This window comes from Protopterus annectens, chromosome 6.part0, assembly GCF_019279795.1.
Source record: "Protopterus annectens isolate FY-2018-M chromosome 6.part0, PAN1.0, whole genome shotgun sequence".
In the NCBI taxonomy this organism is placed as follows: Eukaryota; Metazoa; Chordata; order Ceratodontiformes; family Protopteridae; genus Protopterus; species Protopterus annectens.
In genome coordinates, this window is record NC_056737.1 from 155,995,506 (window position 1) to 156,067,594 (window position 72,089).

The following is a 72,089-nucleotide window of genomic DNA, read 5'->3' on the forward strand; positions in this document are numbered from 1 at the left end:
GCAGGGAGTAGAGTTGGTAAAGGTGGATGAGTTTAAGTACTTGAGATCAACAGTTCAGAGTAATGGTGAGTGTGGAAGAGAGGTGGAGAAGAGAGTACAGGTAGGGTGGAATGGGTGGAGAAGAGTGTCAGGAGTGATTTGTGACAGACGGGTACCAGTAAGAGTGAAAGGGAAGGTCTACAAGATGGTAGTGAGTCCAGCTATGTTATATGGGTTGGAGTCGGTGGCATTGATGAAAAGGCAGCAGTCAGAGTTGGATGTGGCAGAGTTAAAGATGTTAAGATTTGCACTGGGTGTGACTAGGATGGACAGGATTAGGAATCAGTATATTAGAGGGTCATCTCAGGTTGGACAGTTTGGAGACAAAGCAAGAGAGGCGAGATTGCGTTGGTTTGGACATGTGCTGAGGAGGGATGCTGGGTATATTGGGAAAAGGATGCTAAGGATGGAGCTGCCAGGGAAGAGGAAAAGAGGAAGGCCTAAGATAAGGTTTATGGATGTGGTGAGAGAGGACATGCAGGCGGTTGGTGTGAAAGAGCATGACGCAATGGACAGGAAGAAATGGAAACAGATGATCCGCTGTGGCGACCCCTAACGGCAACAGCCGAAAGAAGATGATGACTTGAACAGGAGTACTGCATTACACATAGATCCACTCACTATTCAAAGGACATGAGATGACGCACAGGTATGTATACACAGACAACCTTTAATGGTGTATTTTACAATAATGTATGCCATTATCTACAGCACATAGATCTGGATGTATTTAATCAGTGAGGAATGCAAGGCCCACACAGGAAAGTAGATGCAGACAGTGCGGATATATAACATACTATGCTGCCCAGACCAAGCCCGTCAATTTGTACAACTGTAGACAAAGGATTTTCCATCAAGATAGGTAACAATAAACAATAACAGATGTAGTTCAGCAGCCGCCAGTTGCACCCTGAAGTCAAGGCTAAGGGGGACATTTATTACCTGTGATAATTTCTATGTATCTGTCACATGTATGGACCCTGACCAACAAATGTTGTGGGAGTCCATGATATGACTGGGATGATAGCAGGAATGCTAGTAGTAAATAATGATAGGCCAATACCGAACAACCCCTAACCGTATTACAGCAGGACAAAGCCAGCCATGTATGTGGAGGACAGAGGCAGGAACACAGGGCCATACTCATAATATTGCTGTTACACACCCTGCAAATTGCTGGTGTTACAGGATTCGTTGCAACATACCCTTATGCAGGAATAACACATCAGGAAAACAATTGGAAGTAGCCATGTACTTGTAGCATGCAACAGACAGATTGCTGGGGCTATATCTAGGACAAGACCTGTGTGGTGCACAGGCAAAAGCAAACAGACAATCCACTGGCCATCATGTGGATAGGCTCACTGTTGAGAGCTATGCAGACAGACTGCATTCCATCCTAAACTACTATGTACATGCAAACACTGCAAGACCAGCAATATGCAATGCACATAACAACACTACTCATTCTGTAGGTCTGGAACTTCTTTAGATTGTGTAGTTGCCCTGTGTCTGCAAGCCCCGCTGTAATAGGTACTGCAACCTGCCATCTGTAACACTGCTGCCCACATACAGGAAGGATGTCCTCCACACTGGAAAGTTGAAGGGACAACACCCACATGAGTAAGCAGTTTATAGTACTGGCTTGCCATGACAATGGTTAACTGAATCACTACACAGCAGGCTACATGCAGTCAGCAACTGTTGCACACTGATTGGTGCAGAGCCCATCACCTGATCATGTGCATCACCTACAAAGGCCATGCTGAAATGCATTCAAACCACCTCATTCGCTCTACTGGAGAGGGAGAGAGACAGAGAGAGAGACATTAAAAAAAAAACATTTATAAAACGAAACTCACACAGTGGGAAACAAATATCTACAAGCCACAACCGGGAAGGTGTCACACCTGTCCAAAGAATAAAAGGTATGTAAAACTTAACTGTATGTAATTTAATGTAGTATGTGGTATAGATTAATAGACTATATGATGTAGAATGTTTGATATGTGCCATCTGCAGTTGTCCCTGTAATGACGTCCCACTGGACAACTGCTTTGTACAATACTGTCTCTCCCTGTAAGCAGTGGGACATACTCACCAACTGTGCAGATCAGCAATGAATGACAAAGATGTCAGCCATAATATCTGTGTATGTTATGTTGGTGTGGACAATAGCTGGTGGTGGATGTACTGCCATCATGATAGACACATTGTCAGAGCACACCACTTGCAGGACAGTCATGTTAATGTGTAATTTAGCATTCACAAATGCCATAGGTGTGTAATAGGTGTACCAGCATTCTCACACCATATTCACCACCCTAATGTTAGTCTGTGTTCACATGTGGCACCTGTCTGTGTTGCAGCAAGGCAGAACAGAGCAGTTGTGAATGAAAGACAGTTACAGAATGTGGACCAGATGTCTGCATGCACTCCACATATCTGTGTGATACAGAATGTGACATGTATGTGTACAGATACAGAGACACTCATATAGACATAGATATATCAACAACATACAACATATATCTACACATATATGTACATAGATGTATATTTATGCACATATATATAGTGGCACTGACAATGGCATGCAGGTGAAATAGTCTGTAACAGGCCAGCAAAGATAAGTGCCCCCACAGGGAGCATGGCTACAAACACATAGCACAAAGTGTGGCACATACACATAGCACAAAGCTTAGTACAATACAACATATGTCCCAATGGTAGGTAAGCAGCTGACATAACAATTGCAGTCTGTGAATGGTTTGTTGTAGCTGATATGGTGGGGGAGACAAATATGTGTATTAAGAACTATGGTAACCATGCTGTACGTGTGGCTCAGACCAGTTTCCATCCTTATGTCTTCCAGGAAACATGTTGCATAGTCTTCTTCCTGTGTACAGCGCCGCTGAAACAGCAATCCTTATCAACCACCTGGTACAGCACTATGTACTGCTGTTTGGCTGGACAGCCCACAACCAGCAGGAGAGGACTGCCCTGTGGAATGAGCTAGTCCACAGGGTCAATGATGTTGGACTGCATAACTGCAGCTATGAGCAGGTCTGGCATCATTGCACCGACCTGGTTCACCATGTATGTTGGTGTGCAGCTGCTGTAAGGGGGGACCACCTCACAACAGGGAGGGGCAACCCACCCATCCACCCCTCACCCATGTGGAGGAGCTTCTCATCAGCCTTGTGGCACCTGTCCGCCTGCAGCATCAAAACCTGGCAGGGGACATCTTGTAGGTGGGTGCCAATGACACACCAGCTGAGGAGCGTGCAGGTAAGGCCCTAGGGCACATTGATACTCCACCCATGTGTATGCATCTACATCTGTACAGGTACATCATGCAAAACTGAGATGTGATATACATAGTCTGCTGTTGTGTAGTAGTAATAAGCAGTTTGTATATAAGCTGTAATATTGTGTAATTCTACTTTTGATGTAATGTAATGCTGCACTCAGCTTTTATGAATGCCACAGCTGTGGCCACTGGCATCAGCTTTCTCAGACTCCTATATAGGTCCCTCCAGGATACCACCATGGCAGCAGCCCGTAGCCGATGAGTATGGTTTGTGTTCATGCATGATGATAAACTGGGCATGAAATAGCTATGGGATATCCCATGCACATCTCTAACACATCTTCCCATACTACATGCTATACACATTCATGTTTTGTTGCTGTTAATTGCATTGCATCACAGTAGAGACCATGCTGGGCTATCGGAAGGGTACAACAGACACACGCAAGATAACTAACATCCTGTCAATGTGCAATGTGTCCACAGGGATGTGAAGTGTGACAGGACACAGGGCCTACAGTAGGGACATGCGTGACTCAACACCACCATGGCTGCAGCTGCACACAATCAGGTTAAGTAACTGTTGCAGACGTTACCCTGACCCCACAGCACTCACTGCAGAAGTGTGTGCACTCCAAGGGATCTGCACATGAGTAGACCTTGCAACCATGCAGAGTTCTGGGACATGTGTAGGGCACCCCTCACAGCCGTGGTTGTCAGTGTAATTGTCATGTACTGGTCATACATGCACTGCTGATGTTGTGATCTGTAACGCAGATATCAGGCATCCACAACTGATAGCTATTCATATATCATCCCAGGCATGAGTTGCTACAACACATAGGGGCTGAGAGCATTGGAGCTGACATAACTGACACAGTACTATAGATGCATCAGTGGTTTCTACACCTGCGAGGTATGGTGTACAGTACAAGGCAGGGTGCAGAACAGGTCCACAGTAACACTTTGTACATAGGTGCAGTGTTAACATGGGGAAGGGCCATCACCTACCAACAAAGCCCATGCCTCACACATGTGTACACTGCCGTTAGCATGATGTCAATATAGTTGCACTGCATGCTGTTGAGCTCCATATGTAATGCATGTTGACAGAAGGGTAATGGGAGGACTGTGTGTACAAATGTTCAAATCCACATGTAGGGGTGTGGTGTGTGTGTGTGTGTGTGTGTGTGTGTGTGTGTGTGTGTGTGTGTGTGTTTGACTCAGTTGTGTTCATAACTGCAATCTAGTGGAGTGTGGGCGATGCATTTCAGATAGATGTGTGTGTGTGTGTGTGTGTGTGTGTGTGTGTGTGTGTGTGTGTGTGTGTGTGTGTGTGTGTGTGTGTGTGTGTGTGTGTCCATGTATGCACAGGTGATAGTGGGATTGACCACATGGTGATACTTCCCCTTGGGATTGTGCTGTACATGGAGTGAGACATGGGACACCAGGACAACCTGTCAGGTATGTGAACACAGGACAGATGATAGCATAGTAAGGTCTGTAGCATGGAGCATGCATTGGGGGGTGCAATACATACCAGGTATACACATCATATTGCCAGCAGCAGATAGATATCTGGCTACCCACATATGCAGCACTACAAATGCAATGGGGAAGTACCACAGCACATCAGTGAGTGTATCCTTGTAGCACTGTTGTCCACATGATGGGTCGCTTGTGCAGCAGATGAGTCATAGACTGGGCAAGACTGTAGTATGAGGCTCTGGTGTGTGATGTATGTAGTGAATGTAGCAGCCCCAACCATATAGGGGCCTCATACAATATTACTCCCTATACACAGAGTAATAGAGGCCATGTACAACCTACTCCACCTAAGTCAGGGAGGCGATGGAGTAACAGGTCAGGTGTTATAACCACACATGTAGGCATGGAGAGGAATGATATGTTAATGGGCTGCAGTGATATGTATATTAGCAAATGCCATGCAGGATGGGGAATATATGTAACTGACTGTGGGACTGTCTGTAAACTCAGGGAAAGTGAGGTAGTAAGGTGGCTGTCAGTGTGAGTGTGAGTGTGTGTACTGTTATGCACTGTTGTACAGGTCTTAGCATGTGTATTTGTTTCCCCTACAGGTGGCGAGGTGGGTCAGGGTCCCTCCTGCATGCAAACTGAGGTAGGTGTCCCAACAGATACCGATGACGATGATGGTACAGGTGAGGCATAGGTAAGGTTGTCAGAGGTCAACACTGTGCCAACATGTGTCATCACCCTCCTAGCCACCCCAAGCCAACACACAGTTACAGTGCCTCTGCAAACCCCATCACATGTGGCCATAACAGAGGGACAGTTGGCGCTTCGTGGCAATGACCAGGAAGGTGTCCATGCCAACTGTGTCGGGTCACAGTCAACATAGCCAGATGTCCAGAAGGCCACCACATCAGCAGATGTACCGTGGTGCTCGTGGGAGGACCGCAGGTCATCTTGCCTCTGGCAGAGGTGCCACAACTGGTACTACCAGGAGCATGTTTCAGGCCATAATGGAGGCACAGGCATGTATGGAAATGCACACCAGACAGGGCCTGAGGCTGCAGAAGTTTGCTTTCACAGCTATAAATGGCAACCTCCATGAACTCGCTGGTGCCTTCCATGAATATATCGAGGTCATGGATAAATGGTGGGGTGAGATGGTTGGTCTCCTCAAACGTGGTATGTCTGTGCTAGAACATGTGGTGGGAGAGGTGTGATGGCCGCATGGACATAGGCAGAGACACCAGCAGCTGGAGATCAACATGGACATGCCAGGATGCACAGCCACTCCTGTAGTGGCAGTACCAGCCCCAGCACACCACAGGGGCTGCTGTCCACACCACACCACAGCAGGCCTCATGCACGTGGCCCTGGCCAGTCCCAGGCTGGACATGGTTCCAGTGGACATATGTCATCATCAGGGGAGAGTAGCACCTCAAGGTCTGTACCTGCATGTGTGCATGGAACCCCTGGCAGGCACAGTCAGCGTGTCCATGGCCGGAGGCAGTGAACTGCACACCCTGCCAGGAATGGTCTGCAGCTGTCCAACATTACCCGTATAGGGCAGCCACATGGCAGAACTGTGTGCATGCATACCCACACACTATGCAACCACACCTAGAGTGACCCCATACCGACACACACCACATCACCACTCCTCAATCAAGGAACCACACCCCTCACCCATACACATGGTGACAGATGTTTGGACCACCCTCGGCCTCTGGCACACCTGCAATGCACCCTGTGCATATTATGATACCTGTGCCACATCCCTGTAGTCCATAACATCAATGCAGGGACAGGCTAACATGGTTCTGATGCACACAGTGACTGTGATAGAGTGCCACAATGTACTGCAGTATAGAATGTAGCCAGGGGTAATGTGTACTGCATACATGTCAGGTAGTGTAGCCATGCAGCTAAAATAACATTCACACACCCTGTGCATATGATGACACCTGTGCCACATCCCTGTCATCCATAACATCAATGCAGGGACAGGCTAACTTGGTTCTGATGCACACAGTGACTGTGATAGAGTTCTGAAATGTACTGCAGTGCAGAATGTAGTCAGGGGTAATGTGTACTGCATACATGTCAGCTAGTGCAGCCATGCAGCTAAGATGATGTTCACACACCCTGTGCATATGATGATACATGTGCCACATCCCTGTCATCCATAACATCGATGCAGGGACAGGCTAACATGGTTCTGATACACACGGTGACTGTGATAGAGTGCCACAATGTACTGCATTGTAGAATGTAGTCAGGGGTAATGTGTACTGCATACATGTCAGGTAGTGTAGCCATGCAGCTATTATGCAGCTCAGCCCAACTGATATCCCCATACTGTCATCCATTTGTGCTGTAGGTATACATGTGTCAGCAGGAGGATGGTCCACAGTCATAATCCACAGGGGTATGTCAGTGTGGTGACACCATGGCCATGCCATATGTGGTGTACAGTTGCACACATGCCACAGGTATGTATAACAGCTATTGGCCGTGCAAACCTGACTGGTGGCCTGCTGGTACAGGTATAATCTGCACCCTTATGTCAACCCATCCACATACACACACATCCTTACTTGGCAACACTGTGTCTAGACCCCAACCTGGGTATGTAGTACTACTGAACTGTGTGGCTGTCATTGCACACATGACACCATCTGTAAGGTGAGGTGTGTACCAGGTCACGTGCTACATGCAGACCATCCACAGACACGTACAATGTGGTAATGGGGGATGTAATATTAGTATATGGAGAATACATAGTGTGTCATACCATCATATATACATTGACTGACACATAACAGGTAGACACATATCCTAGAGACCTGGTTGCATAGTTGCTAACTAACTAGTCCATGTGTCCAGTGTGTTACAGGTATGCTGCACACAGCACATGTGTAACTGGGCTGTATCCTGTTATCTGTTACCTGTATGGGTGATGGTGACATTGGCCATCTGAGAGTGGTACGTGGGCCATATACCAGGTGTACCATGGTGTAAAGACAGTGTATACAGCACCCACATCCCCCACTGGATATTTTACACAGTAGAACCCATCTTGATACTCTGACATACCAACTATCACACATTGGCCAAGATGCAATAACAACCCATTGCATATCACAACAGTGGTACCACAGGGATATACATGTGATGCACATGCCACAGGCATAGTAGGGTGCTGCATTGCATTGCCACACCTATGGGTGACAACAACAATATCCATACTACTATGTGGCAATGTGTATCATAATAGGAGTATGTGGACTTGGACTGGTGTACCCTACAGATATGCACACATGCACACATACACACATGGAAGACCTCAATGGGATTCCCATGCCTACTGACCCATTGGTACAACACTGTTGTGCTGGTACTGCAAGGCATGTGTAGCTGTTAGGGAGAGGAGTGTAACAGGGGACATGTTACTTAATGGGGTTGGGAGGCAGCACACACTATACGAGTTGTACAAATAGGCATCCCCCCAGCCAAACACGTCCGCCCTGCAATACACTACCAAGTGTTGGAGATACCATAACCAAGGCCAGTGACAACATGGGCACATGATGTTACCTGTACTACATAACACCTACATGATTTCAGGCTGTTATTGGAAACATATCATGCAGTACAGTCTGGCTCCCATGGAGAATGTATTATGTGGAAACCATCAACATTACCAGGCTTTAGATACACAGACACAGATATGCAGATACAGGTATACATATTTATAATGTGACTACACATACACACACATTTATATATACAGCACGATACATAAGTGGTAGGTGTATACAATATGGAACAGCCACTATGTCTACAATTGACCCCTGAACGACTGGACACTGTATGTGCCACCCATACAAATGACAATCATTGCCTGTAACATACACCCACAGAGAGGTCATAGGTAAAACAACACCCACAGGTTTGCAGACATGGAAACCTTTCATCGTGTGCTATTACAGTTCTACATGCCATGCCATATAGCTGTTCAGACACTGACAACTATATCAATGGAGTGATGCTACAGTGGACCAGTTACAGTCTTACAGTAGGCTGGAAAGGTTCACAGCTGTTGCTGTCCAGGCCAAGCCATTCACATTGTACAATCAGAAAGACACACTGGGCCACAGGATACCTAACAATCAACAGTATGTACTCCAGGTGTGTAGTTCAGCAGCCTCTATCTACACACTGTACAAACACAGTAGGTGGTATAAACATCTTATGACCACATGAGTTGTAACTGCTACATAACATGGCATAACTGACACCATCATGAGCACACCAACATACAGAACAGTTTGTACAGCAGGGGGCAGTAGTCCTGCAGTACCCAGATCTATGTCAGTAATGTGTATAAAGGTGAAGTATATGGTACTGTACATCCAGATACTTTAAGGCAGCTCAGTCCTGATACCCCACATTTTATAGCAGCCTAGGTCACTTCTGGTGCTTCTCCCTAGACTCAATAATACAGGGCCATATACCACTGTTACATACACTGGGCTCTGCAGTATATGAGGGCACACATGTATTGTGTAGGTGGCACCCACACATATATGGCCCCAGCCCCACCATATGTGGGGGTTACAATGGCAGTGGACTGATGGCACACATGGCAGTGTGTTATACTCCCAGCCCACTATGGATCAACCACTGACATCAGGACATATGTGCAAAACTTGGTATGTAAGTGATAGACAGAGGCTGGAATACAGGCACATATGTGGACAACTGTTGCCATACACTATGCAAGGTGAAGGTGTTACTGGATAGTCTGTAACATACCCTTAGTCAGGGAATTGCTGGTAGAGGTGGTCATGGATGTAGCCATGTACCGGTAACATGCAACGCACACACTGCTAGTGTATTATCTGACACAAGACCTGTGTGGTGGACAGACAAGACATGATAGGCACAGCTCCAGCTGGCATGAGGGTAGTCCCACAGTTGTGTGCTATGCAGATGGACTGCATTCCATGGCAATCTAGTATGTACACCCACACCCTGTAACACCAGAACTGTACAAAGCATAACACAACTCCACTAGCAGTCTGTCTGTCCTTCCTGATCCTCCTACAAATGTGTGGCTGCCCTGAGTGTGCTGGTTCTCCTGTATGGGGTATTGCTACATGTTGTCGGTAGCACTGCTGCCCACACAGGATGGATGCCCATCACACAGGATATGTAATAGGACCATGCACACATGATGTGGGAATCTATAGTGGGTGGTTGCCATGACAGTGTTAATTGGGTGTAGTACACATGTGTAAACATATATCTGGCTATCTGGATATGTATATGTACATATATTCCCACCATATGTCCTGGACATGAAGTGTAGGCCAATACCAGCACGTATGTTCCCAATGGTGTAATTGCAGGGGATGTCAGGTATCTATAGTAGTTATATTAGTAGACTATTGCTACTGTCATTGGGATTGTCTTCACAGACATGGTGTGTGTGGGAGGTCACATCTGCTCATAACATGTGTGCCATTGGTTACTGAACAACATCCAAAGGACATCAGTGTACAGTACCGCTGCTAGCACGTAATGCCACTGTGGACTGCAGCAGAGATACTGGCCAATATATGTGGAGGGTCTGACACAGTCTGTACAGTCCAGAGGTATACACATAAGCCCTTAGTGTTACACATGTGTACCATGCCTGATGATATGGATGTGGATGGCTATGTAGATGGGTATAGCACATAACGACTGGATATGATGTCCACCATAGGTCATGCATTCACACACCCCTGCCTGACCTGTAACGGTATGACCACTGGTACAGCGGTGCCATGACCATATACTACACAAAAGGTATTGACATACATCTGCACTGCATCCCACTGCCCTGTCTGACATACATGATTGTTAGGGGAAGTCTGGCAGTGGGACATCTGGCTAGCATCTGCACATGACATCCCACTGGGTAGGTACACTCAGCTGCCAGGCATGTCACAATGCACTGTGCAGGCTGCAGGCAGACTGGCTCAACAATGGCCTACACCTCCCAAGGGGGAATGCACATGTACCTGCATATAAAGCAGGCTCAACAGGCATGTCACAGCACAGGGTAAGATACACCTGTGTGACAGTGCATATCCACAACCAATGTGAACATGGCCACAGCCACATATGGTTAGCTAGCATGGTATTACAGTATATGGACTATGTGTTTGACACCATCCTCATATGTGCCACTCACAGACTGACCCTACATATACTGGCCTGCTACACAGTTTGGTCTAGTGGCTGTCTGTGGTATGGGACATGTGTGTTTATGGCCCTACAAACATGTACGCCACCACAGTACCATACAGTGGGTCAGCATGTAACATCTGATAGTAGGGGAACTAGAACAATGTCATCTACCACAGTCTGTACACAGGCTAAGGTACATATCAGCACTACACACACTGTCAACATTCACTATAGGTACACAGACCTCAGTACTGTACGAACATTCACAGAATGTGCAGGTAATGTCATGTAATGTAACCCCTACTGTACATAACATGTGTAGCAGTCAGATATATCAGTGGCTTGTTCTCAGATATGATGCCACAAGGTATGGTGTACAGCACATATGCATCACTTCATGCACAACATATGTACAAAGGTTGACAGAGGTGTGGCTGGGAGCACATACACAGGGCCAATATTGACATGTTGCTGTGATAACCACATACATTTACTGTTTTTACAGGGTTGTTGCAAAATATGTCCTTTGAGAGATATGATGTCTGTGACTACCTCAGCTTTCTCCATCTACTGACTGCAATCCTCACACTACCTTCAGCAGTCAACAGCTAGATGCTCCGTGGGTGACACATGCAACCATGGACACAACACTGCCCAGGCTGCAGATGACCCTGCAGATGGAGATTCCCCATCAACATGGAACTGACATGGCATGTATTGAGACATGTACAACAGCCATGTCCACACAAACACTGTGAAAGCAGCATTACTCCAAAAGCAGTATAGCGGCACTTACAGTCTGTTGTCAGGTCAGGCACATCCACCTCATGTTTGTTGCACTGTTTCCACAGTGTATGTTGTTAGAGGTACACTACAGTCCATCTGAGGTGCTGTTTGGCACATGACAGATCTAGTTCCTGCTCACAGTGGGTGAAAATGGCAAACTCCACCATGATGTTCCTTGGTATTGGAGTGTGTTTCCATACAATTGGCTATGGGAATGTTACCACAGCTGTTTCACATGCAATTAGCTAGAGGAAGGCTGCAATTCATACAGAGGCCATCAGCTGATCATGAGCTTTACTTACAGTACATATGCTGCTGCCTAAGCAAAGCAGGTGTAGGTCTCCACATCCACCTGAGAGGGGGTGGGGGATGCAGACAAAGGCAAATTCATGTCAGGGAGGAGTGGAAGGGTAAAACTGAAGCATGTTTGTGTCACACACCTAATGGCACAGGGTATCAAACCCCTGACAACTATGTAGTGCTCACACAGTTCGCTGCAATTATTGGATGCGTCACATGGGTTACCTGTTGTGGAGCACTCAGAACATATATGTGATCGTGAGTGACATCTGCAACAGGAATACAGTAGCTGTACAGTAGGTGACATACACATGCCTGTTGGCATGAACAGGTGCCAGTGTCAACACAGAAACACTCTCACAAGGACACACACACATTGACACACGTGGCAGGGCCAGGTGTACAACCCATCAGTTGTGGTATTGCCACATCACATCCCATGCACCACACAGGTCATACGGGGGTTGTACGGGCGAAGGGCATGGGAAGGTGTCTGACATCAGACAGCATGCTGCAGTATGCCCATGGGGGTTGTAGAGAGTGTGGATGTGAACATCTGCAGCATGCAACACACACACAAACACACAGGGTGTAACTACTTACATGCATGGGTGCATGTCTGCACAGGTGTGTGGTGTTCAACTGCGCCAGATGGTTGTCCAAGGTTAGGCGATGGGTGTACCTTGGCATCAGGCCACATGACGATGGTCTTCATTGTGGCTCAGGGATGTAGTGTCTGCATTTGCCCACACAGGCAGGTATCTATCCCCCATCAGGTCACCTGGGTGACTACTGTGTGTGGGCAATGCTGTGCATCGTTTGCCATGTCTGTGTTCCTTTGTCCATGACATGGATGGCATCTGGGATGTGCACACCTCCCACATGCATGTACAGTGACATATGGAACTGTACCTGGGGTGTTTGGCCCATGTTGTGAACACAGATTATCATCAGCTGTATCAGTCCTGGCCACCTGTGGTGGGAGCTGGTAATGGCCAGCAGCTTTACCCTGCACCTGCATGGAGTGCATGCTATCAGCATTCCTTGGTGTCAGTGGCATCTGTCCATAGGGCATGTTATCATGCATGGTATGTCCATTGTGGGTCACATGTGATGGCACCACAGGTGGTGCAGTTGTCCATTGGGGAACATGGGGGAGGTGCACTTTCTGCATGTATGTGCATATTGGATAGATGGACTGGGTGTCATGCCCTCTGTGGCCCACCACTGTCACTTCATAGTTACTATCAGTGGTCAATATGCAGTGTACTACCTACATATTGGCTGTTATCTAGGCATGTGTGTGTTGCGACACATGGGGTGAGAGTGTGCTCTGGGTAATACTGGGGTTGCTAACTGTGATTACCTGGCCTTAATGTCACATGTCTGGGTATGGCTCTGTACCCCGGCCTCTCAGCCATATCACATGTGTTATCCCTGTATAGTGGACATTGTGATATATAGTATGCCCACCATATAAGAAATATGCAAAACCTGCTCCACATTGGCCACACAGTCACAACCACTTCTACACAGGACACGGGTTACAAACACACACTCACACACACACACCTGTCATGTTTGGGAGTAGAACCCCTACCTAACTAGTGTATTACACTACAGCACTACTCAGTTATAGTACTCGCCATGGATATTACTGGAGTAGGCCTTGCCCAAAAGTATATTTCACACTGACTGACATCAGCAGGATTGCCAAAGTAGGGCATTTGAAATGACTGCGAGAGACTAGCCTAAAATGCATTGCTCCCTACACAGACAGTGACACACACAATGCATCCGGAACTGCCATGTGTGGGGATGGAACCCAACCACACTTTTAATTCACAATACAGCAGTATGCAGTTACAGAATGTGCTATGGTGATTACTGGTCTACAGCTTCCCCAGAGGTGTATTTCTAGGTGCATGACATCGGGAGCCTTGCCAAAGGTGGGTATGTGAAATGTGAGGGGTGTGAGTATCCTAAAAGCATTGCTCTCTATACAGTCAGACATGCAAGCATACACACACGGTTGGCAGGTCGGGAGTTAGAACTCCCAACTAACTCCTTAATCATACTATGGTCATACAATGTTATGGGATCTGCTATGGAGATTACTGGGCTATGATGGTCCCAGAAGTGTATTTCAAGTTGCGCGACATCGGCACCCTTGCCAAAGGTAGGTATTTGACTTGTAAGCGGTGTAAGTATCCTAAAAAAATTGCTCTCTACGTAGTCAGACATGCACACAAACACAGACACACACTCACGCATGCACAATTACCATGTCTGGGGTTTGACCTCCTACCTAACTACATTATCAAACTATAGCAGTACATGGTCACAGCATGCACTACAGAGATTACTAGGTTACAGCTTTCCCAGGGGAGCATGTCTAGGTGGGTGACATCAGCAGCCTTGCCAAAGTTGGGTATGTGAAATGTAAGGGGTGTGAGTACCCTAAAAGCATTGCTCTCTACACAGTCAGACATGCACACATACACACAGTTGGCAGGTTGGGGTTTAGAACTACCAACTAACTCCTTAATCACACTATGGCCATATGATGTTACAGGACGTGCTACCGAGATTACTGGGCTACAGTTGTCCCAGAGGTGTATTTCAAGTTGTGTAACATCAGCAGCCTTGCCAAAGATGAATATTTGACTTGTAAGGGGTGTGAGTAGCCTAAAAAGCATTCCTGTCTACACAGTCAGTGACAGATAGACACGCACACACAGACTCAGACACGCACAGTTGCCACATCTGGGATTTGACTACCTACCTAACTACATTATCGCACTACAACAGTATGCAGTTACAGCATGTGCTACAGAGATTACTGGACTATAGCTTTCCCAGGGGTGTATTTCTAGGTGGGTGACATCAGCAGCCTTGCCAAAGCAGGGTATGTGAATAGTAAGAGGTATGAGTAGCCTAAAAGGCATTGTTCTCTACACAGTCAGTGAAAGACACACACATGAACTTTGACACACACTCACACACACAGTTGCCATGTCTGGGATTAGAACTCCTACCTAACTAGTCTATCACACTACAGCAGTACACAGTTATGGGAAGCACCACGATGATTAGTGGCCTACAACTCTCCTAAAGGTGTATTTCACATTGGATAACCTCAGCAGGCATGTCAGGGTACTGCTATGAGGTGGCCAGTGTGTGCATGGCCCATACACCATTCATCTAGGGGTAACACACCACAGGCAGCTACACACAGGGTCATATGTCACAGGTGCATGTATAGGGCAACTAGTTGACTACGTCCTTGTACAGCCATGTTGCGCAGCTAGCACGTGGACCACATAATCTGTGGTGCTGACAGGTATTGGTCGCTAGTAACTGCAGTGTGTGACATCTGCACCTGATGTGTTTGGGACCCTTTGGCTGTGTGCTCAGTGGGACAGGTGTGGATGGCTCCTTGTCATGGTCACCCTCTTCCACACATCTATATCCATCTACCTTTGGCGTATTATGGTGTGCTGTCCTTACATATATGTCTGTATTCATATCCACTGTGTGTGCAACGCATGAGTGGTGCATAATGACATGTGTCTGCAGTAACAATTGCAACCGTTGGATATGTCTGGTCCACTGGTGTTTGCATACATGGCCTTCATGTGTTTGTGTGTGAGCATGCCCAGTATGACCTTTCAGTATGTTGATGACTGACATTGCCTTCATTTCTCTGTGTGTGAGCATGCCCAGTAAGGCCATCTGTTTTGCATGTGTGGAGCATGTCTGGTGGTTTGTACTGCACAGCTGAGCTTTGTGTTGTACACAGACAGGTAACATGCTCTGAATACAAAGGTATCCACCGATCATTTGGCAGTGACTGTTGCAACATGTCTGCATAGCGGAGGGTACACCTGACTATTTTTCTGCTTCTACAGGATTGGGGGGGTGCACCTGACTGTTACTATGTTTCTATGTGGGGTGGGGGTACACACCTGACAGTTGCACACATTTGCTGGCACTGTACTGGTATGTCCTGAAGTTCATTTCAGTCAGTAGTCTTACCTATCGTGCTGGCTACGCCATGCTGGTGTACTACTGTTCTTATCTTTTGATTGCATACACATCAATTTCTGACTTCCTAGCCATCACAACTGACATCCCACTACCTGGCCTGCTGTAGTCTGTCTGTGTAGGCCTGGGTGGGGGTCACCCATACCCCTCATTCAGAGGCCATAGTACGGCATTTGTTTGTGTTTGTCTACACCTGTCCTGCTGGCTGTGACTGTTGTTGGGTATGTGACCCCCCCTCCTGACTGGCATGTGTGAGTCCCTTATCTTGTGGGTGTCCCAGTATTGTGGGTGGTACTGCAGGGCTGCCTATGTCGCATGCACGTAGTACACTGCCTGCGCATGGTTAGGCACAGGAAGTGTAAGGTTTGGCATCCCTTTTACTGTATGTGAGAGTCAGAGAGAGGTGCTATTCCCTGGGTCCCTCCCATGTCAAGTGTATGTACTATGCATTGCCTCTTTGCCAGGGCCAGGGCATACTGGGCACGCCTCCTTCTGCCAACTGGGGCAGGCTCAGGTTGCTCCTCCTCCTCTGAGTCACTCTGTGCCTGTGCAGGCCTTGGCATTGGTGGGGGGCTATGTGGCCCTGCCGCTTGCTGCTCCTGCTGCAACTGTTTACACAGGATCATATTGTGTAGCATGGCACATACAAGGACAATTTAGGTACATGTAGTTGGTGAGTACTGCAAGGCTCCACCGATTGTGTCCAGGCACAGGAACCATGACTTGAGCATCCCAAACACATGCTTTATTATGATTCTTGTTTGTGCGTGTGCCTCATTATGGAGTTCTTGTTTGGGTGTGTGTGCATTTCTGATGGGTGTCATCTGCCACGGCTCCAGTGCGTATCCAGCATCCCCCATTAGGTGACCATGTGGGATGTCCCCATTGGTAACTTTCTGGTACAGCTTCGTCAGATGCCAGATGTGGGAATCTTGATAACTTCCAGGGCAGCCAGCACACATGTTCAATATTATGCCCTGGGCATCGCACACAACCTGGGAGTTGATCGAGAGGAAGCCCTTGCGGTTGATGTAGACCCTACCCTGCTCACGGGGTGGTGCTTTGATGCATATGTGCGTGCAGTCTATAGCACCCACTACCTCAGGGTATTCTGCTATTTGCTGGAAGAGATGCATACTGCTGACCAACACCTCATGGGTGAGGGGGAAATATACATGCTCACTGACATGTGCTGCCATGGCATCCAGGAAATGGTGGAGTACCCTGGATGCTGATGCCTGTGAGATCCCCATCATATCCCCAGTTGGCGTTTGGAAGGTACCTGTAGCTAGTATTCTTAGGCCTACACATACCTTCGTTTCCACTGGGATGGTTTCCCCTCTGTTAGTTCTGTGTGTCAGGCATGGCTGGCACAGCTCAACAATCTGCTGTAGGAGGTCCCTGTCCAACCTATAGTGGTCCACTATCTCCAGCTCATGTAGCCCTTGGTAGGTTACCCTGGGTCTGTACACTCTACTCCGTATCCTCACTGTAGGTTGGTCAGCAGCATTCCCATCCTCACCACCCTCAGCCACTTCCACAAGTTGTATGATAGCTATTGCAGCCCCTAACATTTTGCTGTTGTGAGTGTTAAAACTTCCCCGTTTGTTTACAACAGTGGTGTAGGGTGTGGGAAAAAATGGACGGGTAGGTGTTAGCAAAGTTTATAGTGGCATTTTGGGCTGGGCTGGCCTGCTGCCTGTGTGATTGGCTGGTTCCGATACATTTCACCTGACAGCAAACCTAGTACCCCTTGATTAACTTCCTACTGCTGCTTTCCCTTCCCATTGCCCTTCTGATTCATCCCGGGGGCACGCCGCGCAATCGGTGTACTCCAGTGTGCATAGTGCTTCTATTTCCTGGGTTCACTTCCTTTATTTTCCTGTAGATCCCATTGCGCAGCACGTACACCCGCTTACGTGCTGGGCAGGTTTAGACACACCCCCTGGCTTTGCTGTGCTAAGCTGGATGCAACCCCAAGTCACAGGGCTCCAATCCGCTGACAGTATGCCTGACACTCCCACACATGATGTCACCTACCTCCTAGTCTTGCACTCAACTATTCATACTGATACATTGTTGGGACCTGCCTCACATGCTGGGGAAAACTGGGATTCACTATCCTTCCCCTCATTTGCATAGAATTGCCTGCTAATGCATAGTTACATGTGTCACACTGTGCCTCCCCCCTTATCAACCACTACTCACTGGCTAGGTTGTCTTTTGCCTGCCATTGACTTGCATGGCGGAATACTGCTTTTAGTTAGACTGCTTTTATTAGGTTTATTTTCTTATTTCCCCACTGGTCCCGTTTGCGTGCCACTGCCCTATGTTTCAATGGCCATGATCAGCGGACATATCATAAAAGTTGTATTTTGTACATTTGGCATTATTTGCAATGCCAATGGCCTTCTACTTGGCCATTGGCATGCTTCCTCAATGATATGCAGTCTTTATTTGGAGCTGTCATAGCTCCGTTTTGGAGTTTGCAGGACCAAACTCGGTTACTAACCGAGTACATTTCTACATATTACACTAGTCCTGCACACCCTGATTCCTGCTTCCTGGGTGGCATATTTACCTCATTTGCATAGTTTTTAACTGCAAATAGGGTGATTTGCATACGGGGGGCTGGGGACATGTAGCACTAGTGCTACAGCACTCGCGCAAGTCAAACGTGCACGTACATGGATCGCTCGGCCGCCATATTGGCAAAGTTTCATCTTACGCTAATCATGTATGCCATGCAAGCTTTTGAGAATCCAGGTGAATAACTTTTAATTTTTTTTTAGCCAGTTTCGGCTGTTTAAGCGTAGGGCAGTGGCGTGCAAATGGGATCTGGCGAAAAATAAAAAAAAGTTACCTGAAATAAGCATTCTAACCAAAATAACTATTTTACCATTATACTCAATGGCAGGCAGAAGACAACAGGGCCAGTGAATAGTGGTTGCTAAGGGGGGAGGCTCAGTGTGGGACCTGTAGCTATACATCAGCAGGCAATCCTATGCAAATGAGGGGAATGATACTGAATCCCAGATTTCACCTCAATACTAGTCAGCACCCAACAGTGTAAGTGCAGGAATAGCTTGGTGCAAGCCTAGGAGTTAGCTGACGTCATAGGGGTGTGTGTCAGGCATAATGTAAGTGGACTGGAGCCCTGTGGCTTGGGTTTGCTATTAGCTTAGCAGAGCTAAGCAAGGGGGTGTGTCTGAGGCTGTCTAGCACTCTTTACATTGCCTAAGTGGGTGTGCGTGCCACACACCAGGTTTTAAAGGAAAAAAAAAGTAAACCAGGAAATAGCAGCTCCGTACACATTTCAGAACTCTGTGCGGCACGCCCCTGGGCTTAAACAGGAAGGCAATGGGAAGGGAAAACAGCACTAGGAAGGTAATCTAGGAAAACTAGCATAGCCGGCAGGTGAAATGTATCAGAATCAGCCAATTACACAAGCAGCAGCCCAGCCCAGCCCAGAACACTTCTATAAACTATGCAAACACCTTTCCCTCTATTTTTTCTCACATACTCTACACCACTGGTGTATACAAGTGGGGAAATTTTAACAAATGAAATTAACAAAATGATACGGGCTGAAGCAGCTATCATACATCAACATGTGGAAGAGACTGAGGGAGGTGAGGATAAGAATGCTGTCAGCTAATGCACAGTGAGGAGACGGAGAAGAGTGTACAGACCCAGGGTAACATACCAGGGGCTACATGACTGAGCTGGAGATAGTGGAGTGCTATAGAATGGACAGGGACCTCCTACAGCAAATTGTTGAGCTGTGCCGGCCATGCCTGACACACAGAACTAACAGAGGGGAACCCATCCCAGTGGATACCAAGGTATGTGTAGGCCTAAGAATACTAGCCACAGGTACCTTCCAAAGGGCAACTGGGGATATCATGGGGATCTCACAGGCATCAGCATCCAGGATACTCCACCAGTTCCTGGATGCCATGTCAGCACATGCCGGTGAGCACGTATATTTTCCCAATACCCGTGAGGCATTGGCCAGCAATATGCGTCTTCTCTTCCACCAAGTAGCAGAATACCCTGAGGTAGTGAGTGCTATAGACTGGACACACATATGCATCAAAGCAACACCCAGTGAGTGGAATAAGGTCTACAACAACCACAAGGGCTTCCTCTCCATCAACTGCCAGGTCATGTGCGATGTCCAGGGCATTATAATGAATGTGTGTGCTGGCTGCCCTGGAAGCTATGACGATTACCACATATGGCATCTGATGCAGCTGTACCAGAGATTTGCCAATGGGGACATCCCTTATGGGGGATTAGATGTATCTGTAGTATTTTCACTGTAATTTCTCGGTGTAGTACTAAAGTAAAAGGAAAAACTATTGTCTGAAAGTGTACCAATTGTTGTTGTCCTCAGTATCCTGGATTTCTGTTTTCCTGCTTTGTGAATTATTGCCTTGTGTATGTCTACACTGTGCTGTTGTCAACTACTGCTGTTCTGCATTACTTTATTTATAAGTGTAAACACTGCTGTGTTCTTAGCTAGCTATGTGTGTAAGACACTAAAAAATGGAAAGTAATGCTAGGTATACTGTCTCTGCCTACCAGTATTACTTTTTTTCTCTCTACCCATGTTATTTTTGTCTCTTGCTCTTTTCCTGAATTACTTGCTCATAACTAATCTCCCTTCTCTCTGTTTTTATAGCCCCAGTGGATTTTTCCCTGCAGTTTTCTCCTGGCCACAGTACAGGCAACACAGGTTTGAGGACCTTAACAGATACCCTGCAACTCTAACTATCGGTCCGGAAGCCACCATTTTAAGCTTAAAATAATACCACTGAAGTATGTGTCCCAGCAAATAACTACTACATAAGCTAATCTTTTAATTAATGCTAGACTTTATAAGCACAACAATAATTTACAGTGCTTTTTTTGCTAGTCGCCACGAAAAGCAGACACCAGCAGCTCCTATCCTTTCTCTTTGGTTACCCACTATCCTCATACTGTTTCTGTGTATATTCTCCTGTTCAGTACTTTACCCTTCCCTGAATTCATTTCTAGCCTCACTCATAATTGCCTTTCCTAGTGCACCTGCCCTATTTTACTGTCTTCAGACTCTTACATATTAATGTTTTTTTTAATTTTTTGCCCTGCTTTTAGCTGCTAATAATACTGCTCTCTCCCCCTCCAAAGCCCCTCTATATTGTAGCTTATGTTAACCATACAGCACTGGGTTTGCTTCAAGTAAATCTACTTGTGTAGCTTGAGGCCAGTGTCCTTTTGTAAGCTTACTTCTGCTCATATTTTATTTATTTTTATTTTATTTCTGGTGACTGTACCTTTAGAAACTTTATATCCTTGTCTCTCATGCTAGTGTTTCATTATCTTTTTCTGATTGTTTCTATTATTTCATCTTGACCAGGGTGCTAGCCCCGGTCCGTTCACTCCCCTACCCTACCCCCATTCCCACCCACCCCATTACAATTACCTTTATACCTAGCTACCCCTCCCCTTCCTGTCTCACTAGCCACTACAATTCCACTTCCTGCCTATTGTCGCAACCACCTTACTAATCTGTCAATCTTGTCAACACCACTTCCTCTATACCACTGTCTCTGTACCTACTCTATCTGACCATATTTTATTCCAACATGTATTGTTGTCTAATATCTTCTACACTACTCTTTATTCTCTCTATCTCCACCTCTTACCACTCCAGTCTCTCTGACCCACTCCTATGTTCACCAGCTTCTCACTCATACAACATATATCCAACTACTTCATCTTTTACTACCTCCCTTAATCTCTTTACTACCTCTACCTCAAGTCTATATAAACTATCCATAATACAGGTTTTTAAACCTTCCCACAAAGCTAAGTCAAAACTATACAAACTCCATCTAGCATCTACTACACACTCTCTCCTCACTAAAAACCTACTTTGTTCTGGAGATATCCATTCCAACCCTGGCCCCTCTTATCTCCCCAAAACTACCTGTACACTTCACCCATCTTACTCCTCTAACAGTCACCAACCTCAGTCATAACAATCATTTCCATTCAAATACTTAACTATTTACTCATTGAATATTCAGACTCTAGCAAATAAAGTCACTGAGCTGTACTCATGGATAACTATCAATACCTCTCACATCCTCTCCCTATCTGAAACCTGGCTCAAGCCACAAATCTCAAATAGTGAAATACTCCCACCAGGTTATAATATCTTCTGATCTGATAGACCTGTAAAAAAAGGTGGTGGTGTGGCCATCCTCTACACAAACATTCTTAACCTCTCCCCATACCCTTCCCCAATTCCTGACTTCCTCCCAGCTGAAATCATCATCCTTAACTGACATCTGAATACCCACAAAAACTTGCAATTGTCTCTATCTAACTTCCTCCTGGTAACAATCTGCCCATTCTTGAAAACATCCTATCCTGGTTCTCCCACAACATACCATATGCGACACTTATCCTTGGTGATGTCAACATTGATTGGTTCAAACTCACAACTGACTCCCCCCAACTCAATATCCACATACACGGCATCCACCAACTTATAACATCTCCCACTTGCTTCCATGAAAATTCCACTTCCAGCTCCATCATAGACTGAATCCTTACCAATTCCCCCCACCAATACCACAATCCCACCACCTTACCTGACTCCCTCAGTGATCGTCTCCCTGCCACCATCTTAAGACACTACTCCCATATTCCTAAACCCCACCTTATCAAAGACTGTCAAAAATTATCAACTTTCAATTCATCCCAATTTAACTCCATTCTCCACAACATAGATTGGTCCATCCTAAAACACCTCCCCCTAAATGATGCTGTAAGCACTTTCAATAGCATCTTCATGAATACTCTAAACTCCTTAGCTCCCTCTAGGAAGATCAGAGTAAAATCAAACCATGCTCCCTGGCTCTTCAAAGAGACTAGGTCCCTTATGAAACAAAGAGATTGTGCTTGGAAAACCTGGACTAAAACTAAACAGCCACCTTTTCTTCAAAAATACAGGCAACTGAGGAACTTTGCAAAAAACATACATCTAATGACAGAAAGTTATACTACAGCTCTGCTCAGCTTAACAACAAATCCAATCCTCGAAAATTTTGGTCAACTATCAACAACATCCTCTATCCTGAAAAGCCCTCTAATCCATCCCCATACCCTAACTCTTCCTCTCAGGAAACAGCTACCCTCCTGAATAAACACTTTATCTCTTCCATCCAAAATCTGGTAACCTCTAAGCCAAACTCTACTTCGACACCCACCTCTCCAAGTCACACTAACACAACTTTGTTTTCTTTTGAGCCAGTTCCCATTGCTTACAACAAATCTCTACTACTCAAGCTAAAGCCTTGCTCTCCTTCCACTGAATATCTATCTCCTACATTCCTCAGACTTACTGCTGACTCGATTGCATATCCTATATCTATACTAATTAATCGATCTATTCTGGAATCAACTGCCCCCACCCTTTGGAAATCTTTCTTCACTATCCCTCTTCATAAAGGTGGAAACTCCACTGACCCCTCAAACTACTGACCCATTGCCATTCTGTCCCCCTTCTCCAAGATATTAGAAAAATGAATTCACTCACAGCTTCTTAATCACCTCCTCACACACCTCTTACTTACCCCTACCCAACATGGATTTCGTCCTCACCACAGCACCACCACTGCCCTCCTCTCCTTCACTTATATCATTGCAGAGGCCCTAGACAACAATAAACTCATTTCCTGTCTCTTCCTAGATCTCTCCAAAGCCTTCGATACTGTCTCTCATTCTCTACTACTATCCAAACTCGCAAATCTCCAACTATCCCCCTTCGCACTTGCCTGGTTTAATAGTTACCTATCTGGCAGGGAACAATCTGTCAAATGGCTCTCATCCTCCTCACCTTTCCTTCCCATCTCCACTGGTGTTCCCCAAGGTTCCATCTTGGGACCCCTTTTGTTTAACATCTTCACCAATGATCTTTACACCTCATGCAAAGAATCCTCCCTTATTCAGTATGCCGATGACTCCACACATATCCATCTCAAATAACATTCCTGAACTACAATCCCTGACCTAACAGGCCCTACTATCCACTGAACAATAACTCACTCACAACCTATTGATCCTAAATCCCCAAAAGACCAAATTCCTACTTTTCCTTCCCCATTCTCTTTCTCATCACAAAACCTCCTTTTTCATTAATCTTTTAACAATACAACTATCCAACCTGACACCCACACAAAACTCCTAGGGGTCCTTATTGATGATGAACTCAAGTTCAACCTGCACATACTCCAATGTATAAAAAAAACAAACCAGAAACTAGGTCTGCTATATTGGAACAAAAAATTCCTAACCCCTGAATCTAGACTTACCCTGGGCCAGGCACTCCTCCTCCCCTCCCTCTTATACACCACCCCAGTTCTTACCAATATCCAGGCCTCCACTCTAAACAAACTCCAACAGACTTACCATAAAATAGCCAGATTCATTACTAACTTCCCATACAACTCACACCACTGCATTTCTTTAAACTCTCTTCAATGGCTTGAACTTCACCAATTTCTGCTATCTTATCGATTTCATATGCTATACTTTATTCTTTATAAACCCTCCTTCTGTCCATCCCTATCTTCCTTAGTTTCCATCTACATCCCATCCCGGACCCTCCATACTTCTAACCAACATTTACTTGATATCTACCATGCAAAAGGGTCAGTAGGCAAACTACTCTACAAACACTCCTTTGGCCATGCTTGGAACAAACTTCCCCTTGACTTACGTTCAGTCTCCCACACCTCACACTTTAAAAATGAACTAAAAGCTTATTTTCTCAATTCCAGAACCTGCTCTTGCCATGACCCTACCTAGTATTCCTTCCCTTTATGTACCCTCATAAGGACCATACTTAGTATCTCATTACACCTCTCTCTCCAAACAAAAAATGTTTATTGTTGACCTATTGAACTATATCAATGTAAAATTGTTACTTAGCTTCTTTTTAATGCAACTTTGACTTTATGCATGTAACCCAACATATGTGAATCATTTTGCTATAACTGCTATTATATCAATATTGTTTAAAATTGTACTTGTTTTAAAATGTACTACTAGAGCTTTTCTCCTCGGGTCTCCACTGAAAATGGGCCACAAGCCCAGTTGGACAAACCCGGTTAACAAATGTCAATGTTGGTTATGCACTAGAGCTGTGGCTGATGACACCCATCAGAAATGCACACACACCCGAGCAAGAACTCCATAATGAGGCACACGCACAGACCAGAATTATAATAGAGCATGTGTTTGGGATGCTCAAGTCATGGTTCCCATGCCTGGACACATCCGGTCAAGCCTTGCAGAACTCACCAGCTATATGTACCCAAGTTGTCATTGTATGTGCCATGCTACACAATATGATCCTGCAGAAACAGCTACAGCAGGAACAGCATGAGGCAGGACCACACAGCCCCCACCATTGCCAAGGCCTGCACAGGCACAGAGTGACTCAGAGAAGGAGCAACCTGAGCCTGCCCCAGTAGGCAGAAGGAGGTGTGCCCAGTATGCCCTGGCCTTGGCAAAGAGGCAATGCATAGCACATACACTGACACAGTAGGGACCCAGGGAATGACACCTCTCTCTGTCTCACACATACAGTAAAAGGAATGCCAGACATGACACTACCTGTGCTCAACCATGTATAGGGAGTGTGCTATGTGCATCTGACATAGGCAGCCCTCCAGCACCATCCTCAATACTGGCACACCCACAAGGTAAGTCACTCTCCCTACCAATTGCTGAATGGAGTAGTATGTGTTGTTACTTGTATCTATGGTATGGATGTGAGCATGCAAGGGAATCAGGTGGCTGAATGGGATGCCAGCAGATAGTAGACACCTATAGTGGCAGCATGAGATCTGTAACAAATACTGGTGTCACCATAGTAGCCAGTACTACACATGGTGACAAAAACCCCTGTAGGAAATGTGCTGGGCCACATGTGTGTCAATATGACACACGTGCCAGTCATGGAGGTTCACATACCCAACAACAGTCTCAGCCAGCAGGACAGGTGTAGACAAACACAAACAAAGGCTGTGCTAAGTCCTCTGAATGATGGCTATGGGTAACCTCCACCCCTGGCCTACACAGACAAACTACATCAGGTCAGGCAGTGGGATGTTAGTTCTGAAGGGTAAGAAATCAGAAACTAATATGTAGGTCAATCAACCCTAAGCCTTGTAGTACACTGATATGCCTCTAGTCAGCATGATAAGTTAGAATACAGAATGAAGTGGAGTAACTGACATACCAGTACAATCATAGCAAATGTGTACAAGTGTCAGGTGTTCCCCCCATCCTATGTAGAAATGTAGAAACAGTCAGGTGTGCCCCCCATTCCTATGTAGAAATGTAGTAACAGTCAGGTGTAATCCCCAATCCTATGTAGAAATGTAGAAACAGTCAGGTGTGCCCCCCAATCCTATGTAGAAATGTAGTAACAGTCTGGTGTGCCCCTCAATCTGATGTAGACACATTGTAACAGTCAGGTATGCCCCCCCAATCCTATGTAGAAATGTAGTAACAGTCAGGTGTGCCATCCTCCAATCCGATGTAGAAATGTAGTAACATGTATGTGTAGTTATAATACCAGTGAAGCACAGATGACCTGAGGTGGCCAAGGTAGCAGGATAGATTGTAGCAGTTGTACAATATGCAGGTATGCGTGTGTTAGGTTGGTGTGTGTTTCATATTGTGTGAGAGTGGTCAGTATGTATGCATGGTGAAGTTTGACCTGGTGGCCATTGCCCAGTACTGCCAATGACAGGGCCAAGTCCTCACAACTGCAAGGCCAAACACAATGCTCCCCAGTATAACACATTCTAGCAGTAAGCCATTGTAAAATATATGGAGGTAATATGTGTCACCATCTGAAAGATGGACATGGCATGACTGTTGGGCCAGATATGCAAGCAGTACACAGGATAAAGTACCCCAGACAGACAGTGTATAATGTGTAACCATGAAATGGACACACCCTTGGATATGTACATACAGGTTTGCATCACATTATCTGGGCTTGTAGTAGGGAATACCGATGTTGTCTGGTCAAACACTCGCAGATCACAAAGGTCATAGGAATGATGTATTGAAAAACAGCTGATGTCCCTGCACAAGCCAGTATAAGTGGAATGTCCCATGCATATCTGTGAGTCAGATGCAAATAGTGTCCATAGCACACATACACCCAGTTCACCCAACCACCACCCACAGGTACCTCTCCAGTCACACACATTACAATTCAAATGCCCTATTTTGGTAAGCCTGCTGATGTCATTCACTTTGAAATACACCTTTGGGGAAGGAGGTGCCCAGTAACTCCGGGAAGGAATAGTCAGTAATCTCCGTGGTGCATCCTATAACAGCATAATGTTGTAGTATGATAGAGTAGTTCAGTATACGTTCTATTCCCAGACATGGCAAGTGTGGATGCTTGTGTGTGTGTTTGATTGTCTGTGTAGGGTGCAATGCTTTTGAGGCCATTCACAGTCACTACAACCGCTATTGCCCTTCTTTGGCAAGCCTGCTGATGTCATTCTCAGTGAAATACACCTTTAGGGAAGGAGTAGTCCAGTAATCTCCGTGATGTGTCCTATAACAGTGTAATGATGTAGTGTGATATAGTAGTTCAGTAGGAGGTTTATTCACAGATATGGCAAGTGTGGATGCTTGTTTGTGTGTTTGTTTGTCTGTGTAGGGTACAATGCTTTTGAGATCATTCAGTGCCACTACAACCTCCATTGCCCTTCTTTGGCAAGCCTGCTGATGTCACTCCCAGTGAAATACACCTTTGGGAAAGGAGTAGCCCAGTAATCTCCATGGTGCATCCTATAACAGTGTAATGCTGTAGTGTGATATAGTTGTTCAGTACGGGTTCAATTCCCAGACATGGCAAGTGTGTGTGTTTGTTTGTCTGTGTAGGGTGCAATGCTTTTGAGGCCATTCACAGTCACTACAACCTCCATTGCCCTTCTTTGGCAAGCCTGTTGATGTCATTCCCAGTGAAATAGACCTTTGGGGAAAAAGTAGTCCAGTAATCTCTGTGGTGCATCCTGTAACAGCGTAATGCTATAGTGTGATATAGTAGTTTGGTAGGGGTTCTATTTTCAGACATTGCAAGTGTGGATGTTTGTGTGTATGTTTGCTTGTCTGTGTAGGGTGCAATGCTTTTGAGGCCATTCACAGTCATTACAACCTCCATTGCCTTTCTTTGGCAAGCCTGCTGATGTCATTCCCAGTGAAATACACCTGTGGGAAAGGAGTAGTCCAGTAATCTCTGTGATGTGTCCTATAACAGCGTAATGCTGTAGTGTGATATAGTAGTTTGGTAGGGGTTCTATTCCCAGACATGGTGTGTTTGTCTGTATAGGGTATAATTCTTTTGAGGCCATTCATAGTCATTACAACCTCCATTGCCCTACTTTGGCAAGCCTGCTGATGTCATTCCCAGTGAAATACACCTTTGGGGAAGGAGTAGTCCAGTAATCTCCGTGGTGTGTCCTATAACTGCATAATGCTGTAGTGTGATAAACTGGTTAGGTAGGAGTTCTAATCCCAGATATTGTGTTTGTGTTTGTCATTCTCATCATATGTGAAGGTAGCTGTGAGTGTGTAACAACTGGACTCGTGCAGTGGGTTTTGCAAATTTCATATATGGTGGGCCTATTATATGTCACAATGTCCACCTTACAAGGATAACAGATGTCAAATAGCCAAGAGGCTGGGGTGCTAATCCATACCCCTACATTGTGACATGAAGGCCTGGTGAACAAAATAAGCAACCCTTGTATTACCCAGAGAACACTCTCAACCCATGTCTCATACACAGACACACTTGCCTAGGCAAACACCGCTATGTTGGTAGTACCTTGCATATTGTCCACAGATAGTAACCATGGTCTGATTGCAATGGACTACAGAGGGCATGGCACCCTGTCCCATCACTACAATAGGCACATAATTGCAGACAGTGCGCCTTCACTATGTTTCTCTCTGGGCGTCTGCAACAACTGTTGTGCCATCAAATGTGACCCACAAATGACATACCATGCCTTAAACACATGCCCTGTATGGACAGATGCCACTGACACCAGGGAATACCTGTATCATGCTATCTATGTCGGTGCAGGGTCAAGTACCAGTTCCCGCCACATGAGTCCAGGATGGGCACAGCTGATGATAACACTCTGTGTACACAACATGGGCCAGACACCCCAGGTACAGTTCCACATGTCACTGAACATGCATGTTGGACGTGTGCACATCCCGGACACCGTCCATGTCATGGACTATGGAACACATACATGGCAAGCATTACACAGCACTGGCCACACACAATAGTAACCCAGGTGACTGGATGGTGAATACAATACCCACCTGTGTGGGCCAATCCAGACACTACACCCCTGAGCCACACTGCAGACCATTGTCATTTGGCCTGATGCCAAGCTATACCCTTTACCTTGCCTTGTTTAGCCTTCTGGCATGGTCAACCACTACACACCAGTGAAGCAATGCACCCATGCATGTCAGTACTGGCACTGTGTGTGTGTGTGTGTGTGTGTGTGTGTGTGTGTGTGTGTGTGTGTGTGTGTGTGTGTGTGTGTGTGTGTTTGTGTGTAGTATGATGCTTTTGGCCTACTGAAGCATACTGTCTGATGTCAGACACCTTCACATACCCTTTGCACATATAACATAGGGATAACCCCTGTGGTGCATGTGATACCTGCACATTACTGTAGTGTGGCAAACTAGCTCATTAGAAAGTCTATTCCTGACCCCGGCAGGTGTGTCAATGTTTGTGAGTCCCTGAGAGAGAATGGCTGTGTTGACATTGACACCTGTTCATGTGGACAGGCACGTGTACTACACCTACCTTATTGCTACTATATTACTGTTGCTGATGTCACTCACCATCAGATATACCTTTGGACAGCTCCCCATCATGTAAGCTATATGGCACATGCAATAACTGCATAGACATGTAATAGCAATACATAGTCAGTCAGGGGTTTGAAACCCTGTACTGTTTGGTGTGTGGCACAAACATGCTTAGATTTTACACTCCCACCCACTCCCTGACTTACTTTGTCTCTGTCTGTCTCTCTCACTCCCTCACTGGTGGATGTGGAGAAGTACACGTGCTTTGCTTAGGCAACAGCTTGTGTTTTGTAAGTGATGCTCATGATCAGCTGATGGCCTCTGCACGAATTTCAGTCCCCCTCTAGCTGATTGCATGTGGAACAGCTGTGGTAACATTCTCATAGCAAATTGCATGGAAACATACTCCAATATTTAGGAACATCATGTTGGTGTTGGGTCTTTGCATTCACTGTGAGCAGGATCTAAATCTGGTGTTTGGCAAACAGCATCACAGATGGTATTGGGATTTACCTCTAACAACATAGACTGTGGAAAATAGCCAACAGACAGCAGGGGATGTGCCAGACATGACTACAAAATGTAAGTGTTGCTCTTCTGCAGTTGGAGTAATGTCGGTTTAACAGGGTGTGTGGATATGGCTGGTCTACATGATTTAATACCTGTCATGACAGTGTTATGTGTTTGAGGAAACCCCCATCTGTAGGGTTATCTGCAGACTGGGCAATGTGTGAAGCCTTTTGTTTCTTGTGTTACTCACAGAACACCTATCTGAGAACTGCAGTAGCATAGTGTGAGGATTGCAGTCAGTAGTTGGTGACAGCCATGAGAGGTACTGACTTCATATCCCTCATAGGACATATGTCACAACAAACCCTGGTATGACAGTAAATATATGACGTTATCACAGCAACATGCCAATATTGGGCCAGTGTTTGTAGCTCCAGCCACAAGTCTGTCAACCTTTGTACATATATCATGCAGTAAGAGGTGCACATGTTCTGTACACCATTATGTATTGACATCATACCTGATAACAAGCCACCACACCACACCAGGAAACTGTTAGAAAGAAGCTTTACTTGTGTATCCAGTACCTCATCTTACGCCTTTAAGGAATATTTTCCACACATGCAGCTCTTCATTATATACATTTAAATAATGCAATAATTAAATCCAATTAAATATAATTGCTTCTCATTAAATATAATTACTCACAAATTACCTATAAATACAATTGTTGACCCATTTAATAAATAGATCAACACTCCCACATTTTATTTAAAGTGCCCCGCTCTAGAATATGTAAACTGTATGTTATATTATAGTCCTTAGCATGTATATTATACTCTTATATCTTTTTCATCATTGTTACCTTTCCAATATAATATATCAAAAACATATATTACATATTATATTATAAATACCTTTATACATACTTAGATGAAACAAATATTCAACACAGAAATCACATACACATTATTGTTCCTACCCCCACCCTACATTTAAATTAATATCAAGATTTAATCCCCTTGGACAAAGGGTACCAAAATTAATAATACATTTGGTTTCCAAAGAGTAAATTTATGTGTAAATTCATCCCCTTGACATTGATCAGGTTTGGCCAACACACAATAAAACAAGGATGTGTCTGAACCCTCATGGTATGTGGCAAAATGTTCTGCAACTGGGCTCTCTAACTTATTTCTTCTAATTTCTCCTAGATGTTCCATTATTTGTTTCTTTACTGCCCTCCTGGTCTTCCCTATATACCACTTAACTATGGGACATCTACATCCTATGATGTAAACTACCCCCCTGGTTTCACAGTTATATTGTTCCATGGTCTTATACATTTTCCCATTAATCTGCTTTCCATCTAAATTCCTGATTTTGTTACACAGTTTACATCTCCCACAAGGAAAACTACCTTTCCTACCATGTTCTTTATCCAATTTCCTGATGGATAACAGTTCCTTTAAATTCTTATATCTACTGTAGGAGAAAGTGACTCTCTCAGGAAAAATACCCTTTAACTTCCCATCATGAAATATTATAGGCCAAAACCTATGTACTAATTTTTTCAGGGTTTCTGAGAAGGGTGAATACCTATTAACAAAGAACAAATTAACTTGATCCTCTCCCTTATTCATATCCCTGCTCTTTCTGTCAACCTGTACCACCTCTCTTTGTGTCATACTGTGTGTCAGCCCCAATTTCCTTCTCACTTTGTTTTCCACTGTATTCAAAACATCCAAATTATAATCTCTACTTAATTTATCCCTAACGCTCATGAACTCAGTCCCTAGCCTACCCTTGTCTGAAGTATTATTAGCTGCCCTCAAGTACTCACCATATGGTAGTGAAGATAACACATGAGGATCATGCATACTATCAGCACTAAGAAAGTTATTAACTGCAGTAGCTTTGGAAAAAGGTTTGAATTCTACTCTTTGCCCACAAAAAAATCCCAGATCTAAATATCGTACAGCCTCCCTACTGGTATTAAATGTAAATTCCAATCCAAAATGGTTATTCTGCAACTCCTGTATGAAATCATGAAATTCCTCCATGTAACCCTTACAAATAAATACGAGATCATCTATGTATCTCTTAAGCAATATAACTCTGTGTTTGTAAAACTCAGAGTTATACACATAGGCCATCTCAAAATAATTCACAAACAGAGCTGCATACACGGAGGCATATGATGCCCCCATGGCTGTCCCATCCTTCTGCAGGAAATATTTGCTATCAAAACTGAAGCAGTTATGAGTGAGGGAAAATTCCCCACCAATCGTTTCAAAAAATCAGTACGTGGACCTTCCCCCAACATGAATCTTACTGCCTCCAAACCCCATTTATTTTTGATATTTGTGTACAAGGATTTAACATCCACATAGGCCCAATAGTAGTCCTGGGACCATTTCATACCTACTACACTCTCTGCTAACTCCTTTCCATTTTTGATGTATGACATGATTTTTTTCAAATGCCCTTTCAGTTGCCAATCTAGAAACATGCCTACATTGTGTAGGTAAGCTCCCCTACCGGACACTATGGGCCTCCCTGGTGGATTCTGAATATTTTTGCGTATTTTGGGTATCACCATAAACACAGCATCTATGTTTTTTTATATATAGTTTCTTAACATCCATTGCACTCAGGAAGCCCAATCTTTTCCCTCTTTCCAAAATTTCCAGCAGAGACTTGTACTCCTTGACCGGATTGTAAGATTCATGTTGGGGGAAGGTCCACGTACTGATTTTTTGTTATGATTGTTGGAATTTTCCCTCATTCATAACTGCTTCAGTTTTGATAGAAAATATTTCCTGCAGAAGGATGAGACAGCCATGGGGGCATCATATGCCCCCATGTATGCAATCTTGTTTATGAATTATTTTGAGATGGCCTATGTGTATAACTCTGAGTTTTACAAACACAGAGTTATATTGCTTAAGAGATACATAAATGATCTCATATTTATTTGTAAGGCTGAAATGGAGGAATTCCATGATTTCATACAGGAGTTGCAGGATAACCATTTCAGATTGGAATTTACATTTAATACCAGTAGGGAGGCAGGTTTCTATCAGCATTTCGAATGTTGAAAACGCCAAATTTTATTTAATTGAACTGAAACGTTCAAAATCTCAGGCGAGCGAACTGACGGAACATTGATTTCTTTCCCAGGGAAAGAAATCAGTGAGCCATCATCGGAGTTTGCTTTTTCCTCCACTGTGGTGCGGTCATGGAGTTGGTATATTTAAGTGGGGGATGTGGTGGGTGAAGCCCCCCCACTTCTGTCAGTGTTTAGAGTATTGAAAATTCTTTCTTTTTCACAGAACAGCGATTTCTTTCCCTGGTAAAGAAATCGATGTTCAATCAGTTCGCTCTTTTGTGATTTCGAACGTTTCAGTTCAATTAAATTGCATTTGACGTTTTCAGCATTTGATATGCTGATATAGACCCAGGGAGGTTGTACAATATTTAGATCTTGGAATTTTTGTAGGCAAAGAGTAAACTGTAGAGTTCAAACTTTTTTCCAAAGCTACTGCAGTTCATGTTATCTTCACTACAATATGGTAAGTACTTAAGGACAGCTAATAATACTTCAGACAAGGGCAGGCTAGAGACTGAGTTCCTGAGGGTTAGGAATAAATTGTTTAGTAGAGGCTATAATTTGGATGTTTTAAATACGGCGGAAAACAAAGTGAGAAGGAAATTGGGGCTGACACACAGTATGACACAAAGAGAGGTGGTACAGGTTGACAGAAAGAGCAGGGATATGAATAAGGGAGAGGATCAAGATAAGTTGTTCTTTGTTAATAGGTATTCACCCTTCTCAGAAACCCTGAAAAAGTTAGTACATAGGTTTTGGCCTATAATATTTCATGATGGGGAAGTTAAAGGGTATTTTTCCTGAGAGAGTCACTTTCTCCTACAGTAGATTTAAGAATATAAAGGAACTGTTATCCATCAGGAAATTGGATAAAGAACAGGGTAGGAAAAGTAGTTTTCCTTGTGGGAGATGTAAAGTGTGTAACAAAATCAGGAATTTAGATGGAAAGCAGATTAATGGGAAAATTTATATGGCCACAGACCAATATAACTGTGAAACCAGGGGGGTAGTTTACATCATAGGATGTGGATGTCCCATAGTTAAGTGGCATATAGGGAAGACCAGGAGGGCAGTAAAGAAACAAATAATGGAACATCTAGGAGACATTAGAAGAAGTAGGTTAGAGAGCCCAGTTGCAGAACATTTTGTCACATACCATGAGGGTTCAGACACATCCTTGTTTTATTGTGTGTTGGCCAAACCTGATCAATGTCAAGGGGATGCATTTACACATAAATTGACTTGGTTGGAAACCAAATGTATTATTAATTTTGGTACCCTTTTCCCAAGGGGATTAAATCCTAATATTAATTGAAATGTAGGGTGGGGGGTAGGAAAAATAATGTGTATGTGACTTCTGTGTAGAATATTTGTTTAGTCTAAGTATGTATAAAGATTTATTGTGTATAGTGGCACTTTCTGATATTGAGAGCTTTTAATACGTTGAGTATTTATAATATAATATGTAATATATGTTTTTGATATATTATATTGGAAAGGTAGCAATGATGAAAAAGATATATGAGTATAATATACATGCTAAGGACTATAATATAACATACAGTTTACATATTCTAGAGCAGGGCACTTTAAATAAAATGTGGGAGTGTTGAACTATTTATTAAATGGGACAACAATTATATTTATAGGTAATTTGTGAGTAATTATATTTAGTGAGAAGCATTTATATTTAATTGGATTTAATTATTACATTATTTAAATGTATATAATGAAGAGCTGCATGTATGGAAAATATTCCTTGAAGCCGTAAGCCTAGGTACTGAATACACCAGTAAAGCTTCTTTCTAACAGTTTCCTGGTGTGGTATACTTTTCCGTGATTTGTAGCAGTGGTGTGTTTTCCTGATAACAAGCCAGTCAGATATCAGACTGCTAGACATGTTATGTTTACTAGGGGTTGTTTCTGTGGACATAACTTGGGCATTCTGCGGTTGTGTGTGCAGTACTGGGGTCTGTGTTGTTATGGTAATTGTCGACAGTATGAGTATCACCCATACGTACCTTGGGCTGTGCACAGACTGTGGTAGATGCCATTGTTCTTGGTCCTGTTCTATCTGATGTTACATGCTGCTCCAGTGTATGGTACCTTATTGGCTCACATGTCTGTTGTGCCAGACACACACGTGTCCCATACCACAGACAGTCATCGGACTACACTGTGTCATGACCTGGTGTATGTAGGGTTAGTGTGTGAGTGGAACATATGAGAATGGTGTTTATCAGACAGTCCATATAGTGTCATATTAAGCTTGCATACCATATGTGGCTGTGGCTATGTTCACATTGGTTGTGGGTATGCACTTTCTCATAGGTGTCTGTTACTGTGTGCTGTGACATGCATGTAGAGCCTGCTATAATTGCAGGTACATGTGTATTCCCCCATGCAAAATGTAGTCCAGTGTTGTGGCAGTCTGCCTGTAGTTTGCACAGCGCTTTGTGACATGCCTGGCAGCCTAGTGTAATTTCCCAGTATGCTGTTATGTCCAGTTATTTGCAAGACATACTGCTGCCAGGCCACCATAACTGTTGTGTATTTCTGACAAAGCAGTGGGATTCTGTACAGATGTATGTCACTAACTACTGGGTAGTATGTGGCCATGTCACCTCTGCACCACCAGGTATCATGTGTCATGACAGACTGGCATGTGTGAATGCATAAACTTTGTGGGCATATGTAGTCCACTATTTACATGATATACTCATGTACATGGCTATTAACATACACATTGTGAGGCGTGGTCCACATGTCTTGCATGAAGGGGATTTGTGTACACCTCTGGACTGACCACAGAGTGCCAGACTGTCCACATATATTGGTCATAACACTGCTGTAGTCCACAGGATCATTACTGTGCTAGCAGTGGTACTGTACTGTGATGTCCTTAGGATGTCTGCCAGTAGGCATTGCCGCACATGTCAAAAGCAGATGTGACCTCCCACACGCAACATGTCTGTTAAGACAACCTCTGTTACAGTAGCAGCAGTCTACATATATACCTGCAATACATACATGACATTCCCTTGCACTAAGAGGTTGGGACTATTGATGCTGAGGTAGGACTTCACTCCATGTGTAAACATATATGTATGTATGTATATATATATATATATATATATATATATATATATATATATATATATATATATATATATATACATATCTACATATCTACATACATATATGGATATATATGTATATATATATATATATATATATATATATATATATATATATATATATATATATATATACATATAAACACTCAAATATATACATATACACAGCAATATATGTCTACACATATACAGATATATAGATACATATGCACATATAGTTATGGATATCAACATATATATCAACATAAATAAGTATATCTGAATAGATATGTATGCACATATAGTTATAGATATCTACATATATATCAACATAAATAGGTATATCTGTACACATAGCATGTGCATACACACACACGCATATATATACCTGAAGCTGTGTCAGGACTTTATATATATATATATATATACACACACACACACACAAAGAGATCTACAAATGGCCATATATATGATGCACTATACAGATGTGTAAACATACATATGTATGAATATAATATACATGTATATGTACATATAGACATATATCAGCATTTGTATATGTATAGCTCCATATTCCTGTCATGTGTAAACATCACGGTTGTGTATAAACTTCCCAGATGTATCTCACCATATGTATCTGATATGTGTACATTTAGATATAACAACATATGTGGTGCAACAGTAATATCAATAAAAAGTACTACACAATTGTGGAAATCAAAGCAATTGTTTAATACTATTCAATATGTGTAGTGACAGATATATTGGAAAAACAACAACTGTCTTCAGAGCTGTCATGGCGTAGTGATTAACTGTTGTGATTATAGTGTACAGGGTCCTGGGTTCAATGATTGCATGGGCTGTTTATTTTGTTGCTGGGCAGAACAAGGGCTGTTGGATACAGAGTGATTAAGGCACTTTTAAACAGCTGTAAGCAGGTTTGCATGGGTTTGCATGAAGGTAAGCACTGCTAACTTCTGGTTACAGTTTGTTATACTCAGCTTCTAAATTGCTTAACCTGTGTAGACATTGCTTACCCCTGTGCAAACAAACTTAAACCTGCTTACTGCTGCCTAAAAGTGCTTACTCCCGCTTACCTCCACGCTAATTTCTTTAAAAGAAATTAAAAAGGGTTAATAGGAAAGTGGTGAGAAAGGGGCACAAAGAGGGAAAGACAGTAGGGAAAATAGCTAGGGATGTGCAGGAATGGTGTAGGGAAGGTCCAATGCTGCCCATTTCTTCTACAGCAACAGCTGTGCATATACACTGAATCTGTAGATAGATTTGGACACTCATACCCCTGAGAGAGGGGTGAGGACAACAATGATATGTTGTTAAGCCAATTAGACCAGATTACATGTGTCCAGTGGACACATGCAAAATGGACAGCTATGTATGGGGCGAGATTTTTTTTTTTTTTTGGGAACAGATTGCCCTTTTTTTTCAAGTGAGAGTGGGATGTTGGGGAGGGATAGTAGGTATATTTGGGGAGGTAGGTTGGGTAGGTTAACAGACAAGACAAACAAGATGCATACAGGGGCAGTATATGACACATGTGGGGGGTAAACACCTTGATGGGGAGGGGTGTTGGGAAATCGGATGCCCATGAGCCCCCTAGTGGAAACAGTGGGACTGAGGTCCCCACCCACGGGCATTCACCACTGCACCTTCACAGCCCCAAAGGTGGCTGTCCCGGGGGCTGAGTAGGAGAGCCAGGCCAACCCTCTAGTCAAGACACACAGCCCTCAAGCTGGTGTAGCAGATCTCCGACCTCCCTGTGGAGCTCGCTACACACCACGGCCCAGACTTGGTGACGTGTGACAGGTTCCTGTCTGCGCCCGCTCCCGGGGGGGCAAACCCCATCCCCTGAGGTGGTTCCACCTGAAGGTGTTGCAGGACCAATGGACGAGGAGGGCCCGGGTTGGGCCCCAGATGTGCTGGTGCCAGTGCCATGGCCAGCTGAGGTGGGACAGGTGGGGCCGCCGGGACCGGCATTCCTATACGTGCTATGGTGTTTAAGTTTTATCAACATATGTGGGTTAGTAACAGTCGACACATTCCAGGATTGGGTATAACAGCATGCATAGATATTCCCATTAACCCAAACATCAGATATGGAACAGTTGCATAGCAAACAGAACACATGCATATATGGGACCACAGTGGTAATTATGGCAGCATGCCACCAATGTTGGAGTATTTCAACATTGCACATGCATAGAAACAGATTTAAATAATTATCAAACAATAGGACATATGTCCCAACATTACAGTTAAGTCATCATGTACCAATTGAGTTGGGTATTTAGTTTATTGTTGCAGATATGGTGGGGGGAGAGAAAAATGTCAATTAACAACTAGTATATTCATGTAGTTCGCATTACTTTCCTGGTCAGTGCTGTTATCTGTACCTTACAAGTATTAGTACACTACCCTATTGTCTTAGTTTGGACAGTGGTATGGCTGTCAACAACTATATACATGAACTGGATTTACCTGCAGTATACAACTCTTACCTGGTATACCTGTGGAGGTATTGTTTGTTAACACTAACTAACTGTCTCTACACATACTCCCAGATTCCAGGTTAATGTTATGCACATACCTGTCCGTCTCCTTTTGCATGCACTCTGGGCATGTCTTGACCACATGCATGTGAACCAGGACATATTTCGACTATTGCCCTCTTAAAGCTTTAGTGAATTGTACAATAACAGGTTTGTTTTCATTGACATTTTCCAAATATGTACAGGCCTGACAGTCAGTTATATGACATGAAATGCTGCCTACATGTCAGAGATTAGCACACTGACATGCCATGGGGACAGGGTGACAGCTGGCAGATATGGCCTGATTAACTGGACATTCTGGACATTTCTGTACACTTGTGAGGTATGATTCTGCATACAGCTCACTACCACTCCCAGGATTCAAACTATGGCTGTGTCTGCTAAAAAGAAAACACTGCCCATCACAGTTGAGTGTGCTATATAGATATTGCTGTGTATCTCTTATCTGATTTCTGTCTATAATTCTTCTGTGGTTTTACATTCTGATCTTGTAATTACAACACTCTTATACAGGATTTCCTAGACAGTTTTATTATGTAGCACAGTGTGGGTGACAGTGATGAGTAATACCTTATTATTAAAGGGCAAATGCAACACTAACAATGCCATACAATACCAGAGTAAACAGTACAAGTACAGGATATCAATCTTTTATTTCTAGGCACAGTGTTTGTATCTGACAGACCTGTGGGAGCAATGTTTGTTAGCACTACCTGAATGTTGCCACACAAATTACCAGATTCCACATAAGTATTATGCACATACGTCTCACTCTGTTACTGTACACACTCTGGTCACAGCTTGACAACATGGGGTTGTAGATGAGACATACTTGGCTTATTACTCTCATAACATTTTGGGGAGTTGCTAGAGTGACAGGTTTGTTCTTATAGATGTATGACAATCAGTTGTATTTCTTGTTTGCTGCCTAAACATCTGGGATCATCCCACTGATTTCACAGGGGGACAGGGGGACAGGCAGCAGATATGGGCCGATTTACTGGACATTTTGGACATATCTGTACAGTTGTGGGGTATGATTCTGTATACAGCCTACTACCACTCCCAGGATTCGAACCATGGCTGTGTGTTCTAAAAATACAATAGTTTACATCTCAGGGTTGGGAGGGTGGCCTAATGGTTAAGGTGTTCACCTTATAAACACAAGGTACAGGGTTTGAGTCTCACAAGGGATAATTGGCTAGGCTTAAAATGGCTTACAAAGGCAGTTAGCCTAGTACTAATTTCCCTGCTCTGCAATTTGTAGCATGTTACAGGCCACCCTCTCAAACTCAGGAACCTCACATGGCCTTCCTGAAAACAATGGAGGGGATAAATGTATCTCCAAACACCATCATACTAGGTGACTTCAACTACCCTAATATAGACTGGGAACACTACTCAAGCCCAAACACTCTAGCCCAAAGGTTCCTGGAGTTCATAAACTCAAATGCCATGGAACAACTAGTCACCATCCCCACAAGAGGAGAAAACATACTTGATCTCATCATCACGAACATGGGATCACAATGTTCAACACCGAGTATACCCTCACTGGTGAGATCAGATCATAAACTAATCTCGCTGGAGGTCCTCATCCCGCCTACCTGAAATAAAAAGACCACAGTGAAAAACTTCTCAAAAGCCGACTTCACACTTCTAAAACTAGTGTGGTCTCCTTTAAGGCCCCTGAGCCAGTGGTAAACATTACTCAAACCGCTGAATCACTTACAAATGCCTTCTACCAGCACCTACAGGACTGCATGGATCAGGCAATCCCAAACAAAACTAAGACTCTTTGTACCAAAGGCAAGCGTCCAGTCTGGTGGACCCCAGCCATAAACAAGCTCTACAACAAAGGAGGAAGCTACTACAAGATAGAGCAAAATCCTTGAAAGGTAAGACACCTTTGATCATTATAAGTAAAAAACTAAGAGCTCTCATAAAATCATCCAAGGCAAATTTTGAGAGAAAAATCGCCAAGGACTCAAAAGACAATCATAAGGCCTTCTTTAGCTATGTTAGAAACCTAGGAGGAAACTCCCAGATATGCTCAGAATTAGTTCAAAATGATGTGAAGATTACTTTACCTACACACATTGCCAACATACTGGCTGACAGGTTCAGTGCAAACTTCTCCCCCTCCCAAAAGGAGAGATATCTATACCAGAGGATTGTAGCCCCCCAAACATCTCCAACGCCCAGGTGAGAACTGCTCTCTCCAAAGCAAAAAACACAGCATCCATGGGACCGGATGGTGTCCCCGGCTGTGTGCTCCACGAACTCAATGAGGAATTAAACCCGCAGTTAGGACAGCTGTTTAATCTTAGCTTCACCTCAGGATACGTACCCAAGGAGTGGCGCACGGCAACTGTGGTCCCACTTCACAAGGCGGTGCCTCCACCGACCCTGGAAATTACCGTCCCATTAGCTTGACAAGCCTTATCTGCAAAGCCATGGAGAGGATCATAATGGAACTCATAAATAAAGACATAGGGAATTTGCAGACTTTGGATCCAACCCAGTTTGGCTTTGTCAAAGGCAGATCATGCCTTTTAAACTTGGTTGACTTTTTGAGACAGTCACCAAGGCCATTGATGAGGAAAGGCAGTTCATACAGCCTACCTTGACCTGGCAAAGGCCTTCGACACAGTACCCACTCAGGTATCATCGAAAAACTCATCAGCTTGAATGTAAACCCATACATCACAAGATGGGTTGCAAACTGGCTAAGTGACAGAACCCACAGGGTCAGAGTTGCTGGAGCCATGTCAGACTCAAAGCCTGTCACAAGTGGTGTCCCACAGGGCTCAGTCCTGGGTCCACTCTTGTTCGGCATCTACTTTTCTGAAGTACAAGCAAACACAGGAGGGTTATGGCTGACAAAGTTTGCAGATGACTGCAAACTGGGCCATAGTCGAAACACATCTGACACAGATATCCTTCAGAAGGGCCTCACAGAACCGGATAACTGGTGCCAGAGCCATGGCCTAAAGTTAAATGCCAAGAAATGCATAGTCATACCCTTCGGGAAAAACAAGGTTACCCCTAGCTACCATATAGGTGGCAATCCACTGAGCACAGAAGAAGCCATCAGGGATCTGGGGACCCAGGTTGACAGTAGCCTTTCGTTTGACACTCATGTTGCTAAAGTAGTTAGGAAAACCTTCTACATTGCCCACCTTATCATGAAGGGATTCACATCTAGATCAAGGGTGGTCATCATCCCCCTGTACTCATCACTCATTAGACCTATGATTGAGTACAATGCCCCATTCGTAATGTATCTGACCCGACACCTGCAGCAGCTGGAAAGGCCCCAAAAGTTCCTCACCAAAAGGATAAAGGGTCTCAAAAATATGTCTTATGCTGCCCGACTGAAAGAACTCCAGCTCTATTCAGTCTCATACCGCTTGCTCAGAGGTGACCTGTGCCTGACATATAAGGCCATGTCAAACCCTGATTTGATGAATATGCTTCACCTCAAAAAATCTAGATCCCTCAGAACCACAAGGCGGAGACATAAACCTTGACACGGTTATTAATAGAGTGTGCTGGAGGGACAGATTCATCACCCAGAGACTCCCTATGCTGTGGAACAAAATCCCGGTACATGTGAGGCAGAGCACCTCGCTGGCCTTGTTCAAGAGGAATCTTGACCAATGGATGGGGATCAGATATACCCCAGGGATTACTTCAGTGTCACTGCTTGACAGAGGCACAGCAAAATAATAGGCATAGTTTTATTCAAACTAAAGGGGTGGCGAAAGCCAAATAACTATGGGCTAGGCTTATAAATGCCCTTGGGCAGATAGCCTAGTATGAACCTATGAACCTATGAACCTAACTTGAGTGTGCTATTTGGATTTTGTTGTCTGCATTTTTACTGTTTTCTTTCTAAGTCTCTCTCAGTTGTACTATATGACCTCTTGGGATTACAACAGTCATATACAGACATTCCTACACATTTGATTTATGTAGCACAGTGTGGGTAACAGTGCTTAATAAACAGTACTATTAAGTGATTGTAAGTCTACGTTAACATATGATACCAGAATAAACACATGCAGTCCAGCAGTTAGACCTTTATTGTCAGGCTGTTATGCTTTTATTTACATACAACCTATATGAGACTATTCCTGCCATATTCTTTGGTGTATGCAGTACATGCCTTAAACAATACAGGTTTTATACAGACAATTAACTTACTACTACTTTTAGATTTATTTCCTGTGACAGTACATGCAAGAGTATTACTAACCTGCCTCGCATCGCAACCACTTCAATCTACATCCATGGGCCTCCTGGTTCCTAGCCCAGTCACTTGCCGTTGTGAAAGACATAAGAGGAATATTTAGCCATACCTATCCATAATATACATGAGCTGGCAATTATTAAACAGGTAATAGACTGATACTTACACACAACTGGGACTTCCCCTGTCCTCCTAGCCTCTTGGATCCACTGATCCAAGAGATCCCCCTTTCACCACTTCAGGTTAGCATAGTGATGCCTGACCTACTCACCAGTTTGGGGTATGCCAGTGGCACTGATGAGGTAACGGGCGAGATGGTCTCAGGCTTCTGCTTTGTATTGGGAACCCTGGTACTGGCCCTGCAGCAGTCTCATGTCATGGTCTTTTACAAGGAGTGCTGCCATGACTCTGGCCTCCTAGATACCCTAGCGCTGTGCCCAAAAGCACACACCCTCTCCCATTCCAGACATAGTGCCTACAAGGGGAAGCTACAACCAGTTATGAGATGTATTCCCACCTGTTGGGTTTAAATAGGGCCGGTTTCTCACACTTTGCCGTGATTGGACTTTTTGAAAAGGCTAAGCTATGGGCAAACCTGCTTACCTAAGGTTGGCATTGCTTAAAGGGATATACCAATGGGCAAATTGATTTAGCTGGCCTACACATTGCTTACACCTACTAAGCTGGGCTGTGCAATGCTTAGCATTGCTTAATATTTAAGTTGCATTATATTTGCATTGTTCATAAGTTCATAGGTTGGTACTAGGCTATCAGCCCAAGGGCCTACGTAAGCCTAGCCAGCAAGGTTCCATAGCTTACGCCACCCAAGAAAGTTATTTTCCTGTGCCACTGTCCAGCAGAGACACAGAAGTGATCCCCGGGGTGTATTTCCTATTTCCCATCCACTCATCAAGATTTTTCTTGAAGAGTGCTAATAAAGAACTTTGCTTGACATAGATGGGTAGCTTGTTCCAGAGTATAGGAAGTCTCTGGGACAGGAATCTATCCCTCCAGCATGTCCTGTTTATTGTGGTGACAAGGTTTAGGTCCCTAGAGCGTGTAGCTCGGAGGGATTGGGATTTCTTTAGGTGTAGCATGTCCAACAGCTGTGGGTTTGACATAGCTTTATATGTTAGGCAGAGATCACCTCAGAGTAGGCGATATGCTACGGAGTAAAGCTGGAGTTTTTTGAGGCAGTCAGTGTAGGGCATTTGTTTGAGCCAGTAGTCCTCTTTGTGAGGTACTTCTGTGGCCTTTCCAGCTGCTGCAGATGTCTTGTGAGGTACATTCCAAAAAGGGCATTGTACTCTATAATGGGTCTAATCAGTGACGAGTAGAGGGGAACAATGACCTCTTTTTTCCTGGTTGAGAACACTTTTATGATGAGGTGTGCCACATAAAAGGACTTCCTGACTACTGTGGCGATGTGACTATCAAAGGAGAGACTGCTGTCCACCTGGGTCCCAAGGTCTCTTATCATGCATTTGGTGTTAAGTAGATTGCTGCCTATGTGGTAGTTCATGGGTACAGAGTTTTTACCAAAGGGGATGACACTGCACTTTTTGGCATTGAGCTTGAGGCCATGGCTCTGACACCATCTGTCTCAGTGAGGCCCTTCTGTAGGATGTCCACATCATTTGGGGACTTGGCGATGGCTCCTAGTTTGCAGTCATCTGCGAACTTCATTAGCCAGAGGCCTTCTGTGTTAGCCTGTACTTCAGAGAAGTAGATACCAAATAGGAGAGATCCCAGGACGGAACCCTGTGGTACTCCACTTGTCACTGCTTTGAGGTCAGATTTGGAGTCTGCAACTTTTACAGTGTGGGTTCTGACAATGAGCCAGTTGGCAACCTATCTTGTGATGTAGGGATTTATACCTAGTTTAGTGAGTTTAGCTATAATTCCAGAATGGGGGATGGTGTTGAAAGCCTTGGCGAGGTCAAGATAGGCTGTGTGAACCACCTTACCCTCATCCACAGCTTTGGTAACTGCCTCAAAGAAGTCAATCAGGTTCAGGAGGCATGATCTGCCTTTCACAAACCCAAACTGGATGGCATTGATTTATTATTCATTACATGTTATATATGTGTTTGGTATCCATGATTCATGTGTACGTACACTGTATGCAGTCCTTGTGTTTATTAGGGGATTTCAACACTTTATTACATTGACACCTCACATCTGGGCTTAATGCAGTACTCCAGTTCACATATTTATGTCCTGTAGTTGGTTATACAATATAAAACTGTATATAGATTCCTTTCACATGTTCAGTTTGTATTTCCTATGGTGAGGATCTGTTTGATGATACCTCAATCTTATGTACTGCTGTGATGGCTTAGTGGTTAACTACTGTGACTATAGTGTACAGGGTCCTCGGTTCAAGACCTGCAAAGGCTGTTTATTTTGTTTCTGGCCAGAACAGCGGCTGATGCATACAGAGTGCTTAAGGCACTTTTAAGCAATTGTAAGTGGGTTTGCATGAAGATAAGCAATGATAACCTCCAATTAAATATGTATACAGTGAGTTAGCTTCAGTATTGCTTAACCTATGTGCGCATTGCTTACCCCCACACAAATGGGCTTAAACCCACTTACTGCTGCGTAAATATGCTTACTCTCACTTACTGCTGTGTAACTATGCTTACTCTTGCTTACTATTGCTTACATCCACTTACCACCACACTAATTTAGACAGTGATGTCTAATGGTTCTTGGGCAGGTGGTGGATTTGGCACCTGTATAGATTTATCATTCATTACCCATTTTACCTTCCATTTGTATCCCTGATTCCTGTGTACATATACTGTATGGGGCATTTATGATTATCTGTGGACTTTGCAACATTATGACAATGACTCACATCTGCATTTAATGCAGTACTCCAGTTCACAAATATATGTTATGTCATAGGTTATGCAACAAAATAAATTGATCATACAGTGATTTGACATGGAAAATGGATTGTACTGGAGTGGGACTCAAACTGGGAATGACTTCTCATAAGGCAAATGATCTGCCTACTACACTATTGCTGTACTGCATCATTTGCATATAGCTTGCATTTTATCCTCTTGTGCCATTTAAGCTGCATTAACCATAGCTAAGTGATGGGCAAACCCGTGCACCTACGGTTAAATTTGATCTGTTTCATAAAAAAGTCTTCATATTTATATGTTGTAACTATTACCCTTGTATAACTTGGAGAGATGTTGCTGGGGGTATGCATACACCTATGAGTGGTCTTGCTCATTCTTACTCCTACATTGCTGCTCTTTATTCCAGGGGCATGTATATTCTGAGAGCTCTGCTCTCAGACATGCCCCCTGCACTTATACATGCTCTGTGTCCATTTAGGAGCTCAGGCAGTGAGCCTTCATTACTATGCATGGCGCACCACCATCCTGCTCCTAAATGGCTGCTTCCATTCAGGACTTGCTAGTCCTGCACTGAAGAATAGTGAATCCGGGGGCATGTCATTCTATTTGCTCTCATTTCTAAGCCAGTAATTGATCTCCTCTGATGATACAAATAAACTAGGAAGCACCTTCCTCAGGAAACCAATCAGGTAATAGTTTAACGATGAGAGACACTGTTTAGAGATGCAGTAAGAAAGTGATTGTGATTCTGTGGGTCAACAACTATGACAGGAAATCTACCATTCTTATTTCTCTGAGAATGAAGATATCATAATGATGATACATTGTGTTCCCGTTGATAATATTGATGATACATTGCGTTCCCATTGTGTTAACTCATAAACTACAAAAATCTGAAGGAAGGCTGAAATTAGATGGAATATACTGATGTGAGAAAAACTCCACCATGCCAACTCCAAATCTAAAGGACAAAATGCTACAATGTTACCACCACTACATGCAAATAAGGAAAAAAAATACTGAGCTGCTAGAGAACAGCAACACTTCACAGAAAGGCTAAAAATTCATTAAAGCGATGTGTGAACATTGACCATAAAGGTGAGCAAGTTCTGTCATGCAGCTTCAAAAACATTATACGGTCCTATGTCAGTTGCAGTCATTCTTTTCTGCTTGGATTTTTTTGTGAAAACCACCTTTAACTGCATTTCAAGTGAAAGAAATCAAAGGATTCTTCTGGTCTTTTAGAGATTATTCCAGGGTTAAACAACTTTAAATGAATATTCTGCTCTCTATACCTTTAGACTGCAAGAATAAATGCCTCCTAATCCAGATATTATCTATCTAGCTTTACAATAGCAGTCATGATCACAGGACACTTGGGAGTCCTTCAACCTGCATATATTACCCAGCTTCCACATCTTAGCTAAATCTCCTCTTTGACAACAGGGAGGCAAGCTGAGTGACTACAAGTTTAGAGGTGGACCCTTTCCTCGCTTCTGGGAACACAGACATGGTGCACCATTTCAATAAGAATCCAGGCAGCAGGAATTTCAGTCCAATTACTTAGCTGCCTTTGCATAATAAATATGCAGTCCCTCTCATACATCTTTTCAGGGATGGCCATGAAACATTGATTCGTGCTGCATACCTTATCTTCAAAGACTATTGGTTCAGTATTGATTTCTGCTATACGAAGAAATCATGATTGATTTCAGGTATACCTCAAGTGAACTCTTTGATGTGACCAGAGTGCTGTATGAGAGTCACCTCCATTTATCTTACCATCCCAGAGCTCTGGTCCATACATTATAAGTTTTAATTTTTTTATATCCCACTGTGGCTGACTATTAAGTCACCTTTGCTAGCCCAGTCATATTGATATGCATTTTCCACCCCAGTGAAGCTCTGGTGACCCTACACTAGAAGGGTCTCCCTTATGAGAGAGTTCCTGCATTGAGGAAGTCTCCACTCCCTCTGCTGGCTTTTAGGGATTGTTGCACACTGGGCAAACAGTTGAGAAAAGCTAGCAGAGAAGGTATTGTTTTTTTTCTGTTGGCCTACGGCCACATCCTCTGTGCTGACATCATCACATGTAAGCTAAGGGAAAATGGGATGTCCATCGAGCACACATGTTGACTCCTGGCCACAGGGTAGTCATGTCTACTTGTTTCCTCCATCCTCTCATTACTCTGGCATCTGTTCTCTTCAACCTTTGCCTCTGCCTGGGTCATTGAGAGATACACAGCATGACCTCTCCTTCCAGGATGGCTCACCCATCTTACCTGTTGCTCTGTTAAGCTCCCAAACCATGAATCAAACACAAGTCACTTGGGCTGTAGTCAGGACTTTATCCCTCTACACCACTGGAGTGACATATTTTAAATTTAATTTAGCCAGCTTGGTTATAATAGTTATTATAGTTGAAGACTCTGTAGGTTTGGTCACCTGCAGCTTGACACTTCTGGCAGGCTTAGAAAGACTCTTGACTGCCACAGCCATCTTCTTCATATTAGAGCTAAAGTACAGGTTGATGACTTCATTTTCCCCTCTGTATTGTGCACTTGTGGGTCAGCATCAAAAAGAAAACTAGACTGAATTAGTTACCGGTATAACCTGATTTAACCTGCCTTTTTTTCTATGTGCTTTTTAAATTATTTTTCTAGCTTTACTTTCTAGGGGAGCAAGATCCCATAGAAAAAGCAACACATCATCTCACCTCCTTAAAGGAAGTTAACTTTTTGTTTGTTTGTTTTAGGCAATCCAACAAGTGTACAGTTCAGCCTGCACTACAGCCCAGCTTCCACTTTCTTGCAAGAACATGTTTTGACAGGCAAATGCTTATTGACAGTTGTACTTTCCCTGAAAAAGAATGCACACTGTCTGTTACTGCATTATTACATTCATCTTCCCTAATATTGTAACAGTATTACACATTGACACTTCTTACATCTAACTAGAAAAAAATGTACACATTGTACTCTTTCAGATAGGCAAGTGTGTTTCTGCCAGTGCTTGATATCCTCATTTCTGGTTAAAAATAAGCTCTGGTATACTGAGCTTAATCTGTACTTCAATCACAGTTTTGTAGGAAATGTTGGATTCACAGGGCTACAATGTGCTACCAGAATCAGCTTCCCTTAGTGGTATTGACAAAAATGGCACAATCTGCTTCTCTAGATCCACATTCTCTCCTTTTGCAGTACCTCTCCATTTTTCCATGGAGGTACAGTCCCTGTTTCCTTTCTCACAATTGATCACCAGGGCTTCTCACAATGCTTGTGCTAGCTAGTTTAATATAGTACACTGGCTGATGTTGAATAAAGTTAAAGACTGCAGACAATACCCTGACAGGGGGACAGCCCCTTTCACTGAGGTGCAGAGACCTCAGGGTTAATTATATTAGTAAATGGGCATACACTAGGTGGAAAAGGGTTAAGGCTAATAATCACATGGTCCTTGTTAATGTAGGAATGAATAGTCTATAAAAGATCCTGCATCTTGGATATGCAAAGGGAGCTGATGGGGTTATCAGACATCCAAACAAGCATAGGAAAAATATATCTGCTTAGCAAAATTATCCTGCTGTCTCATATGCCACCTGAATATCTTAAAAAATGTTGGCATTTGTGATGATAGGAGGTACTACCAGCCATGCCAGGTGAAGTAGGGCATTGGCTGTATGACTTGTGCCAGCACAGCTAGTTGCAATGTTGTAAATAATTATATGTCATTTGTATATCAAGCTGATTTGTACAGATGCTTGTACTGAAAATGTATTTGTGAGGTTTGCTTGTTTTGAATGTATCAACAGTGCAACCTGCTGGAATGAAGATAAACATACATGCATTATGGTAACTGAAGTAAATGTATATGTTTTAATAGAGGACAGTGGCACAGTAAAGATTAACCAGCTGGCTTATTTTAAGAAAAATAAGGGAAATGTAAATGAGCTGTTAAGCCATTAGAAGGCACCAGAGATGGTAGGTCTGGGAACAGCTATTATCTGTTAGCTTTTGTAAAGAAGGGGGGAGTGTTGTAAATGTTTCTGGTTCCTGGGCACTGTCATAAAAGCTCTAAATGTGTATTGTAGCAGTCTGCTAAAGTCCTGTCTCAAACTGCAAAGGAGATATTGTGGGAACCTTGAGTCAGGTGACCAGATGAGGTCATTCTGCAAGTCATCTTGGATATTATTTTTTACAGGGAGTAATCTTGGAGTATAGACTATTCTGTTTTGGAAGCCTGACTGGAAAGACCCTCACCCACAGCATCTTTTCTTGTGGAAGTAAGTAACTTAACTAGTGAGCAGTAAATTTTCTTAGATTCAGTTAGGAATATAGTGAAGCTTAGTTTAGATATTGTTTTTCTTTATTTGTCTCAGTCTGTCCATCAATGTTCTTTTCAATATTTCCTGTGATCTCAACTCCGTGGTTTACTGTGAATATATTCAATATTTTCATGTTCTTTTATTATTTATTATTAAATATATTTAAAACTTTTATTGTGGCTGATTCTTGTAGAAAGTACCTATCCTTTGAGAGTACTTATATTTATTCGGTGACACTGTGCGGGCCACTCCAGAAGGCCCAGCCATCTTGGTGAACTACTACCATTTGTATAATTATTAACATTACACAGTATAATTGGACACCCTTTGTTAAGGGCCTTAGAGTAGCTGATTGTGAAGTGTCTGGTGGCAGTGATAACTACATTATACTCTGGGCAGAAGGGAGCACAGCAGGTACATCAGTGCCAGCCTTTCCCAGGTGTGCATGTGTGAAAAATCAAATCTCTCAGGGTGTGCGTGTGTCAGCTACTTGGGGCAGGGACACAAAGCACTGGGTTTACAAAGAAGGTGCTGGTGGACTTGGTTTGGACACTCAGCTGAGGGCCTACCCTACAGCAGTGGGGAGCCTTATTGGGGACTTGGAGGGTGACAGATATAGAGACATCCAGTCCCCGGTCTGATTGTGCTCTTAAGGGAAATTGTACTTGATGCAGAGAGGTCTGCATCTAGAAATACTGAGTGTATCCATTTGTATTCCAAGTGCATGTCCCTCTCCAGTGTCAGTGGTGAGGATTCAGGCTCCTTGATTACTGTGCCAGTGTGTGGATGTTACATATTGGTGGCCATCACATATTGGAAGCAGTGGTGGGCATCACAGCATTGAATCAATGGCTGAGGACATTCTGTCAGTGGCAGGAGATCCATTGCCTCTCAGTCTTTCTTTGCCTGGAGTGAGTGAGTTGTTCATCCAGTTGGAGGGATTTGAATAGGATGGGCTTAATTACTCTCCCTGTACAGTACAACTATTGAACAAGAAATGTTTCATCCATCCTTCCCCACACTGTCTTTTTAGATTTTTCATATTCCAGATCATAAAAATAATTAAAGAAACACGGGACAAAAAAATGAGTGACTTCGATTTTATGGATTGAGTGCCAATGTATTGTCTAAAGCTTTGTAAAAGTATACCTAAAAGTCAGAAATGAAGGAAACACCTCAGCATGCAAATTGCTGATATAAAAATCAATGCATGTGGTACTGAATATAATATGATAAGACTGTACTGTGCACAATCAATATCCCCCTCAGAGCATAGGGATTCCTTACTAAACACCAAGATGTAAAAAAACTAATGAAAATATAGTTCTTATGGAATATTTTAACTACCTAAGCATTTATTTTTATTTTATTTATTTATTTTACATTTGTTGACCGGGATAGTCCGACTGGATGCATGTCCATTGTCAGCGGAGGCCCGGGGAGAAAAGCTCCAAGGGTAAGCAGACACAGCATTACACAATACCAGCATTACATATTACAAACAGACTATTTACAGAGATTACATAAGTAAGCAAGTTAAACAAGTTCCGCAGGTTACAGTTAATCCTGAGCGCAAGTCAGGATTAAATTAAATTACACAGTAAACTGGTTAACAGATTTTTACACATTCTAGAGAAAGTTAGCTAGGCTTGATGCATTGACATAGCCAGTTAAGTGACAAATGTTGTTTGAGTCTAGTTTTAAATTGACCTAAGCCGGAAAGTAAGGTAATATCAGCTGGAAGAGAGTTCCAGGATCTATTTACAGAGTTTGCAAAGAGAGAGTCACCAGCTGTGTTACTAATTTTGCTAGTCTGAATTAGTGGTTTGTTAGAGGATCGAAGTGGTCTATGATTGTTATGGGGGGGGTGATAATATTTTTAAGTGCAGGAGTATTGTTCGGATTATAGAGGATTTTATAGGCCACAATAAGTTGGTTATACTGGATTAGGCTGGGTAGTTCAAGCCACCCAAGCTGATTTAGATTGATGCAATGATGTGTCCTAAAAGGCAGCCCAGTGGCAAACCTGGCAATGTGGTTGTAGCAAAATGAGAGTTTGTTAATGACAGTCTTGTTTAAATTCGAGAGTAGAGGGGATGCATACAGAAGGGTTGAAAGAAGGTGAGAGTGAGCTATGGCAATTTTAGCTGGAGGGGTTAGGAAGGCTTTTATTCTGTAAAGTGACCCTAGTTTTTTATTGATGGTTTTGATAGCTTGGTTAACATGTAGGTCGAATCTTAGATTATTGTCTATGATGACGCCTAATAGTTTTGTAGAGGGGTCAGGGGAGATCACTGTGCCATCATTTGAATTTATGGTAAAGGTGAAAGCAGTAGACCTATGTGTTGGTGAAAATAACAGCATTTTAGTTTTTTGGGATTTAGGATCAGACGATGTTCAGAAAGCCAGTTTTCTATTGTATTAAAGGTGGTCTGGGTAGCTGACCATAACTCTACTGGAGATGTGGCTGAGCAAATCAGAGTAGAGTCATCAGCATATTGGATACAGCTGACTTTTGGGATGACAGTATAAAGGTCGTTATTGAAGATGGAGAACAGCAAGGGTCCTAGTATAGAGCCTTGTGGTACTCCAAGGGTGTTAGGTAGAAGGTTAGAGAGTTTGTTCTGCCAGAGGACAGCCTGCTGTCGACCATTCAGGTAGGATTGAAACCATTGAAGGGCTCTAGTATCTAGACAGAATGTTTGCAGGGTGTGGATTAAAAGTTGGTGATCAACCATATCGAATGCCTTGGAAAGTTCCAAGAAGAGGGCTGAGGATATATAATTATTGTTGTGATTATGGTTTATGGTGTTGGTAAAGGCTAGGAGGGCTGAAGTAGTGCTGTGATGAGGACGGAAGCCATGCTGAGTATCTGCCATAAGGTGATTCTGGATTAGGTGGTGCATGAGTTGTCTATGAATACATTTTTCCATAATCTTTGCAAGTGGAGAAAGTATAGTTATTGGCCTATAATTGGAGAATTCAGTAGAGCTGCCTCCTTTGTGAAGTGGGATTACATAGGATATTTTCCAGATGGTGGGAATTTTAGCTTCTACTATGGTTCGATTGATTAGTATTGAGACGGGGTAAGCAATAGCATCAGCTGATTTTGTAGGTACTCGCAGGAGTTGATCAGCAGAAAGTGTAGTGGGTTTTAATTTTTTGATCAAGGTACGGATAAGTGAAGTGGCGACTGGTTGGAAGCTGAACGTGAGTAGGTTTCTAGGGATGCTACTTTCAGGACCAGGGGAGCTAGGAGGGAGTTGGCTAGCTAGGGCTTGAATTGTCTCAGTAAAGAATCAGTTAAAACTGTCAGAAACATCTTCAGGGGTTTCATCAATAGTAGCAGCAGGGATTGGGGTTGAAGTTTGTCTATGATGTAGTAGATTATTTAAACCTGCCCAAAACTTCTGAAAGTTATTTTGATTTACTGTCTGTAAATTACAGTAGTATTGTTTTTGTTTTGTAAAATTGATTTTTTGATTTCGTTCCTGGATTGCCTGTATTTAATGTAATCTTGAGGGTCTTTAGAAGAATGCCATAAAGCCCATGCTTTGTTTCTAAGGGTAATTTTGAGTTTAGACTCTTTAGAAAGCCATGGTGCAGTTTTTGCCTTGGTTCCCTTTGAACGAACAGGTGCATGCAAATCAAGGATCTCAAGGAATTTGTTGTTAAAGTATGCTACTGCTTCCTCTAAGGGGAGGTGTTTTAGAATAGACCAATTACATGAGTTTAGTTCTTGTAATTTGGCAGGGTCAAAATTTTTATTGTTTCTAACCTTTCTGAGTAAGGGTTGTTGGGAATTAATGGTTTTGTGCGTAATTACATATATGAGAAGGTGATCGCTTAGGCCATCAAGGAGGGTACCAGAGGTGTACAGTTGGGGGTGACTATTTATGAGTACCCAATCAAATATATTTTCTTTTTGGCTGGGTTTACCTATCCTGGTAGGGGTGGATATAATTTGCATGCAGGTTAATATGGGTGGTCAGGGATTCTGTGGAACAGGTTCCCCAGTCTATGTTAAAGTCTCCAAGTAGTAGGGTTTCTTGGGGGGTAGTGACATGATAGCCAGTGCAGGATATCTTCAAGTGTAGATATATTGTTACCTGGGAGAATGTACATACAGATGATATTAATGCATTTATTTTTATTAAGTTGCAATTTGGAGGCAAGAATCTCTGAGTTATTAATCTGAGGTGGTTGTATTACATCTATGTTGACATTCAACTCAGATTTATAGAGTACAGCTACCCCACCCCCCTTCCTCGAAGCACGATCCAGTCTGTATATGTTGTACCCAGGTGGTAACACTTCATTGTCTTTAGTGTTAGGTTTTAACCAGGTTTCAGATAAACAGAGAATCTCAGGGGAGTGGACATCCAGAAGTGCATGCAATTCATGTACCTTGTTATTAATGCTTCTAATATTGAGATGACAGGCTAGGAGAGAGTTAGTTGGCCTATTAATTGTAGGTTTGTAGCTTAGATTGCAAGTACAGGGGTATGTGTATCTGAAGTGGGTGGGCCAGGGTTGGGGTGAATATCACCACCAAGTATTAGGTTGAGTCTATACTTGGTAATGAACTTCAGGAATTTGTTTATTAGTTTGTGGTAGTGTTTGGATCTAGAGCTAATGTGCCTGGGGTTGAGATGTTGATAGACTGAACAAGATGTTGGATAGGATCTGGTACTGTAAGTATGGTTGAAAGTGGAAGGATTTACAGCTGGGGTGATAGTATGGCCTTTTGGGACCTGAAATCCCGTGAGAAACTGATTTTCATACAAGGTAAGGAGGTATGGTGTGAACAAGAGGGGTAGTAAAACGGAATATATCATTATCTGTGATTCAGCTAGTGAGTTAAGGAACTGTTTTATCTGGTGATGCAACACCAGAAGATAGAGTGGTGAGGTAAAGGTACTGGAAGGGGGATGGGAGAATGCCAGATGAAAGCTAATAGGTGCTATTAAAATGTAGGTAGAAGAATGGGGGTGGGTGGAATTATCCCAGATAATTAATAAGGAATTTGCACAGTAGCATACTGGATAACATTGCTGCCTCACAGCAAGAGGTTTTCTGGTTAGATTATCATTTGAGATACTTTCTGTGTGGAGGCTGCATGTCCTTCCTGTGTTCGCATGGGTTTCCTCCCACATGCAAAAGACATACAGTAGGTGGACTGAACATTCTAAATTACCATAGGTATGAGTGTGTGTGCATGTGAGCAGTATGGAAGCACCGCTGCTGCAGGGCTAGCCGCCTGGCAGTGTGAGCCTTGGCTCTAGATGATTGCCACTGCTAAAGTGACACTCCAACCCCATGAGGCTCAGTAGACTCATATGGGAGCTTTTTGGCCACTGGATGTTGTCAAGCTACAACCATACAGTGGCACATAATAGACTTAACCTGATGAGTTTTGAACACCATGTTTTGTAGCTGGACAGTACATGCCTTAGGTCACAACTTTGTGTTGCATCATGAGTATAGTGGATTTATATAGGTAACATACCCACTGGTCGCGACAAAATATGTATTGGCTATCACACTATACACAGCATCAGTGCCAGACACTGGCCCCTTGTGCTACATGTATCATCTGCTACATTTTATGTGCTCAAAATTTACATAGGTTCATAGGTTCATAGGTTCATACTAGGCTATCTGCCCGAGGGCATTTACAAGCCTAGCCCATAGTTTTGTGGCTTACGCCACCCCTTTAGTATGGGGAACTATACCCATTATTTTGCTGTGCCTCCGTCGAGCAGTGACACTGAGGTAATCCCTGGGGTATATCTGCGATCTCCCATCCATTGGTCAAGATTTCTCTTGAACAAGGCCAGCTGCTCTGCCTCACATATACGGGATTTTGTTCCACAGCATAGGGAGTCTTTGGGTGATGAATCTATCCCTCCAGCACGTCCTATTAATAGCTGTGTCGAGGTTTAAGTCTCCCGCCCTTGTGGCTCTGATGGATCTAGATTTTTTGAGGTGAAGCATATTCATCAAATCTGGGTTTGACATGGCCTTGTATGTCAGGCAAAGGTCACCTCTGAGCAAGCGTGGCGACTGAATAGAGCTGGAGTTCTTTCAGTCTGGCAGCATAGGACAGATTTTTGAGACCCTTTATCCTTTTGGTGAGGAACTTTTGTGGCCTCTCCAGCTGCTGCAAGTGTCGGGTCAGATACATTCCGAATGGGGCATTGTACTCAATCAGGTCTGATGAGTGATGAGTATAGGGAGACTATGACCTCCCTTGATCTAGATGTGAATCCCTTCATGATAAGGTGGGCAATGTAGAAGGTCTTCCTAACTACTTTAGCTACATGGGTGTCGAATGACAGGCTACTGTCAACCTGGGTCCCCAGGTCCCTGATAACTTCTTCTGTGCTCAGTGGATTGCCACCTATATGGTAGCTAGGGGTAACCTTGTTTTCGAAGGGTATGACTATGCATTTTTTGGCATTTAACTTTAGGCCATGGCTCTGGCACCAGTTATCCGTTTCTGTGAGACCCTTCTGAAGGATATCTGTGTCAGATGTGTTTAGTTTGCAGTCATCTGCAAACTTTGTCAGCCATAACCCTCCTGTGTTTGCTTGGACTTCGGAAAAGTAGATGCCAAACAAGAGTGGGCCTAGGACTGAGCCCTGTGGGACACCACTTGTGACAGGCTTTGAGTCTGACATGGCGCCAGCAACACTGACCCTGTGGGTTCTGTCACTCAGCCAGTTTGCAACCCATCTTGTGATGCATGGGTTAACATTTAAGCTGATGAGTTTTTCAATGATACCCGAGTGGGGTATTGTATCGAAGGCCTTCGCCAGATCGAGGTAGGCTGTATGGACGGCCTTTCCCTCATCAATGGCTTTGGTGACTGTTTCGAAAAAGTCAACCAAGTTTAAAAGGCATGATCTGCCTTTGACAAAGCCAAACTGGGTTGGATCCAAAGTCTGCAAATTCCCTATGTCTTTATTTATGAGGTCCATTATGATCCTCTCCATGGCTTTGCAGATAAGGCTTGTCAAGCTAATGGGCCGGTAATTTCCAGGGTCGGTGGAGGCACCGCCTTTGTGAAGTGGGACCACAGTTGCAGTGCGCCACTCCCTGGGTATGTATCCAGAGGTGAGACTATGATTAAACAGCTGTCCTAGCTGTCGGTTTAATTCCTCGTTAAGTTCGTGGAGCACACAGCCGGGGACACCATCAGGTCCCATGGATGCTGTGTTTTTTGCTTTGGAGAGAGCAGTTCTCACTTGGGCATTAGAGATGTTTGGGGGGCTGCAATCGTTTGGTATAGATATCTCTCCTTTTGAGAAGTTTGCACTGAACCTGTCAGCCAGTATGTTGGCAATGTCTGTAGGATCAGTAAACTTCACATCATTTTGAACTAGTTCTGAGCATATCTGGGAGTTTCCTCCCAGGTTTCTAACATAGCTAAAGAAGGCCTTATGATTGTCTTTTGAGTCTTTAGCTATTTTTCTCTCAAAATTTGCTTTGGATGATTTTATGAGAGCTCTTAGTTTTTACTTATAGTGATCAAAGGTGTCTTACCTTTTAAGGATTTTGCTCTATCTTGTAGTAGCTTCCTCCTTTTGTTGTAGAGTTTGTTTATGGCTGGGGTCCACCAGACTGGACGCTTGCCTTTGGTACAAAGAGTCTTTGTTTTGCTTGGGATTGCCTTATCCATGCAGTCCTGCAGGTGCTGGTAGAAGGCATTTGTAAGTGATTCAGCGGCTTGAGTACTGTTTTCCGCCGGCCCGGGGGCCTTAAAGGAGACCACACTAGTCTTTAGAAGTGTGAAGTCGGCTTTCGAGAAGTTCTTTACTGTGGTCTTTTTTATTTCAGGTGGTGGTGGGATGAGGACCTCCAGCGAGATTAGTTTGTGATCTGATCTCACCAGTGAGGGGTATACTTCCGGTGTTGAACATTGTGCTCCCATGTTCGTGATGATGAGATCAAGTATGTTTTCTCCTCTTGTGGGGATGGTGACTAGTTGTTCCATGGCATTTGAGTTTATGAATTCCAGGAACTTTTGGGCTAGGGTGTTTGGGCTTGAGTAGTGTTCCCAGTCTATATTAGGGTAATTGAAGTCACCTAGTATGATGGTGTTTGGAGATACATTTATCCCCTCCAGTGTTTTCAGGAAAGCCATGTGAGGTTCCTGAGTTTGTGAGGGTGGCCTGTAACATGCTACAATTTGCAGAGCTGTCTTGCCTATGGTTAGTTGCACCTGGATGGTCTCTGATGCATCATGCATTGCCACCAGTCTTGAGGTGTGGGTGTCCTTGATGAATATGGATACCCCCCTCCTTTCTTGGTATTGTCCGGATTTTGGGGCCGGAACGCATGACATGAGGTAAAACCTGATAGTGCTGGGGTGCTCTCAGGAGCCTTGAACCAGGTTTCTGTCACAGCACAGACATCGATGTTCTCCATACTGAGAAGGGCCTTGAGTGCGTGCATTTTGAGATTTAGACTTCTGGCATTGAGCAGCATTACCCTTAGTTTTTTTCCTTTTTTGTGTTCTAGGGTGGTAGGTTTAGAGTTTGAGCCTTGCCTAAAAAAGGCACTATGGGGGTGGCAAGAGCCTTTGCCAATATCCGGAACCCCAGGGGTGATGGGTGCAAGCTGTCCCTTGCAAAGCAGCGTGGCTTGTCCAGCATGTCATCCCAGGCAGACAGACATTGGATCCCCTTTGAATGACACCAGAGTTTAAGCCAATTGTTAAAGCTGATCATCTTATCTCTGTATTGTGGCATCATTCTTGGTGAAGGTAGGATACTGCTCAAGGTCAGGGTCACACCTGCCTGGGCTACATAATCAGAGAGCTCCTCAATGTCTCTTTTCATGTAGTCCAAGGAGGTACGTCTCAGGTCGTTTACACCAGCGTGGACAATGACTGAGTCGTATTTGTACCTGCTGTTGAGAGACCTGAGTGCTTGCGTTATGTGGTGGATTCTAGCGCCCGACAGGCAGCTTACTGTAACTCTCTCCTTACTCAGTCTGGTGAGCGGGACATCAGTGTGTCTGACTATGGAGTCACCAATGACTAGTGTGTCTGGCATTGTGTTTGGCCTTAAGGGCTGTGACTGTTTGACACTCTGACTGTGAGGTCTATGTGTTGCAGGAGTTGTGTTCTGAGGTGGTGGTTGTTTGGGTGTCTGCTTTGGTGGCCTCTGCTGTTTTGGTAGATTTTTGATCAGAGCCTCCGAGTGTGTCTTTGTGTGTTTATGTGTATGATTTGAGGTTGTGATGGTACTATGTGAGACTGGGTCTATAGTGTGTGTGGTAACCTTCTCCTCCTGTCTGGTCTTGCCAGTCCTATGTTGAAAGAGCTCAGCCTCCAGTTTGGCCGTATAGGTGCATCTCTCACATGTATTTGTGTTTTGTGGGAGGAGGAGAGGGTTGTCTGTGTACATGAGGCAATTGTAACATTGCCTCAATATTCCCAGGTTCACCAGCTGAGCAGGAGAGGACACTAGCAACTGATCCCTTGACATGCTAGAAGGAATAGACAAAAAAACTTTAAAAGAGATTCCGGGGGATGTGGGTGACCGAGAAATGGGGGTTTGCCTTTTTTGGGGTACTATCTATGACAAGAGTGCTGTATCAAGGTGATAAGTACTGTAGGAGCAAGTGCTAGGTTTAACAGATAGAGAATAGTCTACTTGGAGTCAAGTAGAGATGATCTTTTTAGTTATAGGATACGCTTGTTAGATCAGTAGTATAGTTCAAGGAAGGTAGTTTTAAGGGAAAATTTGAAGAGTGGACTTTAGGTAGCCCGAATAGTTTAAACCTGCTTAACCGGCGCTGCCCTAGTGTGCAACAGTGGCAACTCAGCTAAATCGCTAAAGCGCGGTTTATAGCAGGGGCAGGAAAAGACAGGAAATGACCCAAAATGGCCAATAGACTACAAGTTACTGCCTTAAACCACTCCTCTAAGGACAAACAGGCAGCTCAGTACTCCCACTCTCACTGGTGTGTAAAGAAACTTCCCCTGACCAAACAAGGAAAATGGAGAAACACAGGAACCAAGACAAAGCCCAGGGATCAGCAAAATCTGGTCTCTGGAACACTAGTTAGAAAAGTATGGAAAACAAGGATATTTTTTGTTTTTTTCAAGTTTTTCTTTTTACAGAAAGGCAGAAAATACAATAAATGCTATAATTTTCGACTAAATGCTATCAAAAGCTAGTACACTTGAGTGTATTAGCCTGTAGTTTAACTTTTAGGCAAAACTTAAACTAGCAAGTGCAGTAAACAGTTTTAGCTTATAAAGACAGTAAAACAGTGCAAACTTTGATAAAACAAGCAAAAACAGTAGTCGAAAGTCACAAAAAGTCGAAAAAGCCAAGAAAAATACTTAAAATCTGGAAAGGTAGTCTTTTCTGGTCTCTGCTGCTAGAGGAACACTGCTGGCCACCACGAGGAGCTGTGCTGAGTTCTCAATGAACGTATCAAACATATAAAACATGAATACATTAATGAACTTAAGGGCATAACAATTAAGTGTTAATGTTTCTAATTCTCTCTTTATTTAGCTCCTTAATCCAGTGGAATGACTCAGGTGCAAGCATGACTATAACTTTTAGTGAAGAATGACTTTACTGGTACTTTCCTGTAACGGATTAACTCTAAAAATCCCTAAAATGTTCCACCATCCTGACTTTGAATGGTCTGCAGATGTCCTAAATGCAAAATAATGAAGATACACAAGATATTAGTATATCACTATATTACCTTTTAAGTATGAGGATTATAGAAACTATGTTAATGCTCAACTTTGTTTTGTTTGCAAACCACTATGCAAAAGAATCCACATGGCACCTATACTACAGTTAGAAGGCTATGACTACAGGTAGGGGATATGTTGTGCAGTCTGTAAAAATAACTGTGAGATAGTTTGTGCCAAATGCTTGAACTTTTAGAAAAGGAATAGTTACTTATTAAGTAATGTTTAGCCATGTAAGTGTCATGAAATTCATTGTAATGTATAGAACTAATATGCGTTATTATTATTATTACTATGATTATTATTATTATTATTATTATTATTATTATTATTATTATTATTATTATTATTATTATTATTATTATTATTATTATTACTCCTGATAGTTATATAGAAAAGACATAGGAAAAATAGTTAAGACTAATCAGTCAAGAGTATAATCACCCTTTGGTTTGTGGACTCATCTTGAAACATCAAAGCCCCAACCATTGTATACCTAAGATTTGAAAACAAAGACAACTCTAGTAAATATAAAGATCAGCAACGTGAACGTAGAAATGTGCAACCCTAAATGCGTAAAAAATACTTATAGTGTACACCTAAGAAATGCAAAAAATGCACAACACATAACAAAAAATAAACATTCCAGTCAGTTACAACCTTCTTGCACCCCCCCCCCACATGATGACTTCAGCCCCACTTACCCCTTACTTATATAATAATTCCACAGACTTAAAATATGGGGGAGTCAGCAAGCTTGTGAATTGTGCTGTTTGCACAGTTTGTTTTTGAATAATTTATATCAGAATCATTTTTTTACAGAAACATGTTGTATCACACAGTTTTGATTCAAAAACTGTAACATACAAGAATTCACTAATTCGACTTCAAAGTCACTACATGCTTTCTCAGTCTTTTGTACCTCATCCAGTCAACCAATGACAGAATCCAGAAATATTAGTGAAAAGCCACTGCATGTATTCTGTGATCAGTGTGGTTTGTTAGGTTCTGTGTATTAAGTAGAAACTGTTACTGTGGTAGCTGGGCTGCCAAACCATGCTATGAACTCTAATATGCTTTTTTTTTTAAAAGGGTGAATCAACTTGATTTGTCTTAAAAGTATATCTGAGACAGTACTTTTAGGTGTGTGTACATTATTGTTTTATTACCTCAAAGTTTGAAATTTCATATACTTGTGTAGTCATTTAAGCCAGCATGGCCCTAATGTCTTAGTATCTGTCTCAGTATCAAAACTGGGCACAACTGTCTGAGGAAATGCCATCCATGTAGACTCCAGGTCTTTTTCTTTTGTCTCCATTGTACGTTGCTCCATTTCAGTATGAGAACTACAAATGTAGCTATTCGAATAATTGGAGATGCTTGCTTAAGAACTTCATTGCTACACTTATCCAGTAGATTGGCACATGACATTTTTTATATTCTGACAGAGGAATATAAACAAAACAACCATGCAAAAATACCTGCCCCACCAAAAGTAAGTTATGTATATTGCACTGAATATATAACTACTTTGCAGCAAGGGACAATAGTAATTCATATATTCAAACGAAAGACCAGAATATGAGCCATAGATATAGGGTAAATATAAAAGTGGCTAAGCTGAAGGTTAGAGTATTCCAAAACAATAGATTATGAACAATGAAAATGATTGTGAATAATGATACTCCAGAAAATTATGTGTGTATAGTACTAAGCAACTGATAAAACACAGAAAGGGTAGTAAGTATTCCATATACAATTTTACTATACTTACAGAATTAGGTGCAGTAATAAACTTTGTTAATGAGAGTGCTAAGAAGTCTAAACTCGCAACCATATCTACAATACTGCAACATAAAAAAAACTTTTACTACAATAGCAAAGAACTATTAGTAGTCTATGCAATTTTGAAAAAAGTCATATCAGCAGATACCAAGAAAATCATGATGGAAGTCGCTGTTCTTTGGGGAACTAGTAGATTATTATTAAATTATATAAATGCTGAGAAATTGAAAGTAATCAAGATATTTACTTCATTAATTAACAGTTTAAGGCACAAGTAAGTTACATGCAGGTTGAAAGAAGAACTTGCTAAAAGCCTCACTAGTATTAAGCAGTTCAAAAGTCTTCCAAATCAGATTACAGTCAGTCCAGTAAAACATGTATCACAGCTGCATAGAGAACTATTCACCCCCATAAGAAGTAAAGTACAAATAGTCTCAGAAAACTTGAAGAAACAACTGCTACAGACAGAATCAGTATACAAACACCCTATTAATCACCAACAGCCGTAACACCAAAGCCAAAGAACCATGAATAAGTTAGTATATGTACTGACATCAGAATAAAAAACATTGCTATTTCCAGAAAAAGCTGGACACCTACTGTAAACATGATCTTAGATATAAATTGTGCCAAAGTGGTTAGTAACCTATCCTTGCAATCAAGATACCATCAAATGGATCTTCACCTTGACAGCAGAAAACATTTTCCTACTTCTGTGGGGCTAACTCAGGTTAATGAAATTATTAGTGTTACAAAAACTTTTAGCACAATGATTCAGGCAACAGAAAGTAGAAACGGCTGTCGCTAAGCTTAGGGAGCCAATAACAAGGAAGGTAACAAGAGATCCTGTAGAGGTATTAGAAATATTTTGTAAATTCTATGAAAGTCTGTATAACGCAGAGAAATATGGAAATCAAGAAAATATACAAATGGAAATGTTTATGGAAGAATTAAATCTGCCAAGGTTAGAGTTAGATGAGGCTCAATTACTAACAGCTAGGATAGCAGGGGATTAGATAAAAATTGTGATGTATAACCAATCCACAGGCAAGTCCCCAGGAATAGATGGTATTCCTGTGCAAGTTTGGAAGCTGATAAAGGTCTGGAAGGTTTTGTTTAACAGTATTTTAAGAGGAGGAGAAGTACCACCATCCTGGAAGAAAACAATGGCAGCTGTAATGCCTAAAGAGCGTAAAGATCCATTAGACCCAGCTTCATACAGATCCATTTGGATACTAAACCATGATTATAAAGTGTCTGTGTCTACAATGGCTAAGAGAATGACAAAAGTAATGCCAAAATTGATAGATATGGATCAATGTGCTTTTAAATTTGCCTATGTCGTAAGTGATAATTCAATAAAGGTATTTAAAAGATGATTCGTGTTATTCTGACTGTAACTGCAGAACTACTGAAGTCTACAATAAAATACATTTTAGTAGGGATAATCAATTCCATAAACTTTGGTGGTGATATAATTGTGCTTGACAAGACAGAAATAGAAAAAGGCTGCATTTAAAGTGTAGTATTTCAGACTGTAAGGGAAAATGAGAGAAAACTAAAGAAAGAAAGAAAATATGAGTTAAATAAAGGCAAACTAGAATGTCATAGATTCATATTTTCAGATAAATTAATTTCTCTGGATGCGAAAAGTTGATTTAATTAAAGTACAAGATCACCAAAGACCATCCTAAGAAATCAAGTTTGGCATGGCTATCTACAGTGCAAGATATATACAGGAGCTTTCACCATTGTCAAGCTATTCAGCACAGGGATGCAGCCAGAAAAATTCCATTTTGTATTCACAAAACTCTTTATTGCCCCCAATCCACTTGGCATTAAAAAAATAGACAATCTTTGAAAATGTTGCTCCTTCTAACAGTTAGTAAATCTACAAATCATTTCAGGGTCCCCTGTATAGCTATTAGTAATCCTGTCTGTAAGCAAATTAATATGACTTTTGTTACAGATATCACTTTAGACAGTTGTATACATAATATAACCTTAAATATCTACAATGTTTTTGAGTGATGCAAAAAAATGAATTATGCCTGGTTTCACCCTTGATTCATTAATTAGGTAAGAAAAGGCACATTGTGGGTATGGATAAGGATAGAAATGAGTATGTAAGGAATCATCAAGTCGAGTTTTATTAAGTCTCACTTCAACGAGACTAATTCAATGAAGCCAAAATCACTGGACCTCAGGGGTGGGGTTTAACATAGGCTCCAAGGGGAGGGGAGATTAAGTCCTGTTTTCCTCAGTGTTAGCATTCAGTAAGTCAGATTGTTATGAACTGAGGATGACAATCTGATGCATGACAAATCACAGCTCAACAAAACCCAGAGTATTTCCTGGAGACTGCTGATCACCAGAAAGCCTAATAACTGCTTTATAAGTGACAGCTTGGAATCTGTGCTTATATTCTGATCCTGGTAAGAGTAGGAGCAGAGTTCCTTGATTCCTGACTGTTTCTGGTTGGAAAGTGAGTGTCTGTGCTTAACATACCTGATTGGTCTGGTTGCTATTCACGGCATCTACCAGAAAAAGGCTACAAGCCTTGCATCATCTGGGACAAGACTGTGGATCACCAGACAAGCTGTGGCCTGCTTCTCTTCTTGGGATTAGAGGTAATATTTTGCTTCTCGTGAGAGAAGAAGCAAAGGGGTATTGTATCCCAACAGAGTGAAGCTGTGGTGAGAAAAGCATTAGAAGTAGCCAGGCAGTAGCCATTCATGCGACTCCCCTCTTTTCATCATTCTTGACAAGCTAATTCTTTCTTTTCAGTAAGTACCACTTGATTTGCTTCTAACGTCAGAATATGTGCCTAAATACTTCATCCTTAAATTTTCAGGGTCTATGTATTAGTTTTCCCTCAAGTGTTTGGCAGTGCTCTATACAGACTCAGACACCTTTAGTGACATTTTTCCTGTAAAAGCACAACTGAAATTTCTCCAATATCTAGTTGCACACAGGACAACTAGTTTACAGTGACAAGCACTGTCCACTTAGTTGTAAACCAGATACTCCTGACAGTGATTGATATTTTCACTCCAGCAGTCTAATCAATAAAAAAAGTCTGTTGCCATGCATATGAATTTTCCTACTGTCTCCATTACTGGCTTGGTGGATATGGGCATCCTGAGGCAATGTAGAAATTGCCTCATGTTTACTGACAACCAGTTCTCAAGCAATTCTCAAGCAAACTGATAATGATGTTTGAGAGATATATTTACACAATGTCACTGGAGGCAAAGCTCTCACGTAAATGTACTCCTAATGTCAATAAGGTTGTCAGTAGTACATATGCTGCACTCATCATGCACAATTCAAAGCAGACATATAGACCCACATATACTGAGGCACTTACAAGCAACCTTCCTAAACCACAAAGACCTCCTAGACAAAGAAATACCCTCAGCAGCCCGAAAAACACTCTTTCAAAACAACACCCACATCAACACATAGAGCTACATCTTATGGAGCCTCTACCTCTAAGCCCATAAGGCAAGTCACCACACAGTCCAAAATTCTAGTCAGTGGAGACTCAATTATGAGACACACTGATGTCCCTCTCACCAGGCTGATTAAGGAGAAAGTTACGGTCAGTTGCTTATCGGGGGCTAGGATCTGCTACATTTCACATGCATTCAGGTCAGTGGACTACAATTACCTATATGACTCAGTCATAATTCATGTGGGAGTAAATGAACTGAGATGTACCTCCTATGAAGAGAGATATCATAGAGGTCTTGGAATATGTGTCTCAGGCTGGTATGAGCCTAGCATTGAGCAGCATTTTACCTTCTCCAAGGAAGATGCCACAATATAAACAAAAGATGATTGACTTTAATAATTAGCTTAGTTTCTGGTGTCATTCTAAGGGGGTGCAATATTTGTCAGCATGGGTGGAGATGGTCAACAGACCACACTGCTTTGCCAGGGATGTTCTGCACCTCTCCTCTCTAGGCTTTCAAATATTAGTTAAAACATTGTCTTCCCCCCATAGTTAGGCAATGCCAAATTGAAAGTACTTCCGACATAGCAAATCAAAACCAAGAAAATCTAAAGGTATTACTGCTCAATGCTAGGAGCCTAAACAAAAAACTTCACTCCCTGGAAGCTCTCTTTACCCTAGAGAATGCTGATGTCTGTGCAGTCTCTGAGACATGGTTTAAAGCCACGGAGAGCACACCAACATTTCTAGTTTATAATGCCTTCCACACATTTAGACCAGCTAATTCACAGGCAGGGACTAAAGGTGGAGCTGTCTCTATTTACATCAGAAATAAAAGTACTTCAAGGCTGGTCAAACAGGACAATGCACTTGAGCTGCTCCATGTTCAAATCACCATAGGTAAAATCCAATACCACTACCTTGCAAGCTATAGGTCCCCCTCTATGACCCAGGAAACCCATACCATGTATTTAAACTTATTAGAAACATTAACCATCCAACTCAATACCATATTCATGGGTGACTTTAATTACTCCACCATTAATTGGGAATCCTAAACGACATCAAACGTACATGCACAGAGATTCCTGGGTTTTGTAAACACAAACTCCCTGGACAAGATAGTCAATACACCAACCAGGGGTGCAACCATACTGGATCTGGTCCTCACTAATATGTGAGAGTGCTGCACACCCCCTACTGTAATGCCTTCCCTGATAAGGTCAGAACACAAAATAGTCTCCTTTGAAGTAAAAATATAACCTGGACCCCAGCTCAACCGGGAATATTCAGGAACTATTCTAAGGCTAACCTCCTGCTATTAAGTGAGAACCTATCAAAATTTCAAGCCCCTATAAACCCTGAGAACACTTCTGCCTATGCAGAGCTGTTCACAAAAACCCTGTACAATCATGTTAATAGCTGCATAGAGGCAGCTATACCCACCAGGAAGAAGTACAGAACTAACTCAAAAAACAAGCCACTCTGGTGGAATCACAAAATCAGTCAGATGTATAACAGGTGGAAGAAAATCATGGCAAAAATTAGGAGGTGCAGCACCCAGAAGGATAAAAACATTTTCATCAAACTAAACAAACAACTCAGAGGACAAATAAAGTCTACCAAACCCAAATTTGAGGTACGTTTGGCCTCCCAGGCCAAGGACAACCACAAAGCATTCTTTAGCTATGTCCGCAACCTCAAAGGCAATACACAATTGTGTGCAGAGCTCATTGTAAATGGAGCCACCTATACTGAGCCAGAAGATATAGCAAACTGCCTGGCTGATAAATTCAGCTCCAACTTTACTCCTCTCTCCCCCTCAACCTTCCCTGAGGAAATATCATCAAATACAACTCCCCCTACTATCACTAGGGAACAGGTCCTTAATGCTGTCTCTAAGACCAAGAACACTGCATCAATGGGCCCAGACAATATCCCAGGATGCCTTCTAAATAGCATAAAACATGACCTATCAGGGCCTCTGGAATTACTATTTAACTGTAGCCTTCAAACAGACTTCATGCCTCATGAATGGAGAAAGGCAACAGTCATCCCTCTGCACAAAGGTGGGCCATCTACAGACCCTGGAAACTACAGACCCATAAGTCTCACTAGTCTTATATGTAAATCCATGGAATGAATTATCATGGAGATGATCAATAGAGATAGAGTAAACCTCCAGACACTGGACCCAACCCAGTTTGGTTTCGTCAAGGGCAGATCATGCCTACTCAACCTAGTGGACTTCTTTGAGAAGGTCACCAAAGCAATGGATGAGGGCAAAATTGTTCACACTGTCTACCTTGACCTGGCCAAGGCATTTGACACAATACCCCACTCAGGCTTCATTGGCCAACTCAAGAGGTTAGGTACAAACACATATGTCACCCGGTGTATAGCCAACTGGCTCACAGGCAGGCCCCAGGAAGTTAAAACTGGGGAGTCCACCTATACAAAGAGGCCAGTCACAAGTGGAGTCCCTCAGGGATCAGTCCTTGGACTGCTCCATTTTGGCATTTACTTCTCAGAAGTCAAGGCCAATGTCAGTGGTCTCTGGCTGACTAAATTTTCAGATGGTTGCAAATTAGGAGCTGTCATTGAATCTCACACTGACACAAATGTTCTCCAGGAAGGGCTGACACAGACAAATAACTGGTGTCAGAGCCACGGACTAAAACTAAATGCCAAGAAATGTATAATGGTATCTTTTGGAAAGCCATCCATTCCTGGTAACTATCAGATTGACAACACACCCCTTAGAGATGACCCAGTAGTGAGGGACTTATGGACACATATAGATAGTAATCTAGCCTTTGATCATCACATGCCTACAGTGGTGAGGAAATCATTCTATGTTGCGCAACTTATAAACAAAGGTATGGTATCTAAGTCCAAGGAAGTCATTGTTCCACTGTATTCTGCATTCATCAGACCTATCACTGAGTACAGTGCCCCCTTTGGTATGTACCTAACCAGGCATATCCAACAACTGGAACATCCACAGAGGTTCCTCGCTAAAAGAATACAGGGCATAAGTAATATGTCCTATATAGACTGCCTCAAGGCCTTATCCCTGTATTCTGTCTCCTACAGGCTGTTGAGGGAAGATATATGCCTGGCATACAGGGTATTGTCAGACCTCACTCTGATGGACCACCTGCATATCCACAAAACAAACAGTAGCAGAATTACCCATTCTAAATATTTTAACCTTACCTGTGATACAAATAGAACCTGCTGGAGAGATAGGTATGTACCAGAGACTACCTGTCTATGGAACAGGCTCCCCATCCATGTAAAGAAGAGTTCCTCCCTAACCCAATTCAAGTGCTACTTGGTCAGTTGGATGGGAAACTGGAAATTCATCCCTGGCTTGGCACCTATGTCTCTAATGCAGAGAGATAACCTGTAAATGGTTCATCTCCCAGGCCCATGCTTACACTTATCAAGGGTATCAGAACTTGTCAGAGATTTGGGATGCATGGTTAGACTTAAAAAGGCACTTGTAGTCAATAGCCGAGTAAACACCTATGAACCTATGAACACAAAGAAATACATGACAAAGGCCTGTAAATAATAAAAGACTCTTCAGTCTCAATCTGGCTAATATCTTACTTTTATCCAAGCAAAGAAGCTGGCATCATAGTTGATGTAACCCTGTTAAATTAGGTACTATAATGACATATAACTATAGTTACCAGAGTCTGCTATATCACCTTAATTATCAGTTCATTGAAACACATCCATACCCCATAGCATGAAATATCTTTTTTGAGTGCATAACAAATCTTTGCACGAGTAAATGAAGCAAAATCAGCTTCACATAAATACAGATATCAGTAACACTGCCTTAAGTGTTTTTAGTGGAAAAGTCCCAACCACCCCCTCACCCAATATGGGTGACTTTGCCCACCATACCTTTCCTTATTTTTTTGTATTCTGACACTGAAGTCAGTACAACTTGAAGAAAGAGTAAGATTCAAAAGAAACAAAAAGGCATGCAAATAAATAAATACATAAATTAGCCTAAACAAATAAATTAACAGTTGTATAATACTCAGAAAGAAAAAGTAGATTTCTACAATGTGTAGTGAATATACATAAATGAGAAAAACGCAGAATTGTGCAGAATGTCCAGATATTTCACTTATATATTAGGCCTGTTTCTTGTAATACTTGTACCCCTGGATTCCTTAAACTTTGTGCAGGAATAGTGCTATTCCTGCACAGAGCGGATCGTGCCCATGTAGAACATCAATGCACCTCGCATATTAATGAAGGCGCGCTCTGTATTCTCAGTCTACATAGACACGATCCGTGAACTCTAGAATTGCCGTACGGCAATCCCAAAGCAAGTAACAGTGTCCATGGACACTGTTATCATAACATATCAGTGTCCACGGACAAAACACACAAAAGCACAGAGCCCCACAATGGTCCAGTACACATAATGTCCAGAATGGTATTCCAGTGTACATGCTAGCATGCCAAATAAGTAAGCATGTTCCTGAGAGGAACATTTAAGTCAATTCCCCCATGCATAATGTAGTCATCCAGATGTCCTACCCTAACATGCAGAAATGAATGTGCATACCACTACAGTAAATAAAAATGAAAAAAAAAATGTTTATTTTATTTTTTTCCGTCCCCAATAAAGTTTAAGCATAGCTGAGTGGGTGTGAGCATCGCACAGCTATGTATAGCATAACTGAAACATCCAAAGGTGCTAAATAGAAACATACAACTAAAGCAGTCAAAGTGGAGTAGTGTAGTGGATACAGCATTTGCCTAGCATGCAGTCATTCATAGATCGAGCCCTTATGCTGTCCATACATGTTTATATGTGAAAACAGCAGTAAAAGTATCTGTTTTATAAATAGGTAGTGAATAATATATATTTGTTAACCAGGGTAGTGTAGCAGGTCCACGTGTGAGGTTTCAGTGTAGTACAGACATGAACCCCCATATAAACACAAGTGTCCTATACAGTATAACCACAAAAGAATATAATGTAATGAAAGCACATAGGGGGATGTCATGGAAGGGGAACATACATATCATAAGATGCCATTAGGAAGGAATCAACTCCACAATCCTGATAGTCCATAAAATGGAAGCTGAACAATGCTAAACTGTGATCAGCTATGCTTAGCCTGAGTGAGCATTGCTTACATTTGTGTGCTTAACAATAATTAGCATAG